Source organism: Trematomus bernacchii, unplaced genomic scaffold (genome assembly GCF_902827165.1).
Source record: "Trematomus bernacchii unplaced genomic scaffold, fTreBer1.1, whole genome shotgun sequence".
Classification (NCBI taxonomy): Eukaryota; Metazoa; Chordata; class Actinopteri; order Perciformes; family Nototheniidae; genus Trematomus; species Trematomus bernacchii.
The window spans coordinates 958,857-1,029,992 of record NW_022988066.1 but is presented as its reverse complement, the minus strand read 5'-3'; the positions used below and the strand labels follow the sequence as shown (position 1 = coordinate 1,029,992).

General features: G+C 42.3%; 3 protein-coding genes across 6 annotated transcripts in view; 2 read left to right on the top strand and 1 right to left on the bottom strand.

Annotated features, from left to right (window-relative positions):
• The window catches only part of armh3 (armadillo like helical domain containing 3), a 26,520-nt gene extending 550 nt beyond the window's left edge, over positions 1-25,970 (top strand). The window contains exons 2-26 of one of the 2 annotated variants that reach the window (XM_034120283.1): positions 556-665; positions 771-827; positions 1,897-2,043; positions 2,616-2,723; positions 2,811-2,903; positions 3,011-3,085; positions 3,192-3,278; positions 4,343-4,399; positions 4,527-4,570; positions 5,058-5,118; positions 5,229-5,275; positions 6,299-6,374; positions 7,113-7,206; positions 14,514-14,615; positions 14,877-14,935; positions 15,019-15,084; positions 15,690-15,759; positions 15,897-15,957; positions 16,050-16,138; positions 17,359-17,441; positions 17,719-17,845; positions 18,442-18,517; positions 20,456-20,534; positions 23,995-24,111; positions 24,792-25,970. In XM_034120283.1, the coding sequence (XP_033976174.1) occupies positions 564-665; positions 771-827; positions 1,897-2,043; positions 2,616-2,723; positions 2,811-2,903; positions 3,011-3,085; positions 3,192-3,278; positions 4,343-4,399; positions 4,527-4,570; positions 5,058-5,118; positions 5,229-5,275; positions 6,299-6,374; positions 7,113-7,206; positions 14,514-14,615; positions 14,877-14,935; positions 15,019-15,084; positions 15,690-15,759; positions 15,897-15,957; positions 16,050-16,138; positions 17,359-17,441; positions 17,719-17,845; positions 18,442-18,517; positions 20,456-20,534; positions 23,995-24,111; positions 24,792-24,884 (2,070 nt within the window). In that variant the 5' untranslated portion in view covers positions 556-563 and the 3' untranslated portion in view covers positions 24,885-25,970. The remainder of the gene's footprint in view (positions 1-555; positions 666-770; positions 828-1,896; positions 2,044-2,615; positions 2,724-2,810; positions 2,904-3,010; positions 3,086-3,191; positions 3,279-4,342; positions 4,400-4,526; positions 4,571-5,057; positions 5,119-5,228; positions 5,276-6,298; positions 6,375-7,112; positions 7,207-14,513; positions 14,616-14,876; positions 14,936-15,018; positions 15,085-15,689; positions 15,760-15,896; positions 15,958-16,049; positions 16,139-17,358; positions 17,442-17,718; positions 17,846-18,441; positions 18,518-20,455; positions 20,535-23,994; positions 24,112-24,791) is intronic. The other variant, XM_034120284.1, reaches the window with a different exon arrangement.
• Positions 25,971-35,676: 9,706 nt separating this feature from the next.
• LOC117474684 (Kv channel-interacting protein 2-like) lies at positions 35,677-48,670 on the top strand. Its single transcript, XM_034120656.1, has 9 exons — positions 35,677-36,102; positions 43,387-43,485; positions 43,651-43,775; positions 43,920-43,989; positions 44,435-44,505; positions 44,839-44,946; positions 45,049-45,153; positions 47,808-47,870; positions 47,950-48,670. Exons 1-9 carry the CDS (start codon positions 36,030-36,032, stop codon positions 47,995-47,997), a joined length of 762 nt encoding a protein of 253 aa, XP_033976547.1. The 5' UTR covers positions 35,677-36,029; the 3' UTR covers positions 47,998-48,670.
• Positions 48,671-49,283: 613 nt separating this feature from the next.
• Positions 49,284-70,601, bottom strand: jupa (junction plakoglobin a). 3 transcript variants are annotated; one of them, XM_034120398.1, is made up of 16 exons: positions 70,431-70,601; positions 59,458-59,507; positions 58,563-58,724; positions 58,221-58,465; positions 57,211-57,449; positions 56,316-56,517; positions 55,930-56,074; positions 55,690-55,793; positions 55,054-55,392; positions 53,791-53,943; positions 53,557-53,676; positions 52,890-53,040; positions 52,182-52,303; positions 51,871-51,910; positions 50,904-51,027; positions 49,284-50,232 (listed from the first exon to the last, which is right to left on the bottom strand). In XM_034120398.1, the coding sequence occupies exons 2-15, from the start codon at positions 59,468-59,470 to the stop codon at positions 50,906-50,908; spliced, it is 2,157 nt and encodes a 718-aa protein (XP_033976289.1). In that variant the 5' UTR covers positions 59,471-59,507; positions 70,431-70,601; the 3' UTR covers positions 49,284-50,232; positions 50,904-50,905. The 3 variants fall into 3 exon arrangements, with proteins under 3 accessions (XP_033976289.1, XP_033976291.1, XP_033976290.1); XM_034120400.1 differs by lacking the exon at positions 70,431-70,601 and adding an exon at positions 64,884-64,937; XM_034120399.1 differs by lacking the exon at positions 49,284-50,232 and having other exon boundaries at positions 50,901-51,027.
• Between the last annotated feature and the right edge of the window lie 535 nt (positions 70,602-71,136).

Below are 71,136 nucleotides of genomic sequence, written 5' to 3'. Positions count from 1 at the left end.
TTGCCACCCTTGTTATTTAAACATTAGGTTACTGTGTTTACCTAGCCAAAACGTTTACCTCCATTTGCTAATACTAGTCATACACCGTATCTTACCGGTGTGTCACTTTGAATGACATTGTTGACGTCCACAGTCTATAATGAATAAAATCTAGTAACAATAACTCTCCAAAAAAGATCATAGTAAAATGGAAGATAAACGTATTCCTTTACAGAGCAGTAATGAATAAAGTGACAATCTGTTGCTGAAAACATTAGGCTGCAAACTGGAGTACTGTTTAAGAGTAAGCAACTGTCAATGAATTGATCTCACTACCAAGTGTGTTATATATCTTAGTGGACTTTATATTATTCCGTACTAAGACAAACCAACAGACGTATTGTTGGTTTTGGTATTTTCATGCGCTTTGTTGGGTGTGACAAAAATATAGAGCATTGTTTACCTTATCCTTTAATGAATCTATCCAAGAGAAGACATCTTGTTGATTTACGCCATAGCTTTTTTACATAGTTCGGGTCTGCATCCTCATCTACCTCGTTGTGTCTCTTTCCTCAGACTCAGTCATGTCTCAGGTGGAGAAGAAGGCTGGGCTGCTGAGGAGGACGTCGTCCTCTAAGAAACCCTTGAAAGAGAAGGTGGTGCTGATGTATGATGAGATTTTTGCTGTAAGTATTTAAAAAAGGAGAGTATCAGTGATTGAAAGAAATGAACAACAGAGAAAAAAGACATTTCAAATGTAAACAATCGCCCTCTCTGTTTCTTTGATTTAGAAAGAGGACCCAGCCAAGAACAACCCACGGTTCTGGGATGAGCTGTTTCTTATGAAGGTAAAGTAAATATAAGAAATATTCAACATCTTGTTGAGTGCATATACAGTATGTACTGTTGTTTGTGTTGATGACCAAGTGTGCAAGCAGTAAAGCTAAATGAGATATCAGTAATCCGCTTTCAAAATAAAAGACTGTCAAAATTGAAGCAGTAGAAAATATGTATGCAACACGAAGGAAAATGAAAAATCGAAAATTATAATATGTACCTAAACACGTTTAAACATTAATAGGAGGTTCCTGTGTGCCAAAAATACCGGAGTGCTGTTGATATTATGTGGGAAACATGTAAATGTTACCTTGTCAAAAACTAGATGGCAAGAAAAATGACACCCACCAAATGGCTAGTAACTGTCAAAATGTAACCATCCAATAATAGATAATCATTGTATTTTTGATGGTGAGTAATGCACGTTTACTAGCCTATCATACAAGCATTTGGGTGGTCATTTTGTGCCCTGATGTCTGAAAAGACACACAATATATGTAGAAAAAAGAAGGTTGTGAAGTGCCCAAACTAGAAAAAGTGCTGCACAGATTAGTACTCAATTTATACAAAGTAGACTATGGAACTGTCACCCAATAATCCACCACTCGTATGTGTTTACAATATTCCTTCTTTTGCTCCGAAAAACCACTTTTCCTCACTTTAAAGGTGGGGTAGGTAAGTTTGAGAAACCGGCTCGAGATACACTTTTTGTTATATTCCATGGAATGCTCTTAACATCCCGATAGCAATGAATATCTTAAGTGCTTTGACAAAAAATCCATAAAAAAATGTCATCTGTGGAAGCCGTAGTACTGTAAAAAGCACAACCAGTCATTTTAGCTGGCCCGGCTAAAATAACTGGATGGCCTACCTGCCTGTCAGCCTTCCATGTGTGCACAAACTTATCTCGTGCCCTCATTGGTCATGTGTGCGTTCGTGTGTGTTGGAGGAGGGGCTCTGTAAGGAAGTGGCAGATTTGTTCCGGCTGTGTATTTTCAAATTCTAGCGATCTCGAGCCGGTTTCTCCAAAATTACCTACCCCACCTTTAACATGTCTTTTGTCCTTCCACCATGTTTAAGGTGAACCTGGAGTACCTGGAGACCAAGTTGGAGACTGTCGATGGGGAGGAAGTTCAGAAGATCCAGGATAACATCAACTCTCTGTTCCACCACTGTGTCCAGGCTCTGGGAGAGGAGCACCAGATCAAAGTAGTCAATGCCCTGCAGGTAACTAAAGCTCAGGAGGACCACCTGGACAGCAGGTTACATTGCACATGTCTCCATCTCATCAGTAGCACCTGAAGTATAACACACGGTTTCCGTTAGCCGGCATTTACCAGACTTTGACCAGAATAATCTGTCAATCAGACAGATCTGAATCTTTTTGCTAAACGGGATCAAATCAACACTTGATTTCAAGTCGGCATCAGCAAAATTTGATTACAATGTTATGAGCCAGGCAGGCCTACATGTATTTTTTTTAATTAAAAAACAGCATTTCATATGAGAAGATATTGGCCTTAAGCTGAGGGAATATATATATATTGTAATGTATATATATTTTTCTTTATATCCTTTTTATAGATTGTTTAAAGGCTCAATAATAAACACAGGTAATATTTGACGGAATTTCTAGTTAGTCTGGAAAATGTAAATCTTCTCGGACTAGTTTACAGGCACTAATTTGATCTAACAGACCCAGAAAGCTAGTATGCTGATGAGCATATAACTGTTATTATTCCATGAAACATATGACATTTTTCACTCTTCTTGAAATGCTCCTCTGCCTTTCTTCCCAGACCCTCTGTGCACTTTTTCGAGGGGTTCACCAGAAGAACAAGTCTGCGTCTGGCTTCGACATCATCAACATGCTCATGGGCTTCGACAAAGCTGAGCAGAGGATGAAGGTGTGTGGGGGAAAATACCTTGAGAGGTGAAACAAAGGAATAAAATATATGATTCACGTTCATTCATGTTGTATGTTTTTCCTGTAGGACCTGATGGAGAGACTGGACAGCCTTCTTTGTGGAGAAGGCTCAGAGAGTCTGAAGAGCCTTTGTCTCAAACTGCTGCTGTGTCTGGTGACGGTGAGTAACATCAAAACAGCACGATTAATCATAGAGCAAAAGGTCATGCTTTTTGTGCCGTTAAAAACATATTGAATATCACTTATATGTGAATTATGCGTTAACAGGTAACAGACAATATTAGTCAGAACACTATACTGGAATATGTGATGATCAACAGCATCTTTGAAGCCATTCTACAGGTAAGTGTTTAGTAAAAAATATGTGCAGCATACATTGGAGATTTTTATTTATTTATTTTAAACTGTTTCTCTCCTTCTGAATTGGTAATCTCTGTTCTACTTGCAGATTCTGTCAGATGTGTCCAGTAGAGGGCAGCATGGTTATGACGCTGTGGTCCTCCTGGCCCTGCTGGTCAACTACAGGAAATATGAGGTGTGTACATATGCTCTGGAACTTTAAATGTCCAATACAAGCAACTCTAGAAGTCTCTTTTAATACAGGATTCAGTTAAATTCATCTTATTCACAAACAGATACAAATACAAGTATACTCATAAGACGTAATTGAGATATCTGAAATGGAACATCCCTTTAAGCTGTCAGAAGCTTGTGAATACGGGCGCACAGATTAAAAAGAAAGTATTTAAATATATCTCACTAACACATCTGGAATTGGATGGAGTTTATGTATTATACAGCTGAAACAAACACCTTACCATTAACCAAATACCCTGAAAATGAAATAATATATTACTCTAACTACTAACTTGTCCCTTGAGGGAATAGAAAGTAATTATTTTTTTAAATTATAGTTTTACAAAGGAAATGATGCAAAGCTCAGAGTTGTAAAATCTCCTGAGGAAACGAGCTCAACCATGAACGCATCAACAAGGATGTTTGTGCAGCTGAAAGTACATTTGTATTTGGCTCCACATGAGCATTTGACCTTGGTTATGTCAGGTATTACAGACACACTTGTCCTACATTTGAATTACAGAGAAGCAATCATGCTCTCTGAAATTAAATGACTTCCAATCTACGTCCCTCTCCAGTTATTTCCTAGAAAGGATAAGAGCGCCAGTGTACGGGGGGATTAAGAGGATGAGGAGTGTTGGATGCAGCCTCGTATGTAAGCAACCAAAGCAGCTGCACAAAGAGCATATACTCTAGGAAAATATGTACTCAAAAATGTTTGAGATGGGGTAAAATATGCCTGCAAACGGTCGGCAGTTGAGGTATTTAGGTAAGTCTAACTAGTACAAATGTAGCCGTTTTACAATCCGGTATCACACAGGCTTATCTACCCTGTTTGTTTCAAAGAAAACTGAGCTCCATGTATGTTGTCGTTGCTTTACTGAGCGTAAGAGGCACTTTTTAAGCCTATCTGTAGATGAGGCGATAAAATGAAAAATAAAAAGCCCTATTGTCAATGCAGTATTAATATTTGTGTCACATTTTAAACATTTTTAAATGTAATTGTTTCTATTCATTTTTCAGTCTGTGAATCCATACATCGTGAAGCTCTCCATTGTGGACGATGAGCCAACACTGGATGTAAGTATGCTGTCACCAACTGTCCCTTCTTAACGCATAGTAACCAGTAGTAGTAGTAGTAGTAGAAGTTTTACCTCAAGTATATAATCAAAGGTTTGACTGAAACACCTGATGTTTTCTTTCCCAGGGAATGGGTATGGTGGTCCACCACGCTCTGACAGAATATAACAGGTGAGATCTAAAATATGTGTCAAAAACATTTTTAACGATGCAGGCCGTTCTGTGCCGAGGCCACTGGCGTCATCGGTTTATTTTGATGTCTCGCACAAATGTTCTATTTCTATTCTCCTGTAAGAAAAAAAAAGAAACAGTTATTTATATCTGACAGTTTTCTTTGGCAGTCTCCGGTAATGTTTTTTGGATGAGGCGAAGTCTGGAAATTAAAATGCTGTTTGTGAAGGAAGTCTCGTCTGCCTGCGTGCACTGACAGGCGAATCAAAGTGATGGATGACGGCTCCACACAGTGCATTGTTTTTAAGTGAATGTCCCTTAGATAATAGGCTGTGGGGAGAAGAAGGAGATGTTGGGTGACTGTGTGTTATGCTGTGTTTGAGTTAAATCATATATCTCTGCTGTTGTGTAGCCCTACCTGTATTTATTTGTCATTGTCTCCACTTTCTCATGACTTCCTGTCTTTGTCTTTCGTTCCCCTTTTTAGGCAGTACAAAGACAAGGAGGAGGAGAACCAGGGTGGGTTCTTCTCCACCCTGACTAGTATGGTAAGATCATATTCTCAACATATTTAACGTTGATTTATTTTAGATAGATTGCTTTTTCATCTTTTTGGTTTTTATTCGTTTTTTAACAGTTTGCCTTCTTCTCTCCGCAGGTGGGCAGCATGTTTATAGCCGACGCAGATGAGAAACTCTCTGTACAGTAAGTCAAAAGTATACGGTTGAAGTTACACAAACCTTTATGCATTGTTGCAGCTGCAGTGTTTTTGGCTTGTCCTCTTTATTTCACTTGAATCTGAATCTTGTTTTTGACCCATACTTTAAAGGGGACCTATCATGCAAAATGCACTTTTGTACGTCTTTTATACATGAATATGTGTCCCCGGTGTTCCAGGGAACTCACCAAGTGTCAGACAACACAACCCTCTCTATTTTCTTCCATACCTAAATCTCTAAAAAAGGGGCTGCAACGGATCTGATAAAAACTGATCCAGATTTGAACACTGTCCTGACGTCAGGACGGTGGCGCTACGGCTATTGCCGTTCGAATGTGCTGGAGACGCTGTAGTACATATGCCAGGCCTCTAGATGGTGCTGTTGCTCACAGAATCAACCCTTGCAAAAACAGAGCTAAAAAATGTCAAATTGAGTGAAATGAGGCATGGCTAAAATGCATGATCTGTTTGGTATTTTGAAAAAAAAAAAGTATAAATATGCCTTATATAGGTATGGCCGTACACTATATTATTCAAATATAGCATGATAGGTCCACTTTAAAGCTTTAACTGCTACAGCACAGGCTCAAATATAATTGGTTTAAGGCACAACTTCATCATTAGTCGGGGTCTACATTTACATATGTTGATCATGAACATGTGTCTGGATAAGAAAATATGAAAACAGAGTAACTTGTGTTTTGTTGCCCAAATTGGAGCCAATTGATAAAGAAGGTTTAGGGAACTGTCAAGTCATTTATCAAAATCAAAAAAATATAATATAAATGTACCAGTAATTACACACATTGTGCCTTAGTTAATGGTACAGATACTTAAAAAGGGTTACCTGGTGAGCCATGAAGTCATTGTTGATAAAACTTTAACTCCTCTTGAGCTTCGCTGGATCAAAGCCTGAGGCTTTTTCCTACCCAGTCTAATGTCATGTGATGTTTTGGAGATCTTACTTCATAAATGAATGAGCTGACTTATAACTTCCCTTTCCTCTCAAGGACCAATGAGGCGATTCTGCTGGCTCTCTATGAGGCTGTGCACCTCAACCGCAACTTCATCACTGTATTGGCACAGGTAAGATGCACTTATCATCACAGTGTACATATATACCCTGCACAAGGGTCTGCATAGCCTAAGAACCAAAATGAGTCAAGTTTCATCACTCGCAATAACTAAACACACAATTTCGTGACAGAATCAGGGATTTTGTATAATTTGGCAAACTTTAGGTTGGGCTTTAAAACATTTCTTAAAGCTTTTCCTGAATCCACATTTCTTATTTTTCTCTATGAATAATTGCAAATGTCTAATCTTCTGATGATCGTAAAAAAATAGAAGGCAGTGGTCAGAAGAGAGGAATAACAAATATTGTATTAATGTACCAGTGATGTTAACCTGCGATTGGAACATATTCCTTCAAATAAGTTGACTTTTTGTTTCTTTTATTAATCCCTGTGGAGACACTCAAATTCACTCTTTCAGCCATCTTAAGAAACTTACTGAATAGTGAGGATGCAGTTAAGAAGCCTCACACGTCTCCGGAATAACTTCCATTCTAAGGCCATTAAGCCACTGTGATGCTCTTAACAGTACTGCAATTAAATACAAATCTCCTTAGAAGCTATGATTAATGTGTTTCCATTACATTCTTTTGGAAAATCAGAGGTAAACTCTTCCAGGCTCTCTTCTCTCAGTTTGTGTTTGAATCTCCTCTCCAGTCTATACTGTTGTATTCTCCTGAACATTATGGGACACAAGGGACAGCTGTTCTCTATTAATGACATCAACACATTTGTTTTGGTCTATCAACAGAGCCACCCTGAGATGGACATCCCAACCACACCCACCACCCCCACTCCAACCACACCTACAACTCCACTGGGCACAACACCGCCATCCTTAGACAGTAAGTCATACACTCTGTCATATGTTTTATTATGGAGGACATAGACTGCATGACATATTGGTGAAGTGTCAGTGATGGCCACAGCTTTCTGAAGGGAAGATCTCAAGTGTAAGGGACTACTTTCTCTAAATCTACCATTATGTCAGTTTGTGGATCCACATTTTCTGGGACGAAACTAATCGTAACTCCATGTTTCACATAAGGGCATAAGGATGGTTTTAGGTTATGTAGTAGAAAAACGTGTTACAGTTGAAATATTTATGGTAAAGCCTAGTTTAAACTCAGCCCTGATTTTACACTCGCCATCCCCTTTTGAGCACCTAGACAAAAGTCCCATCGAAGAGGAAAACAGCCACAGAGTACTATTTGCAAACTGTTAGAGGACATATTCTGCTCATTTTCAGGTTCATATTTGTATATTGTACCTGTGACAGGCTTACATGCCTACATTTAAAAAAAAAGTGCTTTATTTTTCTCATGCCGCCTGAGCCTGCCCCATAGCCTATCACGTACAATGTGTTGGAGCGCTAGCCAAAAGAAGCTCAAGTATTACACAGTGATGTCACTATGTTACAGAAGTAAACATAGGAGTCTAATAGATGCGTTTCAGGCAATGTGTGCAAGAGAATCTCCCTCTCGCCCGAGCTTTTGGTTCTATCTCACACAGGCTCCGCCCTCTAGTGGACTCTATGGGTACTACTCTCATCAATGATACGCGAGCGTTCACACACTGAAGTTGTATAAACGTAGCCGGCCAATCAGGGCGAGCCTACCTGAATGCGCGCGCATATAAGGCAGCTACACCTGCTGACTGTCATCCCTTTCTCTTCAGCGAGCAGGCCAACACCTGACAGAGAAAAGTAAAACGTTTGACAGAAGAAGAAAGAAGTTATCATACCTTCATGGAGTCGCCACTTCTAGAGACCCGGGCCTGTCCTCCGTGCCCTGGCTTAATAGCGGGCGGCGATCCCCACCACCTCTGCTTTGAGTGTTTGGGGGACCAGGATATGGCCGAGGCGGTGCCATTCACGTTCGCCATTCCAGCGGGGCGGATGGCTCCGTTTGCCGGGGAGGAGGATGACGAGGACTTCTTGTTGTCGGGCACTTCCGGGTCCGGTGTCCATGGAAGTCCACTGCCCAGGTCTGTCCGCCAGGACTTTCCCCTGGTGATGACCATGGCGGCGGAGCGTGTAGGGCTACCGCCTCAGGGTGCAGGGCCGCACGGACACAGCATGTCCCGGCGTGCCCCCCCTTGATGAGAGCCTGGCAGCCCATCTGCTCCCACAGGCAGCAGGCTGGGCGGAGAACCTCTGCCCCGCTGCCGCGTGACAGGGCGGCTGCAATAACACGGGTGTGTTGGGCGTCTCGCTGATTGCTCTTCCGCAAGATGCCCCCACCTCACCGGATCAGAGCGATTATTTGGTAAATTAATATCCTGGTTCACGGTGTGGGCGCCGCTGCTTGCCGTGTGATGTCCCTGGCCACAGTGGGATCACGCCGCGTGGCACTTTCCAAAAAAAGACCGTGATGATCTCCTGGGAGCCCCCGTGTCTACGGAAGGGCTTTTGGATCGATTTCCTCGGTCACGTGGATGAGGAGAAGTCGCAGCTTGGCCGTATGCTGCTTCTTGCTCATCCTCAGAGGAGAGAACACTGTCCCACACTCGCCGCCCCGCTGTAACTCCAGTAAAGGAAGCAGCAGGTGGGCGCTCGCATGTGAGTGGAATAAACCGCAGAAAGTGCTGTCAAAGTACTGTGCGGGTTCAGAGACGCTATAGCCGGCATGTTGTTGTCAGAAAACACACCGCGCCTGGTATAATAGCTCCGATTAATGCATTTCACCATTACGGCCCATCCACACGGCGGCGTGCGTTGAAGCTTCAACGCTTCTTCCCATTCACTTTGAATGGGGTGACGTCACGCTTTGCCGAACTGCATTGTGGTTCCGTCGCTTCGCTTTGCTCGAGTTGCTCGCTTCAAAAGTTGAGTAAAGTTAAACTTTTGAAGCTTCGACGGAAGCGTCAGCCAATCAAATCATATGCCAATCAAACCGTGTGCTTGTGTGTCCGGGGCGGGAGATTAATGCGATTGGTTGTTGGTCGAGTTTCAGACACGCCCGCTGGCAAGCTTCAACGCACGCTGCCGTGTGGACGCTGCGTTAATGTGAAACACAGCGTTAACACGAAGGCGCGCAGCCCCGCGGTGCATTCAAAGACCTCTGCAGAAAATAGGCCCTTTTTAATGTCGGTTCCCCATAAGCCAATCTTCCTTTCATGGAAGGTTTGGCGGAGGAGAGGGCCACCAGAGAGTACCACAGCTTCTTAGCTGCAGCTCCACAGCTCCTTGCATGTCCCCTAAAACACAGTTTTATGGGGAATGGAAGCTCAGCTGTTTACTGACAGAATGGGTGGACAGGATACTGCGATTGGGTTCTGCAGCGTCCGTCCTCCATTCAGGGGTGTAAGAGAGGCAAATCTATCATCCCAGGAGGAGATAGGTTTCCTTTCAACAGAAATTCAGGCCCTGTTACAAAAACAGGCTGTGTCTGTTGTGAACTCTCAGGACAGAGAAAAGGGGCTTTACTCCATGTACTTCCTGGTTCCCAAGAAGACAAGAAAATTCAGACCCATTCTGGATCTTCGCAGCCTGAATCAGCACATTGCCTGCAAAAAGTTCCATATGTTAACCATAAAACAATTACTGGAACTAGTGCAGCCGGGCGATTGGTTCACCACCATCGACCTGAAGGACGCTTACTTTCATGTCGAAATTGCTCCAAAGCACAGAAAGTATTTGCGTCTTGCCTTCCAGGGGATAGCCTACGAGTACAACAGACTACCGTTCGGCTACTCCCTATCCCCACGCACGTTCAGCAAATGTGTGGCCACAGCGCTTCAGCCGCTTCGCGACCATGGGATGAGGGTTTTCTTTTATCTGGACGACCTCATAGTCATGGCCAGGTCCAGGGAACGGGCAATGTTCCACACAGCCCAATTGATCCTACATCTAACCAAGTTGGGTTTTGCAGTCAATTGGAAGAAGAGCAGTCCCATACCTCACCAGCAGGTGGAATCCTCTACTGGACTCTATCAGGCACCAGCAGGTGGAGTATCTGGGGATTTTGCTCGATGCAGGCAGACTACGTGCCACCCTGTCAGAGGGAAGACAGGCATCCCTGCTTCGGGAAGTTTGCAGACTGCGACAGGGGGCAACGGTGACGGCTTTGACCATCATGAAGACTCTGGGTCTCATGGCGGCTGCTCACCTCGTGGTACCGCTGGGGTTACTGCATATGCGTCGCCTGCAGAGGTGGTTTGCCGGCCTTCGTGTGGTGACCATCCCCCTCTCAGTGGAGGGCAACCTCCGATACTGGTGGTCCCCAAAGCATCTGCGGAGGGGAACTCCACTGGGGCGGGTGACCTCCTTCATCACGGTGTTCACAGATGCATCCGTGACAGGATGGGGGGGGGGGGACCTGCCCAGAGAGAGCTATACGTGGTGGCTGGCCTCTGACAGAGACTCAGCACATCAACCTTCTAGAGGTGCGGGCAGTAGTGCTGGTCCTACAGCACTTTAAACCCTTACTACAGGGCAAACATGTGCTGGTGAGGAGCAACAACCGCACCACAGTGGTGTACATCAACAGGCAGGGCGGAGTCCGCTCTGGCGCCTTGTTGAGCACAGCGGAGAACCTGTGGTTGTGGGCCTCAGAGAATGTGTTATCTCTGAAGGCCCTCCACATCCCGGGGCTGGAGAACAGGGGGGGCCGACCTCATGTCAAGAGGCTGGCCCCTGCCAGACGAATGGATGCTTCACCCGGAGGTGGTGAAGCAGATCTAGGCCCAGTTCGGGAAAGCGTAGGTGGACCTGTTCGCCAACCAGCGCAACAGCCACTGTACCCTATGGTTTTCCCTAGCTCGGCAGGACAATCCACCCTTGGGGGTGGACGTGTTTGCACACGAGCCATGGCCAAGAAAGCTGCTCTTCGCCTTTCCACCGCTGCGTCTCATTCTCCCCCTCCTGTAGAGGGTGAGACGAGAACGATTGTCAGTCATCCTGGTAGCCCCAGGTTGCCGCTCGGCGCCGTGGTACGCGAAGGTGACACAGATGATGGTGGGCCAGCCCTGGACGGTTCCTCAGGTCTGGGGGCCGTTGTCTCAGGAAGCAGGTGCAATGGGGGCGTTACCCACTCTGGGCCAACCTCTCCAGGTGGAGAGTCCACGGGGTGGACTGTCTGACAAGGTTATTCAGACTATCCAGGCAGCAAGAGCAGGACCCACCACAGCCTGTTACAGGGCGAAGTGGTTGGGATTCCAGCGGTGGTGTGAAGAAAGGAGTCTAGAGCTTCTATCCTGTACGTTGGACTCTATTCTGTCCTATTTACAGATACTGGTGGACAGGGGGCTTGCTTATTCCACAGTTAAGGTGTATGCAGCAGCCATCTCGTCCTGCCATGAGTGATTTGGCGGCAGGTCAGCCTTTAGTCAACCGCTTATGGCGTGTTTTTTGCAAGGGGTCAGGAGACAGCGCCCAGTGGTGCATGTCTCCACCCCGAAATGGGATCTGCCGTTGGTGCTCGAGGCTTTGGTCACAGAACCATTTGAGCCTCTGGAGCTCTCCTCCCTGAATGCGCTATCATTGAAAACAGCTTTGCTGCTTGCCTTGACTTCGGCCAAGAGAGTGTGCGAGCTGCCGCTCTGTCGGTGCACCCGAGTTGCCTTTTGATTCGGGGTGACCGTAGCGGGGCGACACTCAGACCGAACCCCTCCTTTGTTCCCAAGAACCTAAGGAGTTTGTTCAGGTCGAGGGCTATACAGTTAGACGGCTTTAGTCTTCCACCCCATATTGGGGACAGGGAGGCTAAATTGCACCTCCTCTGCCCAGTTTGTGCGCTGTCATGTTATGTAGGGCTCACGGCTTCCATTAGGCGCACTGAACAGCTGTTTGTGTGCTTTGGGGATGGTGTGGCCGGTAAAGCTCTGTCCAAGAAACGCCTGACAGGATGGCTCTGCGAGTGCATTTCACATGCCTATGGGCAGGCGGGGAGAGCCTTCCCCACTGGGGTCCGTGCACACTCTACACGTGGTATGGCTGTATCAACAGCCTTGTTCAACGGCGTGAGTGTGGAGGACATATTCACGGCGGCGTCTTGGTCTACGCCAGGCCCCTTCATAAGGTTTTATCTCTTGGCTCCTTTTCATCATCTCTACTTGCTGGGGCAACACAGGACTGGTGAAGGGGGGGGGGGCTGTGGGTCAGTAGGCTGTATCTGACCCCCCCTGGACATAATGCACTTATGTTTTCCCATGCTCCTTAGGGACCCGGGAAACATGGTGCTCAGTAAGCCCCACTACAGTCCATGCACACTCTACACGAGGTAAGCGTGTGTGAGTGTGGGGGACATGGTGCACTTACGTTCTCCCCATGCTCCTTAGGGACCTGGGAAACGTAGTGCGCAGTGTATAGTCACTTGCGCTGGCACCTGCAGGGTGGAGCTATGGGGTTATTCAGACCAGTTACGCTCTACCCAGCCAAGTAAGCTGCGGCCACGACTTCTCCACGGTCACAACCGGATGATGGGAAGTTGGGGTGCGGTGGCTGTTAACCAAAGGCCGGTCAGGGGCAGTGTGGCGGATCGATGTTGTAGGACGACAGGGCGTTTATCCATCGGGGCTCCACCCACTGTACCCATAGAGTCCAGTAGAGGGCGGAGCCTGTGTGAGATAGAACGGGGGTTTACGTATTGTAACCCTAGTTCTATAAGCACAGGCGGAGCCCTCTACCTAGGGGCCCTGTCTTTCCTATGCCGCTCGCTGAAGAGGGTGTAGGATGACAGTCAGCAGGTGTAGCTGCCTTATATGCGCGTGCATTCAGGTATGCTCGCCCTGATTGGCTGGCTACGTTTATACAACTTCAGTGTGTGAACGCTCGCGTATCATTGATGAGAGTAGTACCCATAGAGTCCAGTAGAGGGCGGAGCCTGTGCTTATAGAACTAGGGTTACAATACGTAACCCCCCGATTTGAGCCTTTGCAAACCATTTACATGCACAAAAACCCTACAGGAAAGGGAAAACTGCGAAAAGCATAGGGTCCCTTTTAATAATTACGGGAAGTGGGGAAACCTGGGACTGTGAACCAAAACTGTGGTTGCACCTAGGGGGTTGGATGTTAGCATTAATAAACAGAACACAAAACGGTGACTGATCTACAAATTGGTACAAAGTCTGGAGACCTGGATACTCATCGGTGATTCCGACCACTGGCTACGTTTTTCTTGTGTTTGACTTTGAAATGGATTGAAGGATTTCTAAAGCTATTTGGCATCCCATCAGATCTCAAGGCACAAGCCTTGTCAAATATTCAATATATTTTTTAAGGTTATCCAAAAGTAGAAAGATGCTCAAACATAATACATTTAGCTTCTAATTTGGTTTGATTGCATTTTAATAATCAGATAACTCCAACACCCGAGCCTCCATACTTATTATTATCATCTCTTTAAACTTGAGCGCATGGCTGTCACTTCACTTCATATTATAGCCATCACATTGGAGAAGCAGGTCATTCAGCATGCACACACGCTGTAACTGTTAAAAGGTTCATGTTTTTCTATCTCTGGCTGGCTCTCCCTCCATCGCCTCGAACCTCGAACCTAAGAGCTATTTTCTGTATGAAATATTAAACTACAGCTTGAAATACAGATGAATGTTTCACATGCAGCGTGCATTGGAACATGTCATGGGAGCGTCAGCACTTAGAGGATCCTCCGCTCCGACCAGAAACATTCACACACACACTTATGCCAGCAATCACATATCACCTTTTTCTACCACAGTACGGCCCCATGTGATGATGTGTGTGTTTGACAGTGTTAAATCTTCCTGTGGCGTGGGGAAGAAATATCAAATGAGGGGATTTGTGGCGAAAAGATATTAGTGAGGGCTCATCATTTATCCATGAAACAAGCAGAGATTTTAAATGGATAAAAACGCTTGTCTGTACAACGCGCCATGCTACATTAGCCACGGTAATGAGACAAAGACATCAATTTTTGTATTGTTTTATCTGCCTGAATGAGCCCTCCATCTGCCCAAACAAGGGCGACAGATTCTTATTTATTCCAGTTTGTAGACGGTAGGGTTTGCGTTCCAGCTCATGTATTTGGGAGGTCATTATTTATGGAATTGCTGACTGCACAATTAAAGTTTGATTCATTATTATTAGTTACATTTTTTCTGTTATATCTGTCCTTTTTCTCCCTAATATTAAGAGAGTTTTAATAATGGGATTGTATCTTCCTCTGTAGTGATGAACAACCCAGAGCTGCCTCTGGATCCCAACCTGCAGACCAGCAACCTTCTCATCACCTTCCTCAAGTACGCCTCCATTGTAATGCAGGACACTAAAGGTAAACATCATGTCCTCCTCCTCCTCCTCCTCCTCTCTGTCTCTGTCACTTTACCTTGATATAATTTGTCATTCTTTCACTGTATATTCTCCACCTCTGTCCTGACCCGTCCTCACGTAGATGCCTTACATAGAAGTGATAAATAAATGCTGTTCTCTGCCAAACCACAATTTGTTATCCCACCTATAACATTCAAGGAAACAACTACCTGGCCCTCTGTTTTCTTTCTACCTGTTAAGAGTCTCATGTTTGTGTTTCCAGATGAGCATCGACTCAACAGTGCCAGACTGTGCCTCATCATCCTCACCTGCATAGCCGAGGTAGGAAAGGCAACATTATGTGCAACATCCCCCCCCCCCCCCACAGATTGTCTCTGTTCTGACCTCTCCTCTGTGTGCCACAGGATCAGTACGCTGATGCCTTTCTTCATGATGACAACATGAACTTCAGAGTCAATCTCCACAGAATGGTGAGTGTGGGCTGTAAGTGAGTGGGTTCATAGTCAAATAATACACTAATTGATTTACATTTTGAGGGGATACTTTGTGTTGCTTTATTCAGACTTTGAATGTAGTTATTTTCAGTAAATAAATGCATCGATACTTATTGTCCCTCCTTTCATCCACCTCTCAGATGATACATTCCCTGATTCCCTGTTTGTCACGCAGATTCATATTTGTATTCATCTGAGAGAAATCAGCTTTCTTGATGTAAAACTAGATTGGGAAATCATATTTCTCTTACCCCAAACAAAGTTTCTCGTCTAAATGGTGTTATGAAATAGGCTTAATGGAGAAAGCCGACTTTACCTCGGTTATTTAACTCCACGTAAGCCCACTACCTGATGAAGAAAATGATACTTAATTATGTTTCCCTTTTTGTAGTGACACGTCTCTACAAAAAGGGAAAAGATTGCGCATTAAGCCAGATATATGCTACATATTAAAGATGTCTTGTACAATATTTGTTATTAAAATTGAATTGTAGAATGCTGGTATTCATCTTATATATGAGCTCATATGAGCATTTACATACCTATATTCTATATTTTAATTCTGTATATTTGTTTTCCAGCCGATGAGGCACAGAAAAAAAGCAGTGGACAAGAACATCCCTTCACGCCCGCTGGTGTGTGCAGTTCTAGGTATGGGAAACATTCAAACCTGTTGTTTTCAAGCAGATACCTCTGATTCTTTTATATTTTTAAGGCATTCTTTCACTGGATGTTGCATTATTGCAAGATTCTTCAAACAGGGATTCATTTTCTCCATCTTTCTCTAGATCTGATGGTGGAGTTTATTGTCACTCATATGATGAAGGATTTCCCAATGGATTTATACTTGTGAGGACACACACACATATCACACACATATTACTCCAAAATCTCACCCACAAAACAACGCCATCACAGCAATGTGTTTATTTCCTGTGCAGGCGCTGTGTGCAGATCATCCACAAACTCCTGTGCTATCAGAAGAAGTGCAGAATCCGATTACACTACACCTGGAGAGAGCTCTGGTCAGGTAAAGACGCCCCGCTTTCTCTCTCAACTTCATTCACATAACAAGGAACTCACGCTTCTATTGGCTAGTGCTCCAACACATTGTATAAGGGCTAAGGGGTGGGACATCTCTAACCGGTTGACCAATCACAACAGAGTCAGCCAGCTAACAAATCAGAGCAGACTGGGCTCTGGTTTCAGACAGAGGGTGAAAAGAGGTGATGCAGCACAGGCAGTATGAGAAAAATAAAGAGCTTTTTGAACATTAATAAAGCATGTAAACATGTCACAGTAGAGACACTACATACACATTTGAAACCTGAACATGAGCATAAAAGGGCTCCTTTAACAGCTCCAGCTGGTGAAATGTGTTATAGACAATCATCATGTCACTCTCAGAATGAACAGTAATCACTTTTGATTATCACCAGAATAATGTAAGGATTATGAGGGTTTTTTTTATGGCTAGTTTTATCACTAGTTTCAATCATTTCAACTTTGTTTCATAAAAAATAATTTTGAGTCCGCCATTCTTGGCAAATACTATACTACGCAGGATAAAAACTGCTGAATTCCTCCTAAAAGGTCAAACTTAATTGATTTTGGCTGCAAATTCTTTGTCATTTTTCTCAGAGATTATGTTTTAGTAATAAAATAATGTTTTGTTTTGCTGGGGACCACCTTAAGAGTTGAGTAAATAGTTGATGCTTTTTGCAATTTCCCCTGAAGTAATTGGTTCTGTTGTTTTTAGAAATGTATTGCATCATTGAGATTGGATAATGAGTCTCTGAAGAAGCACCATCCATCCTGTTGGCCTAGCGTTAAGCCTGGTCAACAACACACAATAGGATAACATTTCAGTTTATAATAGCCCCCTCTCACTGTGTCTCATTAGAATACAGATTGCTCTAATCAGACCAATCATCAGCTTAATTCCCTGAGTGACACTGACCCTCTCTCCCTGCTGGCAATATAAATATAATGCTGGAGTAAAAGCTGAATTAAAGCAATATATGTGATTATCTTCTTTAGCCAGTTTCTTCTCATTGCTCTGTTTCTCCCACTTTTTAAACTTCTGAAAGGACTTTATTTGGTGTTGAAATTGTTCTCTCTCTCCTGTGTTTCGATGATCTGCTTTAATAAAGAAGCTCACTGAGGAAAGCAGACTGTTGCCAGATGCCTCTGCTAGCAGACAACAATCACATGTATCTCATTAATGTGTGCATGTGTCCCTCTGCACAGCGCTCATCAACCTGCTGAAGTTCCTCCTGTCCAATGAGACGACGCTGCTGGCCAAGCACAACATCTTCCATCTGGCTTTACTGGTGAGAAACACACACACACACACACACACACACACTACACACACCACACACCACACACCACACACCACACACCACACAAAACATGCAGACAGTACACAGTGGAAATGAGTTCCACAAGGATGCGTGTCGGAACTCCTTTTTTGTGTGTGTGTCCGACGAGGAAAGAGACTAACAGGCTGTCTGTGCAAAAACTGATGCAATATGAATTGTATAACTTTTTTTTTGGTTCCTTTGAAAATGAATATTGTCCGTCATCTAATGTGTGTCCCCTCATCAGGTGGTGAACCTGTTCAACATGTTTATAACGTACGGCGACACGTTCCTGCCCACCTCCAACAGCTACGACGAGCTGTACTATGAAATCGTACGAATGCACCAGGTGTTCGACAACCTCTACTGTATGGGTATGTTGACTTATTTATACATTTAGATCCCCATTAGCTACTGTTTCAATACAGTTACTGATCCCGGGGTCACAATTCCTATCTTTAACAATTTACAGAAAAAAAACATCAAATCATATCCGTAACACTTACTTACTCACAAAAAGATAGATAATACATTACTAAGACACACAACAACATATAGAAACTCTAAGCCTGTCTTTTTTTACATATACTGCTTTATGTAATAGTCCCATGTTTTAAATAATTGAGAAATAAAATGGCAGTGTTTAACCCGAGCGATTGTACTTCCCCTACAAAAGCTATTATTCAAATAATGTCAGAGTCTCAAATAAAAGCTATCACAAATATAATAGGCTAAAAATACAATTTTAAAGGAGCTCTTTGGGGTTTTCCCTTTCATATAGTGTGTTATATAGGTTTGTGTGCATGTAAATGGTCAGCAAAGGCTAAAATCCCAAAGTTCCCTCCACGGGGAGTTTCTCGACAGCAAAACTTCCAAGCCCTTCCTTTATCCACAGAGGAAAGTAAATGTGCGTAATTTTGACATCATATGTGTATCTAACTTTGTGTTTATGTCCTTCTCTGCCTTCTAGTTCTGAGAGTATCAACCAACACGGGCCAGTGGAAAGAGCCAGCCAGCAAAGTCACGCATGCCCTTGTCAACGTTCGGTAAAAACACACTCGGCACACAAATGCTATAGATAGATAGATAGATAGATAGTACTTTATTGATCCCAAATTGGGAAATTGTTCTCCCCAAGAAGGAGAAATATATTTTGATTAAAGGGAATTTAAAACAAGGATGTGATTTAAGAAAGCTCAAATAAAGTGAATTAAGTTAAGTCTTTAAAGGTCCCATGTCATGCTTTTCCGGTTATTACCCGTCCCCTTGTGTGTTATGAAGGTTTTTAGAGATCTGCAGAGTCACAAACCATCAAAGTACACCCTGTAGCAAGTAAAACTCTAACACTAGTGGAGCCTCGCAGATGGGGCCCCTCAGCACCCCCCCCCCCCTTCCCGTGTCCATTCGCGATGTCTCGCTGTCTCGCAGCAAGCAGGAAACCACACCAGTAAGCCAGCTCACACTGTCAGCTCCTCGCAGCAGCGAGCTGACCAATCAGAGCACACCGGGCTCACAGGGAGGGGGGGGCAGGAGCTCCAACAAGGCGTGTAGGACAGGGAGTGAATACACATACTATACAGAGATGCTGTATGAGAAACCAATGTGAGTTTGGAACATTGAACAATGTAAATCTATTCTAGTAGACCTCAACAATGGAATTATGATCAGTAGAAATGGCCATGACATGGGACCTTTAAGAACTGTAATTTACGTCCTTCATCCCCAGTCTATTACTTTCCCTCCCCCAGGCCGCCCTATTCAGTCATTTTTAAGCCTTTCTCTCATTTCCCCCCTCCATCTTCTCTGAGGAGAAGATCCTCTAAGGTCACCCTGGCTTGAAGGCCCCTGAGGGCCCCTGTACGAGCGGGATACTCCCAGAGGAATCACGCTCTCAGCTGGTCTGTGTTGCCTGAGTAAGGAAGGCAACACAGGAAGGCGGGGAGGAAAACTATTTTTTAATAATAATATGTGGAAGAAAAGATGAATAGGTGAATCAGAGAGGAATATAGAACCTACAGAAATATGAAATGTGTGTGGACCAATCCCATTATACTCCCACCAGCTCATTCCTCCATACGCTGGCTCATACGTTAATGACATAGGATTACCACGATGGAGAATTCTCTGCATTTTCCTTACTATAATTTATTTGATATATGACTCGTCTAAGCCAGTACCAAATAAGCCATTTCATCTCACAGCTGTGCTTACGGCATTAACTTATATTTGAATATAAAGCAGTATATATATTTGAATTGATGATGCTGCTGCCGTAAAAGATTGCCTTTGAATTTACATGTGACATTCCCTTGTGTGCTCAAACGAAATGATGGCATTGAGAAGAAATTGAAAACGACTGAATAATTTGCCCTCTCCTGTAGAATACTATATCGATTTGTGTGCATTTAAATGGCCTGTAAAAGGCTAACATCCCAGAGTTCCCTCTGAAGGGAGTTTCTCTCCCACACACTCCCCCCATACCTGAAACGCCTCCATTGGACTCCTCTCTTTACTCCTGTAACATTATGACATCACTACGTAACATCCGCGCTTCTATTGGCTAGCGCTCCAACACGTTGTATGTGATAGGCTAAGGGGTTGGACAGCTCTCAGCGGTTGACCAATCTCAACAGAGCCGGCCAGCTAACCAATCAGAGCAGACTGGGCTCTGGTTTCAGACAGAGGGTGAAAAGAGGTGCTGCAGCACAGGCTGTATGAGAAGAATAGAGACTTTTTGTATCATTAAATCATGGAGACATGTCACAGTAGAGACACAAAATACAAATAAGAACCTGAAAATTAGCTAAATATGGCCTCCTCAAAACATTTCCAAATGCTTATCTTCTTACCTTCAAACATTATGTTATTTTTATTATTATGTTAACAAGATTTTTAATAATCGTGTGTAGGTATACACGTTGGTTATTTAGTTTAAATCATTGGACTTGGGGAAAATCTTCATGTTGCTTAATCTTGTCTTTCAGGGCCATCGTAAACCATTTTAATCCCAAGATTGAGTCGTACGCTTCTGTGAACCACATCTCCCAGCTCTCAGAAGAACAGGTGAACATAACACACTTTTTCTCCTTTTTATACTTTAACAAAAAGTTCCATGTAAAAAAATAAAATAGGCATCATCTCTGGGGACGTTTTGGCAGAACGCCACGGAAACCTCACTGCTGTCATTTCAAAAGTAAATCCTATGATTTTTTTAGCACACAATGGTAAACGCTCAGTGCTTTGAAGTGCTTGAGAGGCGTTCATGGCATTTCTTTTTGAAAGAATGCCTATTCATCATGGAGTAGTAACAGTTATGTGGCAGAGATGGATGAATCACACATGGCTCATTGTGATGAGACACGGAGAGGAGCCGCTCATCAGCGGGGCTGATTCACTGCACACACTTCAGACAGGTGGGAGGAACCTGTTCTCATCAATATGAAACCTTCAACACTGTGCACTACAGACGGTGACATACACACTGAGTGAGGCTTCTTTCCTTTCTTCCCATAAGCCACTTAGATGCCTTTAAGACAGATATTTTTAACGCGTTATCTTTTAATTTATTTGTTTTCCCCATTGTTTGGCTTCTGATGATGTGTTGAAGTTATGCGACTCATTGTTATTCAAAATACAATTATTTTCACAAACGTTCAGCATAGAAAATAGGCCTTTACAAAACTCAAACAAATCAAGAGGCAAAACTCAAATAAAAATGATAAACAAACTTAGACCTTCTTTGTATTATGTTGTTTTTCATATATTTGTATTTAGTCTCAACTGTGTCTTAAAGGCTGGCATCTTGGGAATTGTAGTCTTTAATAGTCCCTTAACTACAGATGACAATAACAGGACTTTTCCTCAAAACAAAAAACTGTCTGTAACACTGAAATGCAACCTAATAGTTTTCTCCTATGACAATAAACGTATTTTGATAGTTTTAAACAGTTTTACATAAGCATAAATATAGTCCAGTTGTAGTGACTCTTATATCTGTAGCACTGGTTTTGCAAACTCATCAACAAAGCGTCCAGCTTTTTTAATGACTCAATTTTCCCCGAGTTATTCTTTCATCGACAGTGGGAACACTTGAGTCTGTAAGGGAGCTGATATGACCGTTGTGAGCTTCACTTCAGGCGTTATCATTTATGTCAAATTGGTAAGGGTAGGAAAAGAGCCAGAAGAGTCCTTTTTTACAAGCTGATAAGAGAGTGATGGATTTGGTCATTATGCTCTCCAATTACCTCTGCTTTTATCTGTGAGATTTATTCACAACAAAGAAGGAAGGCAGCAGTTAACTCTGGTCTCTAAGAGCAACTGCTGGATTAATATATGATTTCTTGCTTGTGATATTAACACCCCTATCATTAGATAAAGTCACTTTTTTCTTGAGCATTTGTTATTTTGATCAGTGTTCTTGTCCTCGTTGAGCCTCATTTTATGCTTATACTGTACAGATGTTGTATGCCTGTGTTAACAAATACGACTCAAAAAAGAATTTGAACAAGTAAAGACATTTTGCAAGACGTGCAAATACCCAAATAACTGTCAGAAATGAAAACACCCAAATTGGCTCCAACAGTTACCTTTTAAGGAAGTTGAACTTCTAGCCAGTTGCTTATTAACACATCCTGCAGATACAGAGCAACAATATCATTCATTTTGAGATGTGTTTGTGACAACTGTTTGCTGTTTGCTGTTGTGCACTTAGAGGAGAATGGGTCTTTAGAGATTCCTTTTCTGAAAACAGCTGCTGACTGCATCCAAAAACGATGCTATGAGAGCAATTAGCCTGTGTGTTTTCACGAAGAGGCAGGAGAGAGTTGAGTGAAGCACATTGAAAGCTTTCAACTGAACACAAGACAATTTAAATTTAGCCTCAGCCCAAACAAAATAATGCTCAAAGAAAATGAAAACAAAAGGTATATACTCATAGGATTTCATTCAAAAACAACCTATCTTGCATCTTATTGATGAACATTAGGGTAAGTGAAGTTAATGTAACCAGTGTCAGACACTTAAACATGTTTTAGTGGGTGGGATGGAGGTGAATATGTGTTGAACTTTGGTCCATTTGAGGGACATTTACAACACTTACATCTTTAGAAAATGCTCTTATGTAACTTAAATTAAGTTCCTTGTATTTTCTTGTGACATACAGTCCTCGACACACACTCTCACAGACACAGCTGAACTGCCTGCAGCGACTTCACTCCCCCCAGTGACAGTAGAAGATGGATGGCCTCCAGAAACACACAGCGTTACAACAGTCAGCTGTCTCTGTCTCTCACATACAAGTCACTTCACACACACATGCTGCTTCTGTTCACACACTGCAGGATAAAAAGCATGCACACAACCATATCTGCTTAGGGATGCAGAAAGTCGCTCTTCTCCAGTTTTTCCACTTTCATATTTTTTGTGCTACTTACAAGTTGGTCATGGCTCACGCCTTCCTCCCCTCCATACATTCACCACCAGTTGAGGAGAAAAAAAGCCTTAATGTGTGTGTGTGTGTGTGTGTGTGTGTGTGTGTGTGTGTGTGTGTGTGTGTGTGTGTGTGTGTGTGTGTGTGTGTGTGTGTGTGTGTGTGTGTGTGTGTGTGTGTGTGTGTGTGTGTGTGTGTGTGTGTGTGTGTGTGTGTGTGTGTGTGTGTGTGTGTGTGTGTGTGTGTGTGTGTGTGTGTGTGTGTGTGTGTGTGTGTGTGTGTGTGTGTGTGTGTGTGTGTGTGTGTGTGTGTGTGTGTGTGTGTGTGTGTGTGTGTGTGTGTGTGTGTGTGTGTGTGTGTGTGTGTGTGTGTGTGTGTGTGTGGAGGTCTGCTTGGGGGCTATTTCACGGTTGAATGAGAGGATGGCAGGGGAGGGAGTGTGGAGAATCTCTGAATAATTACCTCTGATTTCAGCTCACCTTATCTCAGCTGGACTTTGAGGCATGTGTGTTCACGCACATACTGCACACACACTGTATACACTCAAACACACATATGCGTTATGCTCTGTTATGCTTTCTGTGAACTATTGAGTGCTTACCCAGGCGAAAATGCTCTGATTGTGAAGTCTTACTAAATCTCATTGGTAAGAAAACACACACTCTCATTTTTGTTACAGATTCAGAACCATTCAGCTCATCTGAAGAAAAAAAACATTTTAAAACAAACATTGTTATACAAACCTCACGGATATAAACATTTAGTGCGTAGTTTTGTGGAGAAATTGGACTAAACCATTTAATAGAAGGTTGACTGACTTTTTTTTAATCAGTCTAATGCTAATTTGTCCTTGTTTCCAAACGACCATATCCCTGATAAGAGTTGACCCTGATGGTAGGCAGTTACGTGGAAATAACGTGGATAGGAAAAGATAGATCACTCATGAATAAAGATGTTGTAATGAAGTATTAAGCACAAATAAATATTTGACTGCTTGGTGACAATTCAGTGTTCACTGTGCGATGCATTAACCTCCCTGTATTATGGTGTGATGTAACACAGTCGTCTTCTGTTTCCATTCTGTTCCTCTGCTAGGTGTTGGAGGTGGTTCGGTCCAACTACGACACACTGACGCTCAAACTGCAGGATGGTTTAGACCAGTTTGAGAGATACTCGGAGCAGCCCAAAGAGGCCGCCTTCTTCAAGGAGCTGGTAAGAGACGAAGAGCAATGTATTGTGGGTGATGAGGAGTTTAATGTAGTCTTCTGAGATTCAGGCTCTGTGGGGATGTCACTTCATATACAATTTCAATGATGAGGAAGCTTGAGGAAGATTTTAAAGATGCCCTATTAAGCTTATTTTCTTTCCATATCCTGTGTGTGTTTTTGTGCATGTAAATGGTCTGCAAAGACTAAAATCCCTGTTTTCCCTCCAGAGGGGGGGCATCACTACGTAACACTTGCACTTCTATTGGCTAGCGCTACAACACATTGTACGTGATAGGCTAAGGGGCGGGACATCTCTAAGCTGTTGACCAATCAAAACAGAACCGGCCAGTTAACCAATCAGAGCAGACTGGGCTCTGGTTTCAGACAGAGGGTGAAAAGAGGTGCTGCAGCACAGGCAGTATGAGAAAAACAAAGAGCTTTTTGAACATTAAAGCATGGAGAAGTGTCACAGCACTAAATCCAAATATAACCCTGAAAATGAGAATTAGGGCCCCTTTAAAGGGGTGTTCCTCTGATTTGATTGCAGTTGGAAGACTTGAGACAAATATAAAGAAACAGCACAGGTTGAGAAACTCTAGAGTTGAATTGAAGTCAACATCAAAGTGCAAGGCCCACAGTTTGTTATCCGTTTGACTTTGAATGTCCTTCTCTGTCTGTCTCCAGGTGCGCTCCATCAGTCTGAATGTGAGGAAGAACGTCTCTCTGAACACGCTGAGTCAGGACGTCCTGCTTAAAGAGTTCTCCACCATCTCCTGAGACTCACACACACACACTGACACATACACATCCAGCCTCCTCCCCCCTCCAGACAGACATACCCAGTGCATTTGTGTGCGCATGGACATGAACACATATTTTCACACAAACAAAACCAACAAGTACGAATTGTTCTTTCCCTCACCTCCCTCATGTCACGATGGAAACAAACACTAACAGGCTGGAGGCACCCTAAGGAAGGACCTGAAAACTCTCCGGACTCGTTGATATGTGTGTGATCATTTAAAGGAAGTGCCCGTATTGCACTGTTCCCTGTGTGCAAACTGCAGTATTGGCTGGACTGTTAACTGACACATGAGAGTTTGGATTGAACAGAATTCAAGTATTTTTAACCCAGGTGTTCATCTCCAAAGGTTCTGATAATGTTGTAGGTAATCCTGCTGTTTAAACGCATAACGGTACAGATTTATGATTTATCTCTCCAGTAATTATTTCAGAGGACTTTGACTTTAAACTTGATGTCCTAGCTAACGCCAGTGATGGTCAACCTGAGCCTCTTTTAGTTTGGACCCTGCTGTAAATCCTCTTTCATTTGATCATTAACTCTTTCTTTTTGGCTGATGATGGTCGTGGGAATGTTATTGTAAATCTCTACATGTTCGAAACAAATGTACAAGTATTTTGAATTTACTTGTTGGCGAAACGGTAGAACTTTAAGCTATAGTTATCTTGAGAATGCTCTGGAGTGATGAAAAACATTTTTAATGTTGTGGCAAACCTTTTTCTTTTGATCAAAGCCATGACTAACATTCACTACTGCACGCACACGAGTCACTGTCTCTTTCAGTTCAATAAATGTGTCTGAATGTGTTGAGTTTGAAGGAAAACTGTTCAACGGTTATGATCCATTGAAGTGATTATTGATGGTGTGTCTTTAGCACATTGAGTCAGTTTAGCCAGGAAACACAAGGAACTCTTAACATTTGAAATGGTTATTATTGACTGGAAGCAGATCTTAATTATGCAATTTTCTTCAAGTGTAGGGTCTTGTTTCTTTCATCTCTTAACTCCTGTAGGTTTATTTATGTTTCTTTTTTAAATAAAAGTTTGTTTCCTAATACTCAACCGGTGTTTTCTATTGACTTTTAAACTTGCTTGTATCCCTTATACTGTAATGGGTTGTGTCAGAAATTTCAACTGGAACGCACCAAGGTCGGAATTCCTACTTGAAAACTCAGAGATACCTCGCCATACCTGAGATCATCATTCAAGATGGAGTCTCTGCATTTGTTAAGATATCTAATATTAAAGTTGGGGTAGGTAATTTTGGAGAAACCAGCTCGAGTGCGCTAGAATTTGAAAATACACAACCGGAAAAAATCTGCCACTTCCTTACAGAGCCTCTCCAACACACACGAACGCGCACATGACCAATGAGGGCACGAGATAAGTTTGTGCACAGATGGAAGGCTGACAGGCAGGTAGGCCATCCAGTTATTTTAGCCGGGCCGGCTAAAATGATTGGTCGTACTTTTTACAGTACTACGGCTTCCACAGATGACATTTTTTATGTATTTATTGTCAAAGCATTTAATATATTCATTGCTATCGGGATGTTAAGAGCATTCCATGGAATATAACAAAAAGTGTTTCTGAAATAAATGACATACCCCACCTTTAAGAAAACACTTTGATAATACTGTATAACATTTTTAGCTCTTCTGTATTATTGTGTCACATTAAATCAACTGTGCATATGCTACTGCTCTTCTTCTATCCGTGGATATTTTTCAATGATGTTTGTATTCACAAAATACTATATATAGAGTATCAACCGGTATTGCTAACAATGGCTAAATTAAGTGACTGCTAAAGCTGTTACCAAGGCAAACAACTTTCTCGGGCGGCCATTATTTTCTGACTTGTGCTCTTGGAACACATTCAACTCGGATGTGACTTCACTCCCAGTTCCGACCTCCTACTTCCAATGTAAATGGACCGCGGCTTCAGTCCGGGAAACAGTGCTGGAAAGTCTTGCACAAAGCGTCGAACGATGTAGAAAGACAGACAGGGGGTGTTTCTCAATCGCGAGTAAAGCTGCTTCAGAGCCACTATTTCAAGCATACTACGTCATCGAGCGCCGCCGAAGTACTGTTCCAATCTCCAGCATACTTGGAAATCTACCGAGCCCGGCGTACTCCGTTTGGAGAAATATCGAGGCTGCACATGAGTAGACTCCGCGGTCTTAAAATCCCCACAATGCTTTGCGCACGGACCAATTTCCCCAAATCTGTGGCGGAAGATGTAAGGCGGGGCCTCTCATATGACGCACACCTGCACACTTGCTAGCGTGTTCCACTCTTCGTTTTCCGGATGCCAGGAAGTATTCTTGACTCGCTTCTGAAGCAAGATGCTCGGCAGACATGTGCTACCAAGCAAGCGTACTCGCGATTGAGAAACACCCACGCTTATATACTTGCTTGCCCAGGTGTGCTGATGAGATGGGAGGGGCTAGCTGAAGGTGTGAGGGGGGGCGGGGTCAGTGGAAAATGACTGGGGTTCAGCAGGCAGGGCAAGAAGCAGACTGTGACACATCCTCATCAGGTTCACACACACACACACACACACACACACACACACACACACACTGCTGTCTGATACATTAGCCGTCATTGCGTGACTTCATTTCTTACCCCCACCAGCGGCACGAGTGAAATATGACTGTTCTTTTGAAGAATATGCTCTCTGATAACAAATGCTTTTTTCTTGGATCATTTCTTTACTTGTTGTCCCTGTTGAGCATTTATAGTTTGTTTTATGAATTGTCAGGGGGGGGGGGACGTCAAACAGCTTGCACTCATGATTTGATTCAGTGTATTTTGGCGAGATTGTAGATATGTGATGTCATTACGGTCTCAAAAATGACTCCTGGGAGTATCACGTATGAATCCATCTTAAACAATTTCCTTGCAGAGCGACAATAATGTCCCAGATGATTGTGGGTAAAACCTCTGAGGCAGAGATAATGTGATCATAGCAGACACAGTAAGTACATCAGATTACATGTATTCAATGTATACAGAAATACAAAGGTGGATGTGGATGTGGTGAAGAAGTTCCAGCTTTGATCTACTTTTGTGAGAACAAGTGTAAAAATAGGACACTCAGCAGTCTGTTTACGCCATGATTTTTAAACAGTTGAAGGAGGAGTTCATACAAACTAATCAATATTCTGCTAGTGACTTAAAATTTGAATAAATTCAGAAAAGTGATAAGAAGAGTCAAGGAAAAACATAAATGTTCCTCTCCTCTTTGTCCTCCATCCAGCGCTCCCTCCCCCTTCCTGTTGTAAAAACTAATTAGCCACTAACTCTGATAAACTTTGTCCTCCAGCTTCTCTGTAATGATGTCTGTGCCCTGCGGCTCAAACAAACAACACCGACTGAATCTTTCATTTGTCAGAAGCTGCATAAAGTAACAAACTAAAGGTTCAGAATGGACTACAGGCTCCGGACGATCAATGATGAAAGCGCTTGAGCCACTCTTGTTCTTAGCAAGTTTCTCTCGAATTTCTGGAAGATGGTTTCACATCAGGTGACAAAAAGCCAAGTTTATTATGAATTTATTCACACATGTTTGAAGGAGATGGAGTTTTGTTCCCAATGATGAAAGCAGAGGTGGGAGAAGTACTCTCACACAGGCTCCGCCCTCTACTGGACTCTATGGGTACTGCTCTCATCAATGATACGTGAGCGTTCACACACTGAAGTTGAATAAACATAGCCGGCCAATCAGGGTGAGCCTACCTGAATGTGCGCGCAGGCTCACAGTATATAATGCGGCTACGCCTCCTGACTGTCATCCTTTTCTCTTCAGCGAGCAGGACAACACCTGACAGAGAAAAGTAAAATGTTTGAAAGAAGAAGAAAGAAGTTATCGTACCTTCATGGAGTCGCCACTTCTAGAGGCTCGTCCCTTTCTGTGTCAGCCCCCCATGGGCCAAACTTCCTTTTATGGAAGGTTTGGCGGCAGAGTGGGCCACCAGAGAGTACCACAGCTTCTTAGCTGCTGCTCCACAGCTGCTTGCATGTCCCCTAACACAGTTTTATGGGGAATGGAAGCTCAGCGGTGTACTGACAGAGTGGATGGACAGGACACTGAAACTGGGTTACTCACTCCAGTTCTGCAGCGTCCCTCCACAGGCGGTGTCTGTTGTGCACTCTCAGGACATGGTTCACAACCATCGACCTGAAGGACGCTTACTTTCATGTCGAAATTGCTCCAAAGCACAGAAAGTATTTGCGTCTTGCCTTCCAGGGGATAGCCTACGAGTACAACAGACTACCGTTCGGCTACTCCCTATCCCCACGCACGTTCAGCAAATGTGTGGCCACAGCGCTTCAGCCGCTTCGCGACCATGGCATGAGGGTTTTCTTTTATCTGGACGACCTCATAGTCATGGCCAGGTCCAGGGAATGGGCAATGTTCCACACAGCCCAATTGATCCTACATCTAACCAAGTTGGGATTTGCGGTCAATTGGAAGAAGAGCAGTCCCATACCTCACCAGCAGGTGGAATCCTCTACTGGACTCTATCAGGCACCAGCAGGTGGAGTATCTGGGGATTTTGCTCGATGCAGGCAGACTACGTGCCACCCTGTCAGAGGGAAGACAGGCATCCCTGCTTCGGGCAGTTTGCAGACTGCGACAGGGGGCAACGGTGACAGCTTTGACCATCATGCAGACTCTGGGTCTCATGGCGGCTGCTCACCTCGTGGTACCGCGGGGGTTACTGCATATGCGTCGCCTGCAGAGGTGGTTTGCCGGCCTTCGTTTAGATCCCAAGAGGCACAAACGACGTCTGGTGACCATCCCCCCCTCAGTGGGGGCCAACCTCCGATACTGGGGGTCCCCAAAGCATCTGCGGAGGGGCGGGTGACCTCCTACGTCACGGTGTTCACAGATGCATCCGTGACAGGATGGGGGGGGACCTGCCTAGAGAGAGCTATAAGTGGTGGCTACGCCTTTCCACCGCTGCGTCTCATTCTCCCCCTCCTGGAGAGGGTGGGATGAGAACGTCTGTCAGTCATCCTAGTGGCTCCAGGTCGTCGCTTGGCACCGTGGTTCGCAGAGGTGACATAGATGATGGTGGACCAGCCCTGGGCGATTCCTCAGTTCTGGGGGACGATGTCTCAGGAGGCAGGTACAATAGGGGCGTTACCCACTCTGGGCCAACCTCTCCAGGCTTGGCTCCCGAGAGGGACAGGCTGAGACAGGGGGGACTGTCTGACAAAGTTATTCAGACTGTCCAGGCAGCAAGAGCAGGATCCACCACAGCCTGTTACAGGACGAAGTGGTTGGGATTCCAGCGATGGTGTGTAGAGGGGAGTCTGGAGCCCCTATCTTGTACGATGGGCTCTATTCTGTTCTACTTACAGATACTGGTGGACAGGGGGCTTGCTCATTCCACAATTAAAGTGTATGCAGCAGTCGTCTCGTCCTGCCATGAGGGATTTGGCGGCAGGTCAGCCTTCAGTCATGAGCTGCTTATGTCGCGGTTTTTGCAGGGGTCAGGAGGCAGCGCCCAGTAGTGCACGCCCCCGCCCCGCAGTGGGACCTGCCCCTGGTGCTCGAGGCTCTGGTCACAGAACCATTGGAGCCTCTGGAGCTCTCCTCCCTGAAAGCACTGTCATGGAAGACAGCGTTGCTACTTGCCTTAACTTCGGCCAGGAGAGTGTTGGAGCTGACCGCTCTGTCAGTGCACCCACGTTGCTTGTTGAGCCGGGGTGACCGTAGCGGGGCGACACTCAGACCGAACCCCTCCTTTGTTCCCAAGAGCCTAAGGAGCTCGTTCAGGTCAAGAGCTATTCAGTTAGGGGGCTTTAATCTTCCACCCCATATTGGGGCCAGGGAGGCTAAATTGCAGCTCCTCTGCCCGGTGCGTGCGCTGGCATGTTATGTGGAGCACACGGCTGCCATTAGGCGCACTGAACAGCTGTTTGTGTGCTTTGGCGGTGGCGTGGCCGGTAAAGCTCTGTCCAAGAAATGCCTGGCAGGCTGGCTCTGTGAGTGCATCTCACATGCCTATGGGCAGGCGGGGAGAGCCTTCCCCACGGGGGTCCGTGCACACTCTACACGGGGTATGGCTGTGTCAGCCTTATTTAACGGAGTGAGATATATCACTGTATTGTTGGTTGAAAGCAATAATATTACGTTTAAATAGGTTCAACTTAATATTATTGCTTTCAACTAACCAATACAGTGATGTGAAATCATAACACATTTAATTAAAATCAATGCGTCAGTTTTCTCATTGCATGACTGCAGTAGGCTACCATACGTTTTACACAAAAAGCCCTTGCTCATTCATTTGTAGTGGATGGGTGAGGACATGCATAGCCTCTAATGCAGCAGCAGTGGAACCATAAACATCAATGATCCCTCTTTCTTCCCTTTTTTCCCTTTATTATCTCTGCTAAGCTTAATTAGAACTGTGGTCCTGAAAATACTGCCCTGATAATCCTCGAATGGATCATGTTCATGCGAAGATCCATTTCCAGAGATGATAATGTGCCTGTGGGAATAAAACTGTGGCATGGTGGACTCTAAGTGTGTGTGTTTGCCCTTTTCTGTGCAGGGAGAGTGCTTTTTATGGTTTCTGGAGATCACTTTGTACAATATCTTTTTAATATGGTGCATCTCAATCCCCCAGCATTCCAAACCCTCTAATTGTTTTGGCTTTATTGTAGATTGGGCAGTATATCAACCCACAGATATCTGCACTGTGTGTATGTGTGTGTGTGTGTGTGTGTGTGTTTGTGTGTGTGTGACGGCTAAGATAGAACAAACCCCTTTTTATGAGACAACCCATTCTCACCGCTGTGTATTTATAACGTTTCATTTAAGCGTATCAGCCTTCTCATCAAATACTAATTTAAGGGGAGATTGCCTGTTTTGTCTCGCTCTCACCCCCTTCCCTCCCTCTCTCACCCCCTCACCCCTTCATTTCTTTATCTGTGCGCCTCACCTGCATCTTAATGAAATGAAAATCAACTGAAACTGCCTTTTTCCAGGGGGTACATATCAGCAAAAACACACCTCCTGAGGACATGTGGCACTATTTGTATACCTTTTTATGATGATTATATTCTGTTTAGCACTGAACAGTCCACCTTTTTGTGTGTGTGTTTCTGTATCTATTAGTGTGTGTGTGTTATTCCTCACCTGTTTCCCCACTCCTCACCGTGCATAACTTCCTCAGAGCTCATTATTGGTTATCTGTCAGCTCCACTTTCCAGCCTGCAGCAGTGCTACACTGCTGTGTAAACCCCCATGGGAGATAAACACCATCAATCCTGCATGGTTTAACCGTCCCGAGGCGAGGAATATATATTCAAATACCTCTCCACGGTTTTCCCTCTGTCTTCTTCTTTTGAGGATTCTTCCTTATTTTCAGTTTCACCACTATCCATCTTTTTATTCTTTTTGTACTTCACAAAGCCTCTGTCTGTATTCTGTCTTTGGCTTTGCTTTGTCCCGCTCTTTTCCGGAGATAGATATTCTCTCCTCTCCATCAGTCTTCTGACGGGGAACATATAATCCCTCACCCGCCTCCCGTCTGTCTTTAAGGAAGCTTCACCACATGTTTATCCCACAAAAAGCATCATTGAACTTTTCTTGGGAAAAGGGGTTATTTTTCTTTCCCCATTACATGTTTCTACGTGATGGTTTGATAGTGTACTTTAAAGGCAAGCAAACCAATAGTGTTGGGTTGTTTTACACTTAATTACACCAACTGTTAAAATGTTAGATTGGGCTCTATTGGGCTTTTGGTTTTTTTTCCCTTTCCTGTAGTGTGTTTTATAGGTTTAACTTTAGGTGCATGTAAATGGCCTGCAAAGGCTAACATCCCAACGTTTCCTCCAGAAGGAGTTTCTCTTCCACACCCCCCTAACCCCTGCCTGAAATGCCTCCAATGGACTCCTTTGTTTACTTCTGTAACATAGTGACATGACTGTGTAATACTCACACTTCTATTGGCTAGCGCTCCGACACATTGTACGTGATAGCTAAGGGATGGGACATCTCTGAGAGGTTGACAAGTCATGTACTGCACATTTTAAAAAGTTGCACAATTTTAATTTAAAAGAGGCCCTCTTGTGCTTTTTGCAGTTGCGCTTCCTGTAGTGTGTAAGGTATTTGTGCATTTAAATGGTCTGCAAAAGCTAAAGTGCCAACGTTTCTGGACGCCTTTGTTTACTTCCGTAATATGGTGACATCACTGGTTCACCCATGCTCTTATTGGCTAGTGCTCCAACACATTGCATATAATAGACTAATGGGCAGGACATCTCTAAGTGGTTGACCAATCACAACAGAGCCGGCCAGCAAACTAATCAGAGCAGACTGGGCTCTGGTTTCAGACAGAGGGTGAAGAGAGGTGCTGCAGCACAGGCAGTATGAGAAAAATAAAGAGCTTTTTGAACATTAAAGCATGGAGACATAGTAGTTAAACACCGTAGAAAATGAGCATAATAGGGCCCCTTTAAAGAAAATACTACATTTATTCAATTGGATTTCGTTCTTAAAAATACCTGCACAACGAGAAGGATTGTATTTGATTTTGAAGTGGGATTAAAGGGGGAATTGGCGTGGAAAATGTATCAAACGTCACAACTTCAGAGGAAGAAAGGCATATATGTGTTCAGCACATCCACACATTCACATCGTTTGAGAGGAATTGAATCAATCTTTTTTTCCTTTAATCTGCCTAAAATAAAAAACAAACATGCTGGAGGCAATGTGGCCCTACAGATGCACATATCTCCTGTCGTTGTCTAAAAATAGAACCGTTCTGGGACAGAGTGATTTCAGTATTAAATGGGGTACTAGGATATTTCATCTCCTAGAAGTGTTCCATTTTATACGGGCAGTATAACTAAAGTGGTTCTGAAGTAAGACAATTACATAAAATATGAATAACATAAATAGGACTTATTTTGTAGGAATAAAACCAGTATCCTGCATTTATCACAGCTATACACATCACGTTTCTTTCCCATACACATGTCCTCTAATATAAAACTCCCACAGCACATAATAAGATATGGAGATTAAAAGCAAATAACATAAAGTAGCAAGTACATTAAACAAATCAATACCAGTCCTCCATGGATTCCAGGTCCAATGGAACCGGCTACCTCTCAAGGTTATTCCCCCAACAGGAGCGCATTCATTTACATCATTCATCCACAGAATAATATACAGAAAGTGAGATGCTCCTGACTCAGAAGTGATGCATCTTTTGGCGGCCCTAAAGCCAGACCAACAATAACTTTATACTTTGGGAGTACAGGTTCAAATCGGTCAAGCCCCCAACATTTTAATCGCAGGAGATTATTCCCTTAATAACATTTTCCAAGAATATTCCCAATCTTCAGCGACCATGATTATACACAGAGTTACCCCTCTCCTGTCTATGAGGGCTATTGTATAAGCCTCCGTGAGGTCAGATAGTAAATTGAAATAATATGTTTTGGATTTTGAAAGCCAGTATTTAGGTCTATCTATCCCGCTTGCTTTGACTACATAAAACATTTACGGAAGAGTATTAGGGCCAGGCATAATGGTAAAAAAACAAATACATTTACATTTGTATTTATTTATGTTGGCATTCCAAAAAAAGTAAACCGAATCAAATCTGAATGTCAACTTACAGTATATGCTATACTATACTGCTAGAAGTTTTATTTTATTTTGTTCATGAAATGGAAAAAAAAAGACCGGTTCCGGTTTATGCCTTGAACTTATAATGAACGTTTTACTTTTTCGTGACATATTGTCTTGTTTTTCCCCTTCCCTGGCCCTAATAATCTTTGGTGAAAAACTACTGAATCACACCCTTGTTTTAAACCTTGATGATGTCCCAAAAGGCTTAAAGTTTTAAAATAGAAGTATATGATGGGAAACACAGCTTGTGAAAATCTCAAAGTTTATCCCATAAATCAGCTCTCAGCCTCATCAGTCTCCACTATGCTGTTTGATCATTATGTTAGCCTGTTACAGCCCAAAAAACATTTTATTTATATATATATATATTAGGGCTGGGCAAGTTAACGTGGTATAATCGCGTTGGCGCATTAATGAACTAACGCTTACAATTTTTTATAACAATTATTAACTGTTTTTTAAATTAATATTACATTGACATATGAAAAGCTTTCTCCATATTTTGAGAAAATGATAATGTTCTATTCATTTTGACTTTGTATCTCATATACCTTATTATTTGGAATTGATGTCTCATTATTTTGAGTTAATACCTCATTGTTTTTATTTGATACCTCATTATTTTGGCTTAATATCCCATCTTTTCGATCAGTTAGTCAGATGAGAAAGTAAGTCATAATAATGCAATATAATTATTATAATGATTTACAGGGGATTTGTTTCTCTCAGTGGCAGTGATGGGCTTCCACACTTTCTATGTTTCTTTTTACCTTGAATCGCGACCTTGGTCATTGGATTTACCTGAAATGTGAGTGAGTCCCTCTTTAAGCAGCCCAAGGACGTGCAGCTGACACGGTATCGATCCGCAGGTATTACTCCTTCCTGCAGAGCCAAGGTGAGAGCGTCCATCAGGGAGAACAGATCAGCATCTGTCTGTCTGTCTGTCTGTCTGTCTGTCTGTCTGTCTGTCTGTCTGTCTGAACACTCCCTGAACACTCCCTCTCTCTTCATCACTCTCTTCCTCCCAGCTGTTTATCTCTCTCACTCTTCCTCTTCCTCTCAGCTCTGACACATGCAGATGCTCCGGCTGACAAACGGACTCTTTGTTATTTCTCCTGGATGTTTGGACTTTCATAAAAGTAAAATCATCGTATTTCTGCTGTAAACCAACCTTACATGTAACACTTTAGCCTGAAGAAGCCTTTTAGTGACCTCGAAGAGCGCGCTTTTGCTGAGGAGAGTTTGGATAGAGAATATTATTCCTTTTGCACGGATTTTTTCTACACTTTTCTGTCCTCCATTTATCTGAGACCAGTTTGCATCACGCAGAAAGGCTGGTTCTTGCAGAAAGTGATATGCAAACGGGAGTGAATTCATAGACGAGCTGCGGCTCCGACGCACGCGCCGTGTCCCGCAGGCGCGGGGCTCCGGGAAGAAGTGACACAAACAACTAACATGAAATCCAGGAGTCAGGACCAGAGTTTGTCTGACTCTAGAGAGCTGGACAGATCTTACGACCCGCTCACAGGTATCAGTCTTTGTCCTCTTTAAAAACTATCTTGGAAACTGCTTTCCTGCTGCTCATGGAAAACAAAGATAAAAACAAAAAACAGCCATCATTGTTGTATTATTGTGTGTAATATGAACTTTGTATTATTACTTTAACTGTAGGTCAATATCATTGGGTTCTGTGAAAGCTGTGATTGGAATTTCATTTTTTTTCTGATATTTAATAGCTTTAACGATGAATAAATTGTAAGAAATATTAAACAGATCGATGAAAATGAAAATGATCATATTTAACAGCCTTATCACAAATACGTGATATTAAAGGTGGGGTAGGTAAGTTTGAGAAACCGGCTCGAGATCGCTAGAATTTGAAAATACACAAAATCTGCCACTTCCTTACAGAGCCCCTCCTCCAACACACACGAACGCGCACATGACCAATGAGTGCACGAGATAAGTTTGTGCCCCGATGGAAGGCTGACAGGCAGGTAGGCCATCCAGTTATTTTAGCCGGGCCGGCTAAAATGATTGGTCGTACTTTTTACAGTATTACGGCTTCCACAGATGACATTTTTTTATGGATTTTTTGTCAAAGCACTTAAGATATTCATTGCTATCGGGATGTTAAGAGCATTCCATGGAATATAACAAAAAGTGTATCTCGAGCCGGTTTCTCAAACTTACCTACCCCACCTTTAATGTTGGTCATGTCGAAAAGAAGATCTAAATATGCTCTAAAAAGTAGGGTTGTCCTCGACTAAAAGAAACAATTATTTGATTATTCTTATTCAACACTAATCGTTTTCATTGACGGATCTATAAAGCTGAGTTTCTCCTGCAAAATTCCCACTTGAAATATTGTGTTTACCTAATAAGTACTTTTGATAAGATTCTGGGAAATAACTTATTTAACATTAAAAAATACATAAACTGAAAATAGCTTGCTAGACTGAGACAGAATAAGCAAATCTTGACAGTTAATATTGAAGTGGAAAATGCCGTTACTCAAATAAAAATAAAAGCAAGTGATTTTTTTTAAATTATTTTGAAAATCCATGTCTAAGTCTGAGGTTAAATGTTTTTACTGCTGTGCTTATGAGTCTAAAAGTTGCTTAAAAAGTGATGCCAGGTTAATCTTTGTACTTAATGGTTTGTTGTTGTAATACACCATTTGGCCACAAGAGGCAGCTATTTTAAATACGACTAAGAGTATTCATGTTTTCTTCAAGGTGGGTTTCAAGATCTCCGTGCACACTAAACACAAAATACATATATATTGTGTATAAGTCACCTACTTTCAATTACGGTAATAACTATCTTTTTGCTAGAAACGTATTATTATCGGTGCCACTTTTAGTCCTACTATAGAACATGGAGAAGTTGTGCCCCTTGCTGCCGGAAAGATTATTACAACAGCAAACACATGGGAAAATGACTCATCCGGCAAAACGTATCCTTTGAACGTCAAAGCTCACATTGAAGAAGACAGGATTGCTTTCAGTCCGTTGAAGACGTAAAGTGGTGGCATACTCCAAACCCTTGTGTCCCAAAAGATTATTAGAAAAACAAACTCTCAAATAATCACCATCCAAATCTTCACCTGTGTCTTCTTTAAAAAAAAATATCGTGACAAACCTGTTTACACCCGTTTCTTAGTCATGAAGAAAAATGTAGATAAGACCTAAACAATGTTTTAACTTGTATTCTAATATAGACTTTTGACTGTTTGTGTGTGTGTGTGTGTGTGTGTGTGTGTGTGTGTGTGTGTGTGTGTGTGTGTGTGTGTGATTATAGTATAATTGGATCAGTGAGGCTTCTCTGTTCGTCAGACTATTCTGTCTTTTATTTTCCTCATGAGTGCTTTGCAAAGACAAGTCTATTTAGGGATTACGCATCACACCGTTAGTCTCTTTTTTCACTTGGTTTTGTCTGTCTTGTGACACATTCCAAAAAAGTATAATCCTTTAAAAATGAACATATACAAAATCTATAGAGTGGCACAGCTCTGTTCCCCTTGCAGGACCTTCCTTAACCACTGTTTAAAATGCACAGATGGCATACAGCTGTATTTATTAGCTGATGTTTGTAGCCGGCACAATAGCCAGTGAGATATCCATTCAGCAGCAGGTTAACCAAACAGTGAACAGGTGCACGAACAGTGAGGCTTTAGGGGGCGTTCACACAAACACGCCTTTTTATTATGGAGGGAAGCGCAGGGGGGCTGCGGTGATCAACAACCTGAGACACAAAACTGTGTGACTGCAGTATTTGCTGTTTGTATCTATTGTATCTGTGCAATAAGTATCCAACAGTCATGTCAAATGTATGAATGAAGGAAGCAACAACAAATACTCATGGTGGAGAAAGGCTGTCAAAAATACATTTGAATGATTTATCAGCTGCGTACATTAAACTGAGCAGTGAGTGTGTTTATGTGTAGTGGCTGTGCTGTGAGAAGATGCACCTTTATTTACTCAGACACACAGTACAAGTAGGTGCACATGCATTCTTTTGCTATACAGACATAGTGCAAATACAAACATGCATTTTTGGAGAGGTCCAGAGCGGAGAGGCAGCAAGTTGGGGGTTCAGTGCTTTGCTTAAGGGCACCTCGGCAGTGCCCAGGAAGTGAACTGGCACCTCTCCACCAGTCCACACTCCATATATTTTGCATTGGTCTGGTTGGGACGTGAACCGGTGACCCTTGGGTTCCTAGTCTAAGTCCCTACAGATTGAGCCCCTGCCGCAGTAAAGCTGCTTGTTTCCTCCTGGCTGTGTTCATACATTATAGATCTATCAAGTCATCACTTTCTACACTTCACATGTTACAGTGACCCTGACTGACTGCTGCTGATGAAGGGCATGATGTCATGTTTTCATTTAAAGGGATAGCTCAACATAATGGGAAATCCACTTATATTCTCTCTTTCCCACTCGTAGATGTCATATTAAATGTGAACTATGTTTGCAGACAGCTCAGTTTAGCATTAAAGACGGGTGGACATTGCTCTGGCTTTCCTTGTTTTTTTATCTGCTAAAAACTGTGTAAAACAAAATGTTAAGTTGTAAGAAGAAATCATGTGTGGGACTATATATTTTCCCCTGCTACCCCCCCACCCCCTCGTAACTTGGCAAGGTGTTGTTGTATTTTACCCAAAGGCCTTTGTACAGGTTGAAAAAACAGGGTATTTTACGAGCTTTAGAGTTGCTGGTGGATTTGACTACCGTTGGAAAGAGTACGACATACCATACTATGTCATTTTAATTTTGTTCTAAACATTTGACTGTGATTGTTGTTTCATGACCCGACTCTAGGTGTCATGTCCTTGGAAATAAACTGAGAACGGTTCATGTAGTGGGGTTTAGGGCCATGATAACATGAATGTCAGCAGTCGGGTCATACGTTTTCACTAGTTATTTTATGGTAACTAATCATTCACTATTACTTTTACATTTCCTTAATTCTCTGCTCAAATATGCTTGCTTGTTATTATTAGATAATAGTCAGGGAGGAAATTAAACTTTTGTTTTAGAGAGCCATGGAGGTCAGCAAGCTGTGGTTACACTGTGGATTTGGACGTTATTGAGAGCAATGTGCTTACATTTGATAAGAAAAAGAAAAACTACCAGCTGTCAGTTTGGGAATCTTTAATCCTAATACTGTGATTAACTAAATCTCCTAAACTCAATATTCAAACAGAGTTTTTCCTTATTGAAAGCCCTTAGTTTAGGAAGTCGTTTGAGGCCTGGGAAAGTCTGCAAATACTCTGACTTATTAATTCTCCCTTCAACATGAACTGAAATGCAATGATTTACGCAAGTCTCCCACAGAAAACCTGCCAAAGTCCTCAGTAACCGACTTTTAACTGGATGACTCCTCATCAAAGCCTTTTGACTCATTCCTTAAACTCTGTCAGTGCCTTTCACTTTTCTCCCTCCAAACTTAAAGTTAGTTTGCACCGGTGGATGAAAGTGTCTTGAATGTGTCGATAACAGCAGGGAAGGGCGTATCGATCCGCCTCAGAGGGCTTGCATTTGTTGAAATGGATTGTCACCCACAGGGTCTCCAGGAGTGATGGAGGATCTCAGCTCCTGCTCAAATAACTCAGTTATCCATCAGTTCGACCCTGGAGACGTAACGTTCAATGATCAGTCTGTTAAGTGGGACAGCTGAAATGTTACTTACTGCTACAATCTGCCACACAGAGTTGAATACACTAAATATGTCGCATTTGCTTATATTGTTACATCATGCACACAACCCTTTATATTGGCTGACAGTGCATAGTTACATGTTGTCCAGCTGAGGCTTATGATCTTATGTAACTCTTTAAATAAGGCCTGGTTCGCTCTGTTTTTGCCAGATTGCTTAACATCAAGCAGCTTCCCTAAGAGAGCTTTTTGATAACTTAGAAAATATGTATATTTATATCTGCTCTGCACCCTGTCGCGTCTAAATATATCAGCTAGAAAGACATAAAACAGCAGGAAGGTTTGATGTTGTTTCTGTCGTCCTGCAGAATGGCTCTCTAGTTTTAGAAAACGAAATAAAAAAGGCTGTTTGTGTCAGCCTCATCACCTGTGTGTGTGTGTGTGTGTGTGTGTGTGTGTGTGTGTGTGTGTGTGTGTGTGTGTGTGTGTGTGTGTGTGTGTGTGTGTGTGTGTGTGTGTGTGTGTGTGTGCGTGCATGCGTGCGTGTGTGTGTGTGTGAGGCTTTGTTTGTTTTCCCCTAGTTGTGCAGCTGCTGTGTTTGTTAGTTGAATTGACATATCCCACACATAAAGGCAGAGCAGCAACTGGTTTGTTCCCACATTATGAAATCGGATCAATCGGTATGTTTATTTACAGAAGCAGATTACCATCAAGGAGTAGGAAGACGTTTTTCAGCTATATTTGATATGACATTGGATAAAACTTTGTCTCCCTGTGTTGCCTTACTAAGGATGTTGAGCTGTATAAATACACTCCAGTGTGTTTCAACCTGTAGCAATGCTGCTGTTGTACGTAACATGTAGTCCCTGTTTACTTTACGTTACTGATGACCAGAGATGGGAAGTAACTAAGTACATTTATTCAAGTACTGTACTTAAGTACAATTTTGAGATACTTAAAAACTTTTGCTACTTGAAATATAATCACACTTACACAGTCTTTAGTTCCACCATGGGGTAAATTCACAAGCTACCCTGCAGTATACAAAGTCATTCAAACTAGCTGCATATAATAAAACATATAATATTTATTATTCTAAAATGGGCTAATCTGCATAATGAGTACTTTTACTTTTGGTACTTTAAGTATATTTTGATTCCAATACTTTTATACTTTTACTTGAGTAACATTTGATTGCAGGTTCTTTACTTGTAACAGAGTATTCCTACACTCTGGTACTTCTACTTTTACTTAAGTATAAGATCTGAGTATACTTCACCCACCTCTGCTGATGACCATTTTCCAATAAAATTAGTCTGTTGTCAATGTTGCTTTTTGAGTCGGCTTTTTATGAATATACATCTATTTATTATACATTTATTTACTTAATGTTGAAGTTTACATTTGAAAGCCACCACAGTTCCTAACACTGCTGTTGGTGTGTTATTGTGTTGGTGTGTTTGTTGTAGAAAGGGTTGTATTTAGAGTTTGCTTTGTTAAGTAAAACTTTTGTGTGCTTTGGCCTTATTCATCTGTGTTTTGTATATGGGAATTTATTTGAGTCAAATATATTTCCTAAATGTATTGTGGGTGTGTTTATTTGCCTTTCACCTGGTTAGGCCGTGGTGGTTCAGTGTCTCAGTGTGACGTCATTTTGGGTGCCACGTGGCTCCTGTGAAGCTGCTCTTTGTTCCATTAGAAACCCCTGTTTGACTGAAGCTGCTCATCCGTTAGAGCACTTCAATGCCTCCAGATTCAATCCGGTTGCAAGGGTTCCCAACCATTGAAAACGTACAAAGAACTTAAACTTAAAAAAAGTAGCCTTGTGATTACAAAAAACAACCTCTAAGACCTTATGAGAAACTTTCCTAAAATAATAACATGCTCTTTTTCCATTACATTGGTGGAAATGGCATTCCATACATAGTTGTTTCCTGTCTGTATATCTTCTTCCTTCCTGTGACTTTGAGGCCTTATAAATTGGAAAACTTCTATCTGACTGTAGCTCAACACTGCCCTCTGGTGGCAGGAAGGATGCATACAGTTCCAGACGTGGCAAAAATGTTTCCAACTTATAAGGCCTCAAAGTCACAGGAAGGAAGAAGATATACAGACAGGAAACAACTATGTATGGAATGCCATTTCCACCAATGTAATGGAAAAAGAGCATGTTATTATTTTATCTCCTATTATGAAAAATCATCTTTTTCATGACTTTTATATATACATATGTGTCCCCTCTGTGTAAAGAGACTCAGAAAGTTTGAGGAAAAAAGATTCCCTCTCTTTTTGTCCTGATCCATTTATATAAAAACCTGTCTGACAATGAGCTGATCAGATTTTGGCCACTTTGGGATGTCACAAGGTTTTTTGGGCTTGTGTAACCATTAGCCAATAACCAACCAAGGTATCACCCGCACACCTTATCACCTGAATCTCCTCCTTGAGCATCATATATTTTTAAACCAATCATCTCTTAGTGGGGCGTGGGGAGTTTGGCAGTTCATTTGCATTCAAGCTACAGATACAGAATCAGCACTTTTGAAACAGGGCTGAAACAGAGGGGTTTATGGCAGGCTACAATGATCTGTTTGGTATTTCAGCCAAACACTCCAGAGACATGTTTTCTATATATCTGAGACCTAGTATATATTGTTAAAAAAGTGTATAATATGGGACCTTTAAACTTTTGTTGCATTGCAGGTCTCCCTTGAAAAAGAGATCGATGATCTCAATGGGATTCACCTGGTTAAATAAAGGTTTGAAATGAGTAGTGTCACCTCACAAAAAACAAAGAATAAATCAATTAAATACGATGTCTGTATTCAAAGACACCTTCTGGTTAAAAAAAAACGATTACAAATACTTCCTATAGCCTGTTTGAAGCATGTAGGTCACTCTGGCTGACCTCTGTATATCCAGTCATTCCCTCAGCCCTCACATGATGGACGCTCTCCCACAGCTTTGATCCGACGGGTCACACTGGTTCAAAGCCAGGTCAGCAAACTAATTTTTGAGCATTAAGTTGCGTTGAAAAGTAATGAAAAGTATTTGCTTGTAGCTTGGCCAGCGTTTTATCCATCTAACATGGTGTTCCTAATGTGGGCCACTCTATCCGCCGCTAATCTGTGCTGTGATTGGTTGTTTCCAGGTAATCCACCGTCCAGACCCAACAAAAAGACCATAAAGCAGCGCTTCCTCAAACTTCTGCCCTGCTGTCGCTCTGGCTCCAGCTCTTCCATTACTCAAAGCAAGTCACACAGTCCATTATCACTTCATTCAATTCAACATTTTGCCTGACACTTTTGACACTCTTTTACTTCATTGCTTTTCTGTATTTTCAGCACTTTCTCTATTTTCTCTCGACAAGGCATTTCATGTTAGGGAGTAACTGTTTCATTTATCTCTCATGCAGGTAACATAAGTGATGATGACGAACTGTCGACGGTGCGTTACCGACCGGAGAGGATCGACCGCCTCGTACAGCAGACCAACTTCAGCAAGAAAGAGTTGCAGGTCCTCTACCGGGGATTCAAAAACGTCAGTCAACGATTGGTGTCAATGTTTGATTTGTGCACTTTTTCATTATTTTGACTGACCATTAGTTTATGGAGTGATATTGAATTAGATGAGAAAGCCGGTGTGCTTTCCGTTTACATAAGATCTGTTTCTTTCATTTGGCAGGAGTGTCCGAGTGGGGTGGTGAATGAAGAGACTTTTAAAAGCATCTACTCCCAGTTCTTCCCTCATGGAGGTCAGTCAGATTCTATGGAGGCCCTTTTCAGCCAGCGGAAAAAAAGATGAAACTTAGACTTTTAAACAAAGTAAAGACTGCTTTGTATTTCAAAAAATAATCTAAAAAAAAATGACTTATTATAGCAAAAATAAAGGGCAATTCTCTCAAAATAGTGAGTTATAGTATCTGATATCATATTGACTATTAGGGTCAGCTTTTTGCTTCATCATATTGGCAGAAAATACCTTCCATAGTTATCAACCTCATCTATGTCATATGCTTTATTCTCAATCTATTTACCAAGATAGCAGCATGTTTGTGGTGTTAAATGTAAAATATTGTGCATCTTCTAGCTTCATTGTTTAAGACTTTGAAAAACGACACCAGATGATATCGCTGTTTAACTCCATACTCTTATACTGCATTCTTTGGATCACTCACTTTATTTTCTCTTTGCATCTAGATTCAAGTATGTATGCACACTTCCTGTTTGAAGCTTTTGACACCCACAACAATGGATCGGTCAGCTTTGAGGTGACGTCTCCCCCCCCCCCCCTTCACGCTCTGCTGTCCAGCCAATAGTCTGCTCTCCCCTTCATTTTCTCCACTTCTGAGTTTCCCTCCTTTATGCTCCATAGTGACAACTCTGTAGTTTTCAAAGACAACATCTATTGTTAAGCACTTGTTTTTTTTCCTGATGATGGCTGTAACATATTTCTTTACCAAGACCTATATATCAATATCCCTCTTCCTTATTTCCCTTTCCTGATCCGCCTGCTTTTATATGTATCTTTTGAATCACTCCTACTGATGTCCTAATCACTTTCTGATCTCAATCATAGCTCTGGTTTCTTTCTCTTGTTGTAGGACTTCATTGTCAGTCTGTCCATCATCTTGAGAGGATCCATCACCGATAAACTCAACTGGGCCTTTAATCTGTACGATCTCAACAAAGATGGCTGCATCACCAGAGAGGTACGTGAACCTCTATCTGTCTCTCTTTGTCTCGTGTTATATGGGCAGCTCTGGGTGGCGCTTCATTTGTTCACATCTCTTCTCCTCCCTTCTGTTGTCCAGGAGATGACAGACATCATGGGCTCCATCTATGACATGATGGGGAAGTATACTTACCCCTGCATGAAGGACAATGCTTCCAAGGAGCATGTTGACAACTTCTTCCAGGTAAACACATATTATGTTCACCACACCAAATGATTCAGGTGTATTTGATTCGATTTACTTTTTGGACTTGCCATTCATTGGTTTTAACACAAATGGTGCTTTTAAAGTGTTTTACATCTCACTAGAATTATTCTGCTAAAACATTTCAAATGAATCCATAATAATCTGCTGCTACAACATGTTGTGGACTACAGCTTTTAGGAATTTAGTTTGGCATTTTGGTCTGCACCATCTTGTTTTTAAAGATGGTGGAGCCAGGAAGGAGCAGGGCACGCTGAAGTTACCAGATAAAGCTAACGCTAGCAAGGTGCATCCGTAATTTGCGTTAACTCTAATATTAATCATGAGGCTAATATGATAAAAACTAAATGTAGCGAATGGGGCAAAAATGAGCAGCCGACTCCTTGGAAAGTATTTTATGCAACAAAATGCAGAGCAACGCTGTGAGAGGGACTTTTCCATCAAAGATAGCCATGACCTGAAGCATAACCTGCTTTATTGTCTATTTTACTATAAATAAGACAATAAATTACAAAAATCATGTTCTATTAAAGATGGCTTGAGACTAACGCTTAAAGTAAGTAAGTAAGTAAGTAAAGCTTTATTTATATAGCACCCTTCACAACACGAATGTACAAAGTGCTTTACAGTACAGTACACAATTCACAGTACAACTAAAATGTAGAATAAAAGGCATAAAAAGGCATAAAACAACAGCAGGTAATACATAGGATAAAACATACGATAAAACACCAATAAAAGACAGCTACTAACTCACCTCCTCCGATGCCCCAAAGGCCTGACGGAAGAGGTGGGTCTTTAACTGCCCCCTAAAAATCTCTACTGAGGCAGAGGCTCTTAGTGTCTGGGGGAGTTTGTTCCAGAGCCTTGGGGCCACCACCTCAAAGGCACGGTCCCCCTTGGTTTTTAGCCTGGTTCGGGGCACCCTTAGGAGGCCTTGCTTAGAGGACCTCAGGGCCCGAGTTGTGCTATGAGGGAGGATCAGGTCATTAATGTAGGCTGGGGCTTGGCCATGGACAGCTCTATAAGTGAAGACCAAAACCTTGAATTGGGTTCTGAGATGGACAGGGAGCCAGTGCAGGGCAGAAAGGATCGGAGTGATGTGGCATGTTTTTTTGGACCGAGTGAGTAATCTGGCTGCAGCATTTTGGACCTGTTGTAACCGGTTTATTGATGTTTTGTTGAGGCAGGCAAAAAGAGCATTACAGTAATCCAGCCGGGATGAAATAAAGGCATGAATAGCCATCTCCATTTCTGTGTTTGATAGAACCCCCCTGAGCTTGGCAATGTTTCGGAGATGGAAAAAACAGGTACGGGTCAGAAGTTTTATGTGTTTGTCTAGTAGCATAGACTGATCGAAAGTTACACCAAGGTTTTTGATGTTTGCCCTTATGTTACCACTGAAGGAACCCAGGTGGCTTGCTATCTTAGAGGCGATGTTATCAGCCGCTAAGATCAAGACTTCCGTTTTTGAAGCATTGAGCTGTAGGAAGTTGCTTGACATCCAATCCTCAATTGCAGACAGACATGTGATGAGAGTGTTTACAATTTCCATTTTGACAGGTTTGAAGGAGAAGTATATCTGGATATCATCTGCATAACAGTGATATGAGACACCCTTGAATTGGCTAATTATGCAGCCCAATGGGAGCATGTACAGGGCAAAAAGAAGGGGGGCTAAAACAGAACCCTGGGGCAGGCCGCAGGATAGGGGAGTGCTATCTGATGAGAACGGGCCCACCGCCACGGAGAAACTTCTCCCACTGAGGTACGAGGCAAACCACTGGAGGGCAGACCCTGATATGCCTACCCACTCCCTGAGTCTATCTAGCATGATGGCCTGGTCCACTGTGTCAAACGCTGCACTCAGGTCCAACAACACCAGAACCACGCAATCACCTACATCCGATGCCATCATGATGTCATTGGAGACCCTGAGGAGAGCTGATTCTGTGGAGTGGTGTTTTCTGAAACCTGAAGGTGGGGTAGGTAAGTTTGAGAAACCGGCTCGAGATACACTTTTTGTTATATTCCATGGAATGCTCTTAACATCCCGATAGCAATGAATATCTTAAGTGCTTTGACAAAAAATCCATAAAAAAATAGTAGTACTGTAAAAAGTACGACCAATCATCTGAGCCGGCCCGGCTAAAATAACTGGATGGCCTACCTGCCTGTCAGCCTTCCATCTGTGCACAAACTTATCTCGTGCCCTCATTGGTCATGTGCACGTCCGTGTGTGTTGGGGCGTGTGTGTTGGGGCTCTGTAAGGAAGTCTGAAGGAAGAGGCAGATTTTTTCCGGTTATGTATTTTCAAATTCTTGCGCACTCGAGCTGGTTTCTCCAAAATTACATTCCCCACCTTTAAGACCATAACCTTAATATGAAATAGTCTACTGAGTTAATAAATTAAGTAGAAGATAGGATCATTTTCTCATAGACTTCTATAGAAACAGACTTATTTTCGAACCAGTGAAGTGGCCTCCTGCCGGCCATTAGAAAGAATGCAAATTAAGGCATTAAGTTGTTTCGGATTCACTTTTCAGGTTTCCGCTGGGTGGCAACACTAAAAGCTTTCCTGTTTTCCTTTTAGTTACCCTTTGAAAAATCTCTCCCTATTTGTTATTTTTCAGAAAATGGACAAGAACAAAGACGGAGTGGTCACCATCGAGGAGTTCTTGGACACATGCCAAAAGGTCTGCTGCGTCCAACCATTTAAAATCCCTCTGCAGCTTTCTCAGGAGTTTAACTGTGTCCCCTTGTTTCTTCATCCAGGATGAAAGCATCATGCAGTCCATGCACATGTTCGACAATGTGATCTAAATCTTTAGGAACTAGATTTCTCTCTTCTGCGTGGACCTCATCTAGTTCTTCAGCCCCCAGAAGGAGTGAACGGTGCTCCTGGATCCTAACCAGAGCGGTGCAATGTCCTGAGGATATCCACCGCAAAAACCCATCTTCTCCTGAAATGTCTTTATCAAAAGGAAGGCATCAAACATGTGGTGTTTAAGATCTTGAGACTGGTTAAAATGTTCTGAGCAGAATGATTTGAACACGCGTATTTAATGCTGTAGAAAAGCAGCTACATAAGCATTGATGAACAGAAGGGTCAAACAAGCAGATATATGCAGGCTTCTCTCGAGGCCTCTTTACTCATTCACTTGTACTTTCTCTCTTGCATGAATGAATGTGAAGACACAAGGAGCAAATTGAACAATGCTCAAAATGTTGTAGAAAATGTAAAGTATCACTTTTTGTACTCAGTTTTAAGGAGGGCTCTGATGAAGGGATGAGGTTTGAAAACAAGCAATAATCTAAGAATAACATTAAATCTGTCCTCAATGTCCCTATGAGATATGACTGTTCTCACCAATCACATGTATTGTAAAACCGTATACTGTGTGCGCATGATGTTCCGGCTGGCTGTTGAAATGTTGATTTATTTAGGTAAGAACGATGATTAAGTTGAATAAAACGACACTGTTGCTATGCAAAAGTGTTTTTTTAAATGCCCAGCTGAAATATTACATCCATTAATGTCATAGTGCTCCTTCATATCGTTAAAGGTTTTCCAGCCACAGGTTTAGGTCATGTTATAGCTTTTTCTTTTGCAAAGGTAATGAACCAAAAGAGAGTATGATAAAAGGCACAATCATTATTCTCAATTCCTTTGTTTAAATCCTGATTTTCACTAATAAAAATAATAAAAGAATGTGACTTTTAGACTAACAGAATCCCTAAAAAACAAACACTGACCCGAGTAAGAAAAAGCTATGTATTTTTAAGGTTTAAAGAGTGAATATGTTCCGTTTTCTGATTAATTTGATATTAAAATTCAGTTTTAGCTGCTTCAAAGACTTAATGTGGACCTGATCGATCACATCAATCAGATGTTATAAGCCAGAATAAGTTTAAAAAACAACATGTTCTCTGTGCTGGACTTTTCCAAAAATAAAACACCAATTATTCTTGTAGATTAAGGGAAAAAGAAAAAGAGAGAAATTGCTAAATATTACTTCATGTGTAAAAACGACTTTACATTTCATGAAACTATAAATATTTTCATAAATTGGAAAACCGGTAAATCATTGAAAACATGGACACCGTAATATGTTTAATATATCCTTTATTTTTATTAAACAAAATTTCAGTAAAAACTCTTATTAAGTAGAAAGACAAAATGTTCCCTGTCAGTAGTTAGCTCCAGCTGTAGGGCCGTCCCCGTCTACATCACGTCGACTAAAATGTATTTCAACATCTGTAAAACCACATTGTTGTTGTTCTCCATCTAATGATTACGGTCACATACACATCGCTTCTAATTCAGCTCAGAGACATCTTTGTTAATATTCTGCTAATGCCGGATAATGTGAACCTTTCCCAGTGAATAACTTATAAAAGATGAGAAACAATTCCTAAAAACAAACAACCAGCGGGGGGGGCCCTACACACTGCTCCCTCATAGACCTCTCATTTGTTCATTCCTACTGAATTAGTGCTGCTAGAAAAGAGCGAGCGTGTGTAAAATAACTCTTTTTGGGTCAGGAGAAAGTTGACAGCATATAATGTCAAAACTACAGCGTAGACAGCAGTGTCTGTTACAAAGGCGTTAAGAAAAGAAACGGTGAGCATGTGCACCGTGCACGTTGAGCCACCTCCGGCAGTGTTTTCAACTATTACTTTTCCTTTTTTTACGTACAAAAAGAGAAAAAAGAAGGAAGCTACACGATTATCATCACAAAATAAAATCTCTTTGGCATAGAATACCCACCCAAAAGCGTAAACGCACACGTACTCACAGACACACTCACATGCACACAGTCTTTTAAAAGGTTCTCTAACAGAAACCTAAAAGCATCGTCAGAGTTATAATCAGCAGAATTATACTATAAAACAAAGTTGAGCCCTGTTAAGATTATGAGTCCCGTACTCGGTGATAATTGCATATATTACATCAGGCTGAGCGCAGAGGGAATAATCTCTACGGACGACAAGATCTTCTTCTTTGTCCCAGTACGTCACCGTGTCCTACGCAAGACCTTTCCGTCTCTTTTGGAACTATAAGAAGAGCAAAAAAAAGACATGAGAAGAAAAATGATTAGTCGAGACAGATTTCAGTTTTTTTAGGTTTTTGTCTCACTGGGGAAAATAGGTCTCTCAATTCCCCACACCAATCAGGAAAACAGCCCATTATGGTTACATTGTAAAATAAAAAAACATTCCAGATCTGTATTACTTTTACAGCAATCCTATATATCATAAGTCAAACTAATTGTTAGTGGAATTTAACTTCAGACTAATAAATACATTGGATAAGATTAGACTACAATAAGTAACTAAACTTGCTAAAAAACCAATGCATGTTCCTTTGAAATAGAGAAATTAACACAAACAATGACAAAAATATAAAACCTTTTCCACAGATTACATTGAAATTATTTTAAAGAAATTACAAAGATTATCCTGGCATAACATTTTTCATCAAATGGATCACCACGGGGAAAAGAAAAGAAAAAAAAAGTTCCCACTAGCCTCTCAGGGCTTCCGTAGCTCAAACGTCTTATCTTAATACAGAATACCAAGAGATGTTTTGTTTATTAAATTGCTTATTATCTGGTCGTTATTATTAATGATCAATCGAGAAAGGTGGATTAATTCAAACCAATCTCTCAGGGGGATTTTAAGAAAACAGATCCTGATTGGCTGAGGTAACGTTCGCATCAACTGACCTTTAATAAGGTTCCGTTCTTTCGTAGGGCATATTGAACTCGTCCGGCATCATCACTCCCTCCATTCTGTCCATGTGCATGTCCCCTGGGTACGCTTCGTAGGATGCGAAATTAGGATCAATTTCTGCAACATAAGAAAACATGTTTTTTAAGTTTCTTGTTACACCGGACCAACAGATAATGTCAAGTAGTTAATGCTGCGGTCACGGAAATCATTTAACCTTTTATGCACTTTTGGAACATAACGATCAGAGAGAGAGGAGAAGATTAGACTTTTTATTTATTTTTTATAAATTGTATTTATTCAAGGATGGTAATGAAGAGAAAGATGCAACAAAGATATGAAACACCAGGGAAGATATGGAAGGGGAGAAAACCTTTGGGTTTGGCAATGAGGAAAAGGTGGTCATGTATGAGGGGAACAAATAAGAAGGGTAAAGAAATTGGAAGAACGGTTCGATTTGACTTAAGTTATTTAGTATCACAGAGTACTTTTACATTTATAAATGTTTTGTATGCAAGAGATTTTGCTTGAATTTGATTTCATTATTTTGATATAAATAATGATCTTTTGATGCTTAAACATTCTTTCGAGATGCTTAGTCATTTTTAAGTTATCAAGTAATTCATTTTAGCTACTTAGACATTATTTTAAGATATAGTCATTTTGAGATTTAAGGTTATTATTTAAGATACCTAGTGAATATTTTGACAATGTTTTTCCTTATTTAGAGATTCTAAGTAAGTATTTTGGGATACCAAGTCATTTCTGAGAGAGTTGCTCAATATAATGACTAATGCAATCTTTTTTTTCAAATGATGTCAATGGGCTTTCCTAATTTTGCTTCAGCAGGGCGGCGTCCCGTTAGCAGATGACGGCGCGTCACACTGCGGTCGCTCCCTGTGGTGGAGTGACCCGGTGCTGAGGAATGTGCTGCATGTGCAGATTTCAGGCATAGTTACTCACCTTCTGTATAGGGTCCATCCATGGGGACGCTGTTGTGGGCCTGCGGCGGTAACGAGAGGGCAAAGGTCAAATAACTCAACACTTCAATATAGACAGTTTATTTATAGTCCTTAAGGGATTATTAGGATAATGTAATAAGAAACAGTTTTTTCAAAACCAATCGTTTGCAGAATCTTCTTAAATACTGACGTCAGCATTTTATAAAAGCTGCCAAGATTTAAACCCAAAGAGTTGGGAGGATTTCTAAATACATTAAATCAAAAATAATTGTCTTTATGTCAAGTTGTCAGTGGAGGGCGCCAGACACTCACCATCTCCCATGCAGTGGGGTCGTGTTTGAACAGGGAGTGTGTGAGCTCCACGGACACTCGCTTCTTGTAGTCTGAGTTCTTATCCTCGGAGATGCGGAAGAGCACAGCTGCTGCGTAAGTAGCTGAAAGAGAAAAAAAGGGGAATATTCAGTCATGTACAAGAACGACCACTCCTTATAATAATACTTCTAACAGTAATGTGCTTAAGTGTGGGTGTATCAAAAAGGGAGACAAGTCCAGAAATGTTTGTCTGAAAAACACCAGAGGAGTTCTCATGCTAATAACTGAGTCACAACATGAGAACTACCTGACGCATTCTTGATCAAATCTTCCAATGATCACCTGGAAAATCTTATTAAGACTTTAAATCTTGTTTGCTTGATCATTTTTGAAGTCTCACAATTTCTTTTTTCTCGTACATGCAAATCATAAAGAATTCCAATAAAAAAAAACCTTGAGCAAGTACCCAAAGTGTTGTTTAAAATCTTCCACTTTGCAGTATTTTATGATGAGATTGTATCATTTTGTCAACTATCAGTCATTCTGAAATGCAGTGGAGTACAACGTCTCACCAAATGGTCTTGTGGGGTAAAGTACCTGGAAAGTGCACTAACGGCAAGTACAGCACTTGAGAAAATTGCCTGTGTTCCTTTCCACCTATGCCTGAACGCTACATTACGCCGAGCTAATCGCAGTGCATTATCCTACCGATGCCCTCGTTGTTGGAGTGCAGCAGGTCCATCAGCGGAGCCGATGCCCCCTCGCTGTCGATCAGCTCGGCCGACTGTTTGTCCAGGGCCAGCTCGCACAGCACCCCCGCTGCCACGCGCTTCACGTTGTCCACTGGAGAGTAGAGGAGCTGGAGAGAGGGAGGAAAGGATATAAGTTACAAAATAAAACACCAGGTTTGCAGTGGGAAAGGTTTGTTGCTTAGGAAGGTTCTTAAATGGGTAAAATGACCCAGAAGTACCGAGGTGGCAGCCATGATAACAGCTGTCTGAATGCTAAGGAACGGAGCTTCAATGTTTCTCTTGTTATCTCCTTTAGCATAGGACTTAAAGGGACGATACTTTAAAGAAGGAAAGGAGATAATACCGTCTAATAATTCTTTGCAACAACGACAAACAAAGATCATTCCAGTGCTTAATAAGCATTTTTTGTTTTAAACTACATTGAGTATCTAGATTAGCTTTTAAAGGGGCCCTATTATGCTCTTTTGGGTTTGAGTTATATAGGTTTTTGTGCATGTAAATGGTCTGCAAAAGATACATTCCCAATGTTCACTCCAGAAGGAGTTTCTCTTGTTTTGGCTATTCAACCCAGGAAGTTCATTTACAAGACTAGGAAGTGTGAGAGATTGAGTTTCTTGTGTTACCTGAACAAACAGAGGAATGGTCTGCAGGTTGGCGATCTCCGCTCTGTTGATGGGGTCTCTGGCCAGGATGTGCAGAGCTCCTGTGGATCCCTCCACAATCTCCTCCATCCTCACACCATCCTGGGGGGCGGGATGAGAAGAGGACATGTTACTCTGGTTTAGAGAAACTCCTAAATAATTCACAACTACTCGCATCGACAACCCACACGTAGTTATTCAGTAACCCTGTCGTACCTGGTATGTCTGCTGGGTGGAGGAGCCGTGTTTCTGGGCGTCCTGGTGGGCTTTGAGCAGCAGGTTGACCAGGCGGGGGATGGCTCCAGCGTCCCTCAGAGGGGCCTGGTTCTCTGGGCACAGGGCCAGGTTTCGGATCAGGCCGACCACAGCCTGCAGGGAAGAGAGGGGAAGACACGGTCATGATACTGAGCACAGATATTGATCTTTATAAATCAGCACAACTCTGACAAGCAACTTCAAGCTATTATATAAGAAATATGAACTAAACCCCAGGGCTTGATTCAGGATAGTATAATCTTTAAAATCTTGATACTAGCGGGCCATCACACGGAACTGGTTAAAAAGTGACCCTCCTGGACTGGGTCAATGACTGGACATTGTTGAAGACATTTACTATGGAAAGACTGACCTACTGTCTAAGGACTAAAGCAGAGATCTGTGAACAATGCTGGGAAAAATGGACAGTGTACAAGGACAAATAAAGACTGTAAACATGGAGTAGTGTGGTCCCCTGTTTTGTGTTGTTTTTTTTTCTACCTGTGTAGTTGTGTGTGTTATATATTTGTCGAATGAAAAATAAAGAGTTTACAAAAAACAAAACGACGTTTCCTCCCCTGAAACCTGGTCTTGTAAAACATGCTGTTCCTGCTGTTATGTCATTTCATGGTCCTTCAGGCTGATTGAGACTCTGGCCGTCTGCCGGACCTGCCATCCCCTCTTTCCATCTGTCCGCCATTCCCCCCAGACTCTCTTCCTCTCCCATCAACTCCTCTGTGTGTGTTTCACAGTCCTTAACTGATATCCCCTCTAACCGCCTGCCTACCTCTGCTTTCCTCTCTGGAGCACTTTCTCTCTCTATTCCCCTATACCTATGGGCTCAGACAAGGGTGGGTAAGATTGAGCCTTTTCAAATGATACACAATATAAAAACAAAAAACTTGATGCATCATTTACAACCTTAAAATCTTAGAGCTTCAACGACTAGTTTATCAGTAGTAAAATAATAAACTATTTAAAAAAATTGATTCATTGTTAAAACATACAAAAGGGCAATAACTGCTGCTTTCAAGCCTCCATTCGACAACAATTAGCTGCTTTCCTTGGGAAAAGAAACTGGGATGGACATTATGGACTTTTCTTCTACCAAACAATTCATCCATAATTAAGACTAAGAGACCAAGGAATGTTAATGAACATATTTTTGAGTTGTCGCCCTAAACCAAGACTCCCCCCAACTCTTCCTCCCTGTTTTCTCAGTACCTTGATGACGGGCCAGTAGTAGGGCTGGTTGAGCAGCTTGACGATGGCGGGGATGCCGTAGTGCTGCCTCACGGCGTGCTGCGCCACCTCCGCCTGCTGGTGGCGTGATGTCAGGTGGCGCAGGGCGCAGACGGCAGGCTCGACCACATCCTCCTTCTCTCCGGCGCGCAGAATGGCGTGGATCAGCGCCTCGACGCCGTTGCCCTGGGTGACCTGAGTCTTGTTGTGGGCGTTGTTGCATGTGAGGTTGGACAGGATGCCTGTGGAGCAGGTGAGCATGTTGAGGTCGTCTGAGCTGAGCAGACCCACCAGCACCTGGAGGAGGCTTTCCATACCCTCCTGCAAAGGGAAGAGAAAGGTTTTAGTGTTAATATGAGACTCCTGGAGCATGGATTCATGTCATTTAGTAATTGGTCATTTCTTTTCTAGCTGGTTTTTGTTTTATACTAAATTAATCATTATTTAGTGTAATTATTTTAGTCAAGTAATTGTTTATGCTTTATTCTGAATGCAATTTTGGGTACCGGGCGAAAAATTAGCTTTCTGGTGTCTCAGCGGCATATCATTTTCAGTTTGATCAAAACAGAGAATTCTTTTAGAAAGAACAACAAAGTAAAAGTGGGTGTGGACTCATACCTGCTTTGTGGCGGCATCAGAAAGGTTCCTGAGCGTCCACAGACAGTTCTGCATCAGACGCTGGCTGGAGCCTTGGAGGTGATTCCCCAGAGCCTGCATCCCACCTGCAGGGAACACACAAGTTAGATCCCTCAGCAACATCTCATTATTGTTGGCTTCATGTAGCGCTGACATAAAGGCACCACACCTGTATGACTACACACAGGTGTGGTGCCTACACAGGGAACATGTGTTACATACCAGCCTCTACAATGGCGGGTTTGTTGCTGGGGCACACAGAGAGCACTTTGAGCACACGGCTCGTGGTCCACAGCAGCTTCTCATAGTTGTAGCTTCTCATGATGTGAACGAGACCCTCGGGACCCCCGTTGGACAGAATGATCAGCTGTGAGAGAGGGGCGGATTGTGTGAGCGAACAAATATGACAAAAGCTGTTCGGACAGATCAGTAAATCATCACCGCAATAACTTCTCCAAACAAATAACCACACCTAAACCTCAACGTGCCAGCAGTTCTGTTCACATGCCACACCCAAAACAGAAACACATCGCCAAACAAGCCTAGCAACTTCTCAGGTTACAGAACTTGGCAGGTATGAAGTAAGATATGTACTGGGTAATACACACCTTGCTCTCCTGGTTGCCGTAAGACAGCAGCTGCAGACAGTCCGTGGTGATGGCCAGGAACTTGGGGTTGCTCTTCTTCAGCAGGGGAACCATCTTCTGCAGGCCGTCGGCCAGACGGACGGCCATCTTGGCTCCTTCCTGGTGCAGCAGCAGGTTGTGCAGCGTGGTGATGGCGTAGAAGAGCACAGACTCCATGGGAGAGCTGAGGGAGGGAAACAGAGAGGTTAACGGTGTATCATAGACAGAAAGGCTTGTCCAGTGGCCGTACGTATGTCCTACTGTTAGATAAAATATCACTTCCAATGTAATGAATAATTGTAAGAAGCTTTGATGTTTACTGTCCTCCTATTGAACCTCATTTTGTCATACTTCATTGTGCAATCTCATACATTGTCCATAATGGCAGTCGACACACTCACAGAATATGCTTGAACGAGATTAGACCGTGGCAGAAACAGAAGGTTCTCCACGAGAGAAAAGGTGGTATTTGGACAGGAGGATCATGAGGCTATTTCTGATGTCAAAATTAGCATTATTTGTATTCTATAAGGGTTTTCTTCTGGTAAAGTCAGTATAAATGTGTTAATCTAAAAGGTGTTGTCTCTTCTATATCTTTAAAGTCATCTTTGGGTATTTTACAATGCAGTTCAATGTCGGTGTTTGCATAATTGAAAAAAGATTTCATGAAAAAAACGATACAAAATGGAAACATTTGCTTTGAATCTCATTTGCCAAAGCCAAAAAGGTATTTTCTAAAACAAACAAGTTTACTTTGCATACCTGAAATATAAGAAAATGTAAATGTTTGCAATATATACTAACATTGAAGACAACAACGAGGGTCAAAGTAATAAGCGACTGAAATAACACCCATTATCTCTTTGTCTGGGCGTACCTGAGCATTCGGACCAGGGCGGGGATGCCTCCAGACTTGAAGATGGAGAGCAGACCCTCCCTCTGGTGGGACAGGTTGTGGAGGATGGAGGCTGTGGCCTTTGCCGTCTCCATGTCGCTGGTGTTCTGCATCGCCCGCACCACCGCTGCCACCATCTGTGGGGACTGCATCATCGCACGCCGAGACGCCTCCTTGCGTGTCAGCTGGTTGACGATCTGGGCAGCCTTTCCGACCACCACCTGAACAGAGGGGAAGAGTTCATTTTTTATTATGGATGGTAAATATTCCAGGCAATTAGAAGTGTCTGATTTCAATGCTAATGCTATTAGAAATTTGAATTAAAAATGATAACATTCTAAACGATGCCTTCAAATGACCATCACATTTTTTCAACTTTTCAAAATGACGAAATATTTGATTTCCAATAGCAATGACAATAAAATAACCATTTGTGTATAAGTTACTCAACCGATGTTACCTTGAATTCATAAGGAAAACGTTGTTTGTCTCACATCCCTTCACAATGAAAAAAATTAGTAGTCTTGATGAATTTAAATAAATGTGTGCAGCTACAAAAAAACATCTGTGTACATACTCTCAAATAACTCAACAGCTTTCATTTCAGTGTTTTTAAAGCGTTAAGCTGTTATAACACAAGCATCATAAATAGCAAGATTTTAGCAAAAATGCTTGCGTTGGTGAAGAAATGCGTAGACAATTGAATAAAAACCTTTGGTTAACCGTTTTTAGACTCTTTGTTCATCGTCGAGGTGAAGTTTGCTTCAAGAATTGTACATAACACAGGCCTTGTAATTGATACACAAATGGTCATTTTGCTAGTTTCGATTCCTTTAAAACAGAAAATCTGCTTTAGTTGGATTGAGGAATAGCTAATTGCAGTTAATGCATTGATAATACATTCAATTAGACTCATTAGATCTTTAATAATGTAATAAATAATATGAAATGTGACCACTGCACTTATTCCAGGTTGACTGTGTGACGCTCACCTGGTCCTCGTCATTGAGCAGCTTGGTGAGCTCGGGCACGGCGCGTGTTGCCAGCTCGGCGTCGTCCTGGTAGTTGATCAGGTGGATGATGGCCATCTTCAGCATCTGGGAGGGCTCCGCCAGCCGCTGGACGTTGGTCATCTGAGTCGGATCTATCTGAGTGGACACGATGGTGGTGCCCGACTCCACCGTCTCTGGGAACATCGCAGCCCGCACACGCTGGGCTCTGGTGAAGTGAGTATCCACTGAAGAGAAGAAGAGGATATATAGGCGATGAGATCACAGGCTACATGTGATTGAGGAAAAGCATTATGCTGGGTTAGCCCTGGCTTGTTTTCTTACCGGGCTGTTCCGACATGACGGTGGTGGTGGTCGTGGTGACGTGCTTGGAGCCGTACTCGCCATCGTCTCTCATTGTAGTAGCTCCAGACTGGATGCCCGAGTCGAGGCCATACATCGTCTCTTGCCACTGCGTCACCTTTGACGTGCCATCGGCCTCATACGCTGCAGAAAGGGAGCCATTGTGGGAAGTGATGGTTCAGATTAATTTAATAACACTTGTTATCATCATGGAGAGGGTTTTAATGAAAAAACATTGCCAGTGTACCAATGGTTTTCCTGCGTCAAATTAAAAAGGAACCCTGCTGCAAAAATAACCTTCCGTTGTTGAATGTGATAAGGAAGTGACCTCAATATAAACATATGAAAACAATAGTTGGAAGAAGGAAAGGTCATGATCAAAGAAACAAGTCTGCTTTGTAAAATGAGGTGATACAGGCAAACAAATTCACTTGAAAATGCATGTAGGGCTGTAACTACTGATACTAGTAATCATCGATTAATCTGCCAATTATTTCCTGATTAAACGTTTAATTGTTTGATCAATAAAAAGTCAGAAGATATTGTAACATGTCCATTGAAGTTACTCAAAGCTCAAGGTAATATCTTTAAATGTCTTTTATTCTCTCTCCATAACCTTAGATATTCAGTTTGATGTGAAATAAAATCAGATACAAATCAGGAAATCTCCATATTTGATAGGCTGAAAATTAGCACTTTCTACCTTTATTGCATGATCAATTATTTGTCAAATAAGCGATTATCAGTGAGCAATTATTTCTCTTATCGACTAGTTTAAAAAAAAATCTTTAAATCACTATATATTTATTTGCAGAAATGTGGGAAGATAAGACTAAAACATTCAAATGTTTCAATAGCTGAATTGTGAGATACTTACTATGCATTGCCATCCTTGCCTCCAGTATTCGTCACAACGATGGAGCGAACCTGAAACACAAAAACAGGTAAATATGCGAGTCATATATTTTTCTTTAACAAGGATAAACGTTACTACATGCCTGCCTCTCCCCATTAATACATTCATATTCCAGCGAGGTGTCTGCCTCCTCACACAATGCTGTCGTTCGGATTTTAAATTCAATCCGAGTATGGCAGTTCAGCAGATGACCCCCCCCCCCCCCGCTCCCTGCCGTGCACCCTGACCTGAAGATGACAACACGGAGCGGCAGCAGAGGCTCATGGGAGAGGGAGGCGGAGTGGGTAGAGAGACAGCTGTAAGTCAGGAATGCTAGCCAGCCACAGTGACCTTTCACCCCGGCCCCTGCCCATATAGCTGTGGGAGCAGCCTGCTGCTGACGCATGGCAATGAGGAACCTGCTCGTCAGGTTTCTAAACCGCTGGGGGAGTGCGTGTGTACAGACAGTGAGCAAGCTCCTTTTCTCACACCAATAAACATCTTTAAAGTTCCTGCTTTAAAGTTCCTGCTGCAACTTAACATTTTACTTTACCATTTGTCTTATGTCCAATACTACCATCTGTAAGACTGACTTGCCTCCTGGGTCTCATTTATAGGCACCTCGTTGAGTTTTAATTCAACAGTGCTCCAGATTGCGTAACTGCCACGCTACTTGTTGGTGCAAGTTTGGTCTGCACCACCTAACTTCTAATACAATTCTTCTCGTTACATTAACTCATGTATTCAATCCTCACCAGGATATCTTACTGTATCTCTTTTTTAACCAAAAAATGGGAATGTACTTAAATGCATGCAACTCTGATGCAAAGTGTGAATCCCAGACTTTGAAAGAATATTCAGTGAAGATAAGGCAAACCATGTTGTTCCTTTAGGAAAATATGTCACTAAAATGTGATCAAACGTTGTCACCTTTTAGCTGTAACTAAATGTAATCGCCATGTTTTTTTCCCCACAATATCCTCCTCATGTTCGAATCGCCTTAAAATGAAGACAATCCCTAGACATTGTTATAAGGGCCAAAAATACCCTCTTATGTCAGACCATGTTTTGTATCTCTGCTTGTCTGCAGGCTGAATGTCACCCAACACATAAACCCTCTTTCTCATCACAGAGAAATCTGCATTCCTAATGGCCGCCTGTCTCTGTGTGCAACATATATGACAGATGCAGTACAATGCATCCACTGTGCCGGTCACAAGTGTTTTCAGATGTCTTTCTGTAGCTGACAGGATGTGTGTCCGTGTGAGTCTTTGTACTGTACATGTCTGGTATTTGCGGATTTCTGCAGGGACTGTAAATGCTCTGAAGGTATTGGGGGGGGGGGGGGGGGGGGGGGGGGGTGCTCTTCATGGTCAACAAACAAAAGGCTTAAACATAGACTAAAATGTTAGAAAGATGGCCATGACAGCTTACAACATGATTCCATGAAATAAGCGTCTACAGTTATTATGTTCCTTCTTCAATTCTCAATAAAACAACTATCAGAGATACCTCCAAGGCCTTGTTACAGGCCTTGGCTGGTACCAATCATGAAAGAGGGGAGTTGTTTTTACGACTTCAGCGTGCTCAAGAGCTTTAAGTTGTAATGTGGAAACATCATGTAGGCTACAAAGAAGATGTGTTGTCTTTTATTGCTCCGAGCATTCAGACAAAAAGTGAATGGACGTTTCAGAGTTGTTGCTCCGACTAGTTGGGCTTTTATCATTGTGCGTTACCCATAAAACAAAATGTGTTGACACCACATGAATGAAGCACACTTATATTTCAACTCCTATATTGAATGGGTTGTTGTTACTTGTCCCTGCTACACCCTTCCACCAATGAAAATCAACTCAGTAGTGTTTTCATAATCTTGCCAACTGACATAGAAACAAACCAAACTGCCTATGAGGTTATGATTTCAGAGGCAATACAAAAGCCAGGGCTATGAATCACAACGTCAAGCTGCTGTGTTGGCACAAAAAGAGCCATAAACCTTTACCTGAGCTTACATGCAAACTCACTCACGGTAGCACAACCTAAAAGGTGCAGTAAGGGCTGTAATCAGAGTTGATCGATGGGTTTGGAGGACAGGAATTTGTACAAAGCTGAACGGCTTTGTCTCAGCATTACACTGGAACTCTTCATGATGTTAGGCGCCACTCCCTCATCTTTTTTGCCCTCTGGGTTTGCGGAAGGACGTGTTGTGTAATGTTCAGTACCTCGGCTAGACCCGCCCACTTTTTCTCCCCTTCGAGCTGTGGTGGAAAACCATGCCAATAAGTGTGTGCTCTGCATGTTCCTCATTAGGTTGTCTGTCCTCTCTCTTTGATATTTGATTAGGCTAGACAAGTCCCCACATGTTTTTGGGGCCTGCGTGTTTAATTACAATATGCATTTGCTCTGAATATGTTCTTTTGGTCCCTACATGTCCACTTATCTAACGCTCCCTTCACAGGGAGCAGCAGAGAGACTTTCAGCAGTAGTCAGTCTGGCACAAGATCCTGCAGGACCAGGCCCCAGAGGTCTGTCTGAGCTTGCAGCTACATGCTACCTTCCCCCCCAATGCACTGACTCATGAGACAGAAACTGTGCTTACGGTGTATCTCTAGTTCTAACTAAAAAAGGTGTGGCCTCTTTTAAACCGAAGCACGGAGGATTGTTCATCAAGATACTAAGCAACTGTATCTATCCATCAATCAATAAGACAGTAAATCTGACACACCCCAGATTTAAGTTCAGCGTAATACAAAAGCTTTTTTAAAACGTTAAAAGCATTTTATCGATCTACTGCTGGAGGCACACCAATATAAAACAAAGCCTGCGTGACTTTCGGTTTCGAGCTTGTACACAGCGTGTCTCCACAGAACTTTCCTTTTCTTTGTAAATCAGGGGCAGTGTTTGTGTAGTCTTTGTTTTCCTGGGCGAGGCAGCGGGTTCATCCAACTGTTGCAATGCCGCGACACGCCCTGCATATCGCCTAGGTTACCGAAACTCTGCTCAGGCAATGTACTGTGGGGGTATTTATCTGCTGACCCATCTGATGTTTGAAGCCATGCTGGCTGGTTGGCTGATAAGTGCTGTTGCCTCCTGGGTTTTTTTCTCATCATTTGGTTTTTTCTTTCCTTCCCCGCAATGCTCATGACTTAGCTCCAAGCCAACTCCAAGCTTTGATTTAAAATAACAAAGATTCCATTTTCTTTTTGTATATGTAAAACTGAGTATCAAGGCTTATCTGCCGATCCCTCCCCCATTGTTCAGTATGACTAAAAGCCGTTGCTTGTATTGTGTATTTCTGACTGGACTTTGCTCTCTTCCAGTTAATGAGTGATGCATCCGTTCACTCTCACTCCATAACCGTCTTTACCACTCACCATCCGGCTACACAAACACTCAAAAACATGGAAGCTGCACTGTTTACTCTGCAAAGACCACCTCTTACACACATCAGTTCCCACTATCTGTGTGGATGACTTCAGAGGGCTTCCTTCTAAAAAAAAACCTGCACAGTGAAGCAGGAATGTGTGTACAGTGAAAGCTGCCAGTGAGCGAGTTGCGACAGAATAGCAGAGATGGATACTGTTGAGCACCCGCTGGTGTGACATTCCACACATGTAGTGTATTCATATGTCCCGTGTCCACGCGTAAATCTTGCGCTGCAGAAAGTGCACGCTGTTTCACCCCCCTGACACTAAACTCTTGCAACCTCCTCATTACTCACTTGTATATCCCCGAAACTAATAAGATACTATGAGCAAAGGTCTGCTTTGACAATGGATGAGCAACTCTGTTCTCAATCATGAGAAACTATTCACCCCCCCCCCCCCCTTCCCCTCAGGCAAGTCAGACAGGGAGTGCCACCCCAGCAGTGACAGGCTCCCAACAAGGGTGTGGCAGCAGAGTGTGGGGGTGTATGAGTGAACAGGGTGAGGCTGAATTGCTAGAGGAGGTAAACTGTAGATTCTGACACGTAATTCTCCTCAGTAAATCATCGCAATGATTAAGAAACTATGTAACAAACTCAAACACTCACAGATTTTTTACTCTGCTGGCCTAAGCTGCTCTTTGCATCACAGCAGGAATGATTCGGGTCAGGGAAGAGGCCCAGGGGGCTGGAGATGTACTCTGGTTGTATCCCAGAGTGGCTCCGAACATTCATTACAGGGTTTGCAGTGATTTGTTATCCAGCCTCATGCCCGTTAGGCAGGCAGAGGTGTACATAACATGCCACCGGGCTCTTCTTCTATGCGCTGGTGGGCTTTTACATGCCTACTCGTGAAGATAACGCTGGCAAACAAGTGTTGAGTTATAGGTCCATGTTTTGGTAAATACTCTTATTGATGTGTTTGCCAAGATATAAATGAAAACATCAATACCACTCTCACATCCGTCATTCAAGCTAGAACTAGCAGCTAGTTAGCTTAGCATAACGATTAGAAACAGGTTTGTGCAGCTGTCCAGTGAAAACAAAATACACCCAAAATCACCTAGCTTAAACCCTATATATATATATATATATATATATATCCCTATATATATATATATATATATATATATACATATATACATATATATACATATATACATACATACATACATACATACATACATACACACCTTTTTAGTTATATATGTACAAAATACTAAAACCTAAATGAAAAAGTTCTGTACAACTACAACTTCTCATTATTAAAATCAAAGCTAAGCTAGCTACCACCCCGTGGTAACTTCATATTTATTGTGCCAATGAAAGTGGTATCAATACCAACTCTCATCCAAATAGAAAAGTGTTGCATCCTTTATCCCACTTCTCGAAAACAAATCATATTTTGTGTCCATGTTGCAAATCCTCATCCAGGTCAGAACATTACGACTTTGTTGTAGAAACGTGACCTCGTCTGATGGTCTGTGATTTCTAACAGGCTTGCTCATGTCATGTTTAGACTGACATGCAAATAAAGCAGATTATGTTTCCACACATCTGTAAAGCTTCCTGCACCATCTGCACAGATCAACTACTTGACATGTAGGCTGCTCCCACACGCACACACCCTTTCACATGCATGTCCCCTGATGGGCAACACGCACTCCTCTCACTCCCCAGATGACTTTAACACAACACTGCACTCGCACAGCCCAATCCTCCTGACAGTAAAGGGCCAGTGCAGCCAGCTGAGCCTCCACACTTGACATTGTGCTCTCTGTCTGCATTCCACCTCCCCAGAGTGGGGTCAGGCTGTCCCGATGGGATACAGCGCTACACCCCCAGCCAACCTTCCTGGTCCCCAAACCCCAAGTCCAGTATCCCCCACTCCTCCAACAATATCTGTTATGGCAGTGTACTGGAGGCAGCAGGGGCTAACTGTTTGTTATAAATCAATAAAGTGAGGATGTGAAGTGGTGCATACCTAATGGATTTATTGTGGTGGGTGACAGGAAGTGGCGGTCAACATTATCTGACTCACACACAGCTGGGCCTTCTGGTCAGAGAGGGGACGTTTATGAGGAGATGCTGTACTTTCACAGCTGTTCCTCCATACTGTAAATAGATATCAAGGCAATCACTTTATGGACTTATTGTACCATATATGGACATGGCCTAAACAAAACAAAATATTAATTATCAACGTACGATATTGGGAAATTATGCTCTTAATCACTTTAACGTTAGATTTAGATGCATAATATAGAGATGTTATCATCTTAACATACGATTAAAGAATATGATGACCTCAACCATTTTTATGTTTTTCACTTTATTTTTACATGATTTTTCATACCTTAATATTACCCGTTTTATTTTGCATGTTTCTCCCAGACATTTTAGCCAACATGATACCGGAATAAAGATTTTTTGCGTGTTTATTATTTGATATTTCTTTTGATGTAGGGTATTTAAAAAGAATGAAATTCCAATTCCCATGTCAATTCTTAGAAATAATTTCTCATTATATTCCCATCGCATTAGTGGAAAAATGCTCAATAATCAAATGTATCTCAGTTATTTCTGGGACGATATATTGTCCAACTAATGTAGTTAGTAGATGCAAAACTACTGTATTGTGTCCTGCGCTGAGTTCAGGAACAACACCGCTTCAAGTGCAGAGCTGTCAATTGACTGTAACAGGCAGTTGATCAAATCCAGACCATAGCAACACCACAGCATGCCAGGAGCCCCACAGACAAAGAAAAGACGATGTTATGCTGCTGCTGCTGCTGCTGCTGCGCACTTCAGCAACACACAAAGTGATTTTCTCTAAATGTGGCGGATACAGCCCCCCCTTCCTTGCCTGATCTGGAAACATTCCCAACAACACAAGTCGGCCACAGCCAGCATGCCAATGAATAAAATAAGCAGCGGAATGGATAATGGCCCTAGATCTGTCGGTTGATTCATTGCAGCTACTTTAATTAGTTGAATTAAGCCAGTGGATGCAGTACTGTGTATGTGAGGCTGTTTACTCCCTGTGGGATCTCACTGGGAATCAAAGGAAACGCGAGCTGTCTCGGAGGAGGTGCCTAAGTGCAGAGGGGGATCACATTACATAAAGCTGACAGAAGCAGAGAAAGAGTAAAAGGGGGTGAACCCCTTTGTGACAATAAACACTCATTTGTAAGGCCCACAACAAAGTTCACCAACCTGTCCATCGCATATCAGACAAAGTGGGAGGAACTGAAGTCGGTCCAAAGATTATCACAAGAACAATAAATACACCATAAAGATATAGCAATCGAATGGCTTCATTTCCTCATTCTTTCAATTTAAATGCATTATGTTAAGCCCAGTCACGAGAGTAGGATAGTTTTGAGCAAAGTGATTTGGTCTTACAGTAAGCAGGATGCTGCCGCTCTCTCCATGTTGTTTGGGACGGTAGGAAGGAAGAGGATGAACTTAGTCTCTGATACAGCACAGAGAGCCTCTGTGTTACTTTGTTTGGGCTAGAGAGGAAAATAGTAGCCGCATTGTCCCATTGACTGCTGTCACAGTGACAAGGAAACCGGTTCTCAAGTGTCCCCACTGGATGCATCCAAAAAGGCTGAAGCACATCAAGACGGCCCTGTGTGTTCACTGGACAACGCCACATCCAAAGCCCTGTTTAAAAGGCCTGACAGGTTTATTTATTTTATTTTTGGACTGCCACCGACTGCTACGCATCGGTGTGCGGCTGAGCACTGAGGAGATGTGACAGATGATTAATTTTTCAGGGAGATTAGAGGCACGAGGGAGCGGGAGGGGGCTGCTTTGGAGAGTAGGGAAAAAGTCTAAAGGGACCCTTAAGAATACAACGCTGACCTGGAAGCAGTTCAAGTTCACGGTTTGCTTTCTTTATGAAAACCACATCTAAAAGCAACATTAAGCTTAAACCTCCCATTTCCCGATTTGGAAAGAATGTGATTCCAACTATTTGTGTTTATGAGCTTTTAGTCTGAATGGTAAAGCAACTTAAAGAAAAGATGCGTTTTGTTTTATTCCGTGTTTAAACATGATAGTTGTTTCTGATCTGTTCCTAATTGAGAGGGTTACATTACGTTTCCAATTTCCAACCCAGGTTGACCCAAACTTCAAACACCACATGTATGCTGCACATGTTAACAGAAGCAAAACAATCCGGTTTCTGATTTGCTCCATATTTAGAAAGATACTCTTTACTAGGCCCATGCTTAATCCTGACATCAAGTGTCTTGAAAATTGTGCTCGTCATTTTTTCCTAAACCTGCTGACAGACATAACAAACAGACAGACAAAGCGGGCCAAAACAAAAACCTCCTTGGCAGAGGTCAAAAGAAACATCAAATCTAAATATTTGAAGAGTTGAGCTAGCATTGTAAAACATTTAGGGATTTAGTCTGACAACAGTCATGTCATTATCTTGGTGAAAACCTTTTAAAACAAACAAACAGAGGAATAAAACGAAGGAGTGACACATTGTCTTAAACACCCATGCATATTTTAGCTCATCCAATGTTTTGTAAAGTATGCACAGGCCCCAGGGTTGCACAACTTTCTCAACCCAAGAGAGCATGAAATCCTACAAAAGCCACGAAACAAGAATAACAATCAAGCTATGAGATTATTACTCAACAGCGACAACGGTATGCTAAATGTTCTTCAGTGAGATCTTGACGTTCGAAATGTTGCATATCGAGCTTCCCTGGTGATTCTGTTTCAACCACACCCAAGCTGTCCTCAATCTCTCATAGAAGTGTAATTAAGGGACAGCGAGGAGGAGAAGAAGAAAAGCAGACACCACAGGACTCATCAGAGTCACTATGCTGAGAAGTACGACTCTGCCAAATCAACCAACTGTGAAAACTTTGTCTTTTGAGTCAGCGCTGGAATCCATTTCCCTCCCTCCCTCCCTGCTTGGATACGGCTTGGTTATGAAATAATTATCAAAAGGTAATAGATTCATGAAGAAAGCAGCAGGGTTCTATTTCCAGCATGTCCTTAGACTGATGCATGGGTGTTTTGGAAAGATCTTTGAAAAGGCTTGAAACTTGGCAGATATTCAAACAGCTTTTAAGTGCGACTGATGGGAAGAAACAGCCATTAGGCCTTCGACATTTTAAGTAAGGGACATTTTCTTGTCCTCGTTTTATCCAACCAAGGGAACTGTTGGAAGGTAAATAATTGATTTCGGTGAATGTCAAGGGTATGGTTCGGCTGGGCAGTGCCAGCTTTACTTACTCAGCATTATACTGTGCTCCACTAGAAGTATCCGACTTTTTGTATTCAGTCACAGCTTTAGCTAGTTAATAACTGTATTCATCCTGAACAAAGAGACTCAACTTTCTTTAGCTTGACGACAGCATTGTCACGTGAAGATTTCCTCTGAAGCCCGTGAAAGTTAACCCCAAGAAGGTTTTACTGCGGTCACAACCCCCCTCCCCTTTGACTGCAACCACAAAGACCCCTATCGTAGCTGATAGGAAACGCTATCTCTCTGCGTCCCCTTCTCCATGGGAACAGTAAAACACAGAGGCAGGGTGCTATGCAAACAGAGTGAGTCACACAACGTGCGCTCTGAGTGGCTGTAACTGAGCCGCTGAAAAGTAAGTCCTCAGTCAGGCACCGCCGAACAAGGGACGAGGGAAGTGAACCAACAAAAAAGAGAAATGCTAAACAAAGAGGTCATGCCATACGGTAATCCCTTTTGCAAATTGTAGACCTATATATGCACTGAAGGATCTCCTGGCCTCTTGCTCCTCTAATGTAGGACAGTATCAGGGAATTAAGCAGGAGGGGGGGGGATTATCACAGTGCCACCGCAGCTGTAGCTACGACATCTACAGTAAGTCGCCCCCCCCCTCTTCCCACCGTCGTCCCACCAGCCGTCCACCCTCCTCCCTGAGGGCAGACAGGGACGGCTTTCCAACCAGGGTGCTATCTGCAGCTGCACTGGATGACACAGACCAAGGGCAGGCTGGGGGGGGGGGCTGACTGGCAGGAAGTTTTGGCATTCAACCCGACACACATTCAACAGCCTCAGCTGGACGTGTTGGGCTAGAACCAAGTTGGATGCTACAAACTTGTTTGGCACTTTCACATGGAGTTACTCGCTGGTTATTCCAACAGGACAATAGATAATGTGATTAGTGTTTAATGGTGCAAGAGAGAGCAAAGCTGTTTAACTTCCCAATCTAATGTGCCCCGTGTCTAATTTGACTGACATGTAGTATATTTTGGGGGCTGTGGACACTGCCAATAATTTAATCACATAAGACAAAAGCCGATAAGATAAAAGTAATTTAAAATGGGTGCTGGGTGAGGACACTAAATTGGACTGAAAAAGATCCATCCTGTCATGCAGGTGCATCTGCAAACTACTGACATCATGGAGGATTTGGCAACACCTTGAGACATCTCTGCTGGCATGATCATCTGTGTGGGAGTGGATGGGCGCTATAGTAACATTAACACATTTGGATTTGATTCATTATTCACCGTCATATATTACAGATTCCAGGGAACAGGAACTTACGCCCCCATGCAAAATTACCTCATTGCAGTTTTTAGGCTACTGTTGTTTGAGTTCACCACAAATGATTGTCATACTACATTAAACTTCTAATTAACTTCTTAAATTATTAAATGAGAGACCTGTATGGGTGACATCTTAATATGTACTTGTCTGTTGTAATCCAACAGTACAACATCGAAATAAAAGTTATTTTACTTGTCTTCAGAGGACTAAAACAACTTTACATTTAAGGAATTGGCACCATTTCACCTTTGACACTTTTAATAAAAAAAATTGTCAAAGGACTCATCGATCATAAATCAAGCTGTTGACTCGATTAATCACATTATGTCAACTACGTTTGTTTTTCTGAGAAAACTGGAACAATAAAAGCGTTGTTGTCGGTTTGCCAGCGTGTTAAGTGTCCATAAAATGTTATCTGTGAGATTGATACAAACTATGTAAACTCTAATTAGATAACTCTAATTTTGTCAAGAAAAAGCTAAATGTTTGGCAAAAGCCTCTTCACCTGCCTCTCGCGCACGCGGGTACACGCACGCGCATAATTAGACACCACTAGTGGGACTCTATTGACAAGTGACGTCAAGTTGAATGATCGATACTGGGGGCAAAAACATCGTTATGATGATGCGGAACTGTCAATTTGATAATAAAACAGTAAAATGACATGTTTCATGAAAGAAAGCAAACTTTTGGGGCCTGGGGAGCTCGCGCTTCACTCAAGCGGTATCAGCAGGCAGTATCGTCTAGTTTGAGGCATGCGGAAATGAACTCCAAATACATGATTGGATTTGCACCAAGCTAAGCAAAAGATGAACAATGTAATGAAACATTATTCCACATGAGCATTCACGCCTTTTAAGCACGATGGAGACTTATTTAACACACGTATTCACACTGAAAAGAACCTCGTCGGTGACAAAGACAATATGAGCAGCTGGAGAAAGTGAACCCAAATTAAGAGCATATTACCTGTCGAAACACACGGAAGCGTTGTAAATTATTCCAGGTCAGGGACTCGTTTCCTTCAGGAGGAACACTTTTTCTCCTCACTTCTGTCCGTGCTGTTGCTGTTGCTGCTGCTGTTGCTGCTGGCCGACAGTCCTCTGAACAAAAATGAGTAAAAGAAGCGTCACCTCAGAGCAGACTCCGCCTCCTCCGCTGACCCCACCCTGCCACAGGAGGCGTGACTGCCGGGAGGAACTGCAGTCAATAAAATAACAGAACATTTGAGTTTACCTACCAACAATTGCCTTAGGACATGTTGCCCTTTGTAATGATGAAGTGAATCAAATTAAAAGCATTTTCCATGTTGTAGGTTTATGATATGATACCATTTTCAAAATATAATTTAAAACGTTATCAAGCATGTCTAAAATGTTTGGACATTTAATGTATCCATGAACATGTTTGTCAGATTTGCATATACACGCAATTCGTGGTAGCCTATAATGTTTATAATATTTGTTGACTTACTGTTTTGACTGTTCTTGTAGGCCTATATTGTAGTTTACATATTTGTGTTCCCCTATTTTAATGTAGAATGGGAGAATGGGAGCAACTGCAACATAACCACATTTATGGATAAACAGGCAGACAGACATCACATATAAACTCAAACAAGCTCAGCATGATAACAAAGTACAAAGTTCACTGAAAACATTTGAGCGAAGTAACA

Coding starts and splice junctions, on each gene's coding strand:
- LOC117474684 (XM_034120656.1), top strand. CDS start 36,030: ATGAAATCCAGGAGTCAGGACCAGAGTTTGTCTGACTCTAGAGAGCTG. Junction 43,776..43,919: donor TCTACCGGGGATTCAAAAAC/GTCAGTCAACGA, acceptor TTCATTTGGCAG/GAGTGTCCGAGTGGGGTGGT. Junction 45,154..47,807: donor ATGTTGACAACTTCTTCCAG/GTAAACACATAT, acceptor GTTATTTTTCAG/AAAATGGACAAGAACAAAGA.
- jupa (XM_034120398.1), bottom strand. Junction 53,944..55,053: donor ACTACTGGCCCGTCATCAAG/GTACTGAGAAAA, acceptor TCTTCCCTGCAG/GCTGTGGTCGGCCTGATCCG. Junction 51,911..52,181: donor ACCCCACTGCATGGGAGATG/GTGAGTGTCTGG, acceptor TTACCGCCGCAG/GCCCACAACAGCGTCCCCAT.